At 34.3% G+C, this 72,089-nt stretch overlaps 3 protein-coding genes, 1 long non-coding RNA gene and 1 pseudogene across 4 annotated transcripts; 2 read left to right on the top strand and 3 right to left on the bottom strand.

Annotated features, from left to right (window-relative positions):
- The first annotated feature begins 22,886 nt into the window (after positions 1 to 22,886).
- Positions 22,887 to 24,918, top strand: LOC146921550 (transcription termination factor MTEF1, chloroplastic-like). The gene has a single exon (XM_085714932.1). The coding sequence runs from the start codon at positions 22,942 to 22,944 to the stop codon at positions 23,863 to 23,865; it is 924 nt and encodes a 307-aa protein (XP_085571058.1). The 5' UTR covers positions 22,887 to 22,941; the 3' UTR covers positions 23,866 to 24,918.
- A 9,345-nt stretch (positions 24,919 to 34,263) lies between these two features.
- LOC146921549 (uncharacterized) lies at positions 34,264 to 36,521 on the bottom strand. The gene is made up of 2 exons (XR_015012164.1): positions 36,364 to 36,521; positions 34,264 to 35,766 (listed from the first exon to the last, which is right to left on the bottom strand). It is a non-coding gene; the product is annotated as an uncharacterized LOC146921549 (long non-coding RNA).
- A 1,565-nt stretch (positions 36,522 to 38,086) lies between these two features.
- On the bottom strand, positions 38,087 to 40,652 carry LOC146921548 (uncharacterized; annotated as a pseudogene).
- Positions 40,653 to 40,747: 95 nt separating this feature from the next.
- On the bottom strand, positions 40,748 to 41,929 carry LOC146921547 (uncharacterized). Its single transcript, XM_085711328.1, has one exon. The coding sequence runs from the start codon at positions 41,927 to 41,929 to the stop codon at positions 40,748 to 40,750; it is 1,182 nt and encodes a 393-aa protein (XP_085567454.1).
- A 1,374-nt stretch (positions 41,930 to 43,303) lies between these two features.
- On the top strand, positions 43,304 to 46,741 carry LOC146921546 (multiple organellar RNA editing factor 8, chloroplastic/mitochondrial-like). Its single transcript, XM_085714931.1, has 4 exons — positions 43,304 to 43,720; positions 44,696 to 44,793; positions 44,888 to 44,953; positions 45,372 to 46,741. The coding sequence occupies exons 1-4, from the start codon at positions 43,347 to 43,349 to the stop codon at positions 45,902 to 45,904; spliced, it is 1,071 nt and encodes a 356-aa protein (XP_085571057.1). The 5' UTR covers positions 43,304 to 43,346; the 3' UTR covers positions 45,905 to 46,741.
- Positions 46,742 to 72,089: the final 25,348 nt, after the last annotated feature.

The raw sequence follows: 72,089 nt of genomic DNA, 5'->3' as shown, positions 1-72,089 counted from the left end.
TTTTCGGACATGATTATCACAAGATATATTGGTGATAGTAGTGATTCAAATCATTTATAGTACATTTTGTATATTTTGAATTCAACTATTTAGCATCTTTGTTCTATACAAAATTTCAATGAATGTGAAAGATTTTGATCTTAACCATGAAAAATCCTTAGATGCGTAAAATTGTCATATCTGGACAAGTGATTTATCACTCCAAAGTTCCAATTAAAAAAAAAATTAAAAAATTTATTCATTATTAAATGAAAATAAAAAAATAAGAAACTATTTATTTATTAAATGTTTGACAAATATATCAAATTAAATTCTTTTATTTTAAGCAAAGTGAGTAGCATCAAAGAGAATCGGTCATACCAATCAGGTTGAAACCACTAAACAAAACTAAATCAAAAAAACAGGGACATAAAAATAACAAAAATCATATATCTCTTCAAACTATAGGACGTGTCAAAAACTATAATAATTTTCCTTAAATTATATGCACAATTCTAAGATTAAATTAATACAAATTCTCATATTTCCAAACAACCATCTTATCTTTTTTTTTTTGTTACAAAGATAAAACCCTAAAAGAACAACAAAAGAAAAAGAAAAGAAACAAAGCAAACTATAATCTAGGAAAGATAGTTCCAACTGCATCCATCTTTAGAAGGCTCATGAGACCCTCCAGAGGTGATGCATGATGACAAAAGTCTATATCCAAGGATGCTCCAAGCTTGGCCATAAAATCCGCACATTGGTTCCCTTCTCTCAAAGTATGACAAATAGTATTATTCAAATGATCAAACAACTCCTTTATGTCTTGGATAAGCACTGCATAACAGTGAAACTTCATAGCTAGGCCTTTCATTAAATTAATACAATGCATTGAGTTTGAATAGCAAACAAGATCATCAGCATTCTTTTCCTTGGCTAACAAGAGGCCCTGATAAATAGCAAAAAGTTCCGCGTAAAGAATGTCGGTAGAATTATGGATGTACCCTGAAAATCCTGAGAGATAGTAGCCTGCATAATTTCGAAGAAGACCACCATAACTTGCTTCGGTGGGGGAGCCAAGACAACTACCATCAACATTAACCATCTTATCTTTAATACTCCCCCCGGTCCTATTTATAAGAAACATTTGACTTTTTTGATTAATTGTATAAATAATGTATTTGGTCTATATTCTATACCACGTACATTAATTACTCAATGAATCTAAAAAGTCAACTTTTTCTTATAAATAGGACCGGATGGAGTAATTAATAATGTTATGTTATGTTATACTCCCTCCAGTCACTATTATAAGCAAAAGTCCACTTTTTAGATACATTGAATAATTAATGTATCTGGTTTAAAAAGTATCTAGATACATTAATTATTCAATGTATCTAAAAAGTGAACTTTTGCTTATAATAGTGACCGGAGGGAGTACATGTATAACATTAAAGATAATCATATCATCGTATTTTAAAATATTAGGAAACATTAAATATTTTGTGATTATACTTATCACAATTATTACTTTCTCATTTATTTTATTGTAAAAGCAATTAAATATAGTAGACTGTTTAACAATCCTTTTTTTGAAGGAAATATGCTCATTGCATTTCATTAATAATTATTGTTTCAATACAAGTTGGGATATGATAATAAATAATGGGACTAGCTAGAAATGTCGCTTCTCCTGCAAGTGCATGAGTAGCTGCATTTGCTTGTCGCCGAATGAACTCTACCCGAGAGTTTGTGAAGAAAGCGGAAAACAGAGCTTTGCAAAATGTGATGATATGACTAAACTCGGACACGTCCTCTCGACGGGAATGAAAAGCATCACAAGTTATTCTAGAATCAAGCTCGAAATCGATATTATCAAAAGACATATCGCTAGACTGTTTAACAATCCTCTTATCTTTAATACATGTTAACTTTAACGATATCCATATCACCGTATTATAAAATATTACAAAAAATTAAACATTTGTGAATATATTTACCATAATTATTACTTTCTCATTTATATTGTAAAAGCGATTAAATATAGTAATACACTTTTTTTTTTTTACTAAAAATTACGTCGTCATAAAGTGTTTAGATGGAACATATGAAAAAGGAGCCATTAATTTTTTTAAATAATTTTGTTGACTCAAATTACAATGAAATTTTGATAAGATCCAAATAGAAGGAAAACAACAAAAGTATGAGGGGTAGAAGTAAAACCCAAGGAAAGGGAAAACTAAAAGAAGTTTTTACAGGATACCACTATTTTTCTTTTGACTAAAAACATGTATTGTAAAAAACCTATAGCCTAAACTACCGCAAACTATTCAACGCTTCTATTGATTTTTATATATAAGTGAATGACACTATTTGGATCAAAAGCAATTTTTATCTATCTCTTTATATTCTAAATTCACTTGAAAAGTAAAGAATTTTAAAATATTTATAATGTCAATTTTTAAATTTAAAAAAAAAGCACGAATAATAAAATTATTATTTTCAATTAAAAAAGGTTAGGAAATTTTTTAATGTGCAGCACGGGTTATATATATATACCTAGTTCTCTATGATGGAATCTCTTTAACTTTGGAGAGCAACCACGGCCTTGGAATGGAATAGACCAGCCACGGCAAACACCTGCAACAAGCTGTTAACGATGGATTCTCTAGATAAAAGAAGCAGCTGCTACCTTTGCGTAGCAAACAACAAAACGAGTCGTAGCACACCAGCACAACAACAATAACAATGGAATTGAATTGAAATATATTGAAGGCAGCGCATCAAAGAGTGAAACTGGAACAACACCAATTCTTAATATTAATTGAAATAAATAGGTGCAGCAAGAAGATAGCAATTTAAATTGGAACACGTAAAGCTAGCGTAGAACAAGGATTGGAATTGACATAGCAATTGGAATTAATAAGCAACAGCAATAGAGGTTAATAGGATTAGGATTGAATGGATAATTGTAAAACAAATGTTCTCAAGGTTCTGTCCTATGCGGTAGCTAGCGTGAATTAAAATAACGTAAAGCAACAAAGCTGAAACTTCAAACTGCGTAGAAAATAAGGGTTTTGGAATTAGGTTAAATTGCGGTGGCTATTGTTTTGGAATATTTGTGTGTAGGTTTTTTTCTTGGTGAAATTGTGTGTTGGGTAAAATTGTGTGTCCTTTTGTGTGTGTGCAGTTGGCTTTTATAGAATTAGGTTTGATGTAGAAATGGAAATAACTTAGTGAAGAAGAGAACGCGTTTCTTGATTTGTCAACAAAGTGTCTTGCTCCTAAAGTTGTTGCATAGAGAAGAAAAAGATTTTCCAGACCTTGACACATATTTTTTGGACTCATTGAATATTTTTGGACAATTTTGGACAGCAATGAAAAATAATAAATAAAATAAAAAAATACAAGATACAAATTAAAATTAAAATTTGAAGATTAAAAATTAATTTAAAATAAAAGATGGAAATTTAAATAAAAAACTAAAAGATAAAAATAAAATAAAAATGGAGAGAAGAGGGCCCGACTCGGAACCAAAAAAATGAGGTATTTTAAAATACCTCTCTGCCGAATTTTCACTGAAAAGTTAGAGACTAATCAGGGTTAAATGACGTATGAATGTGGGACCTTAGGTCAAAAATTGAGGTATGACAATGTCGTTCTGAAAGCCGAGACATTGTTGATCAGGTGGCTTCACTTCTTTGGGAAATTTGGGCTGCACGTAATGATGTCATTTGGAATGCCGCTCATCATACTTCAACAAACATTGGGAGGACGTGTTTTATCTTGGTTTTTGGGTGTCAAACATTGATTACGTTTGAACCTTTTTAACCGTTGATATCTCATTTTTTCTTGGGAAGGGAAAAAATAAGCAAAACCCTTGAGAATCGAGGTCCGGGAGTTGTTTTCGCTACGGGAAGGTGTTAGGCACCCATAACGACTATAGTATCCTATAGGAACCGTCTTTACTTTCTACGCGCGCTTTATTTTTAAATGCTATTTGAAAAGTGATATTTACACCTAAGAGTTTACTAAGTGAAGAATTGGAGGGAGAAGAAGATGTTTGGAATTTTGTTTTATTTGAATTGAAGGAATTTTGATTCCTTGCCTACGTACCCGTTTAAGGGATCAAATCCACCGTAGTTCTCTTCCAAAAAATGTTTTTGTTTTTGTTGGTTGATTTTAAGTTTGAAAATTGGAATTTGAAGAATGAGAGGGAGAGGCCTCAAGGGCATAAGATTGTGAAATTGTGAGGTTGAATTAGTTATTTTGCAAAAGAAAGTCTAAGTATGATTAAGATTCATTGAAATTTTGATTAAGAAAATAAAAGAGAAAATACGATGGGATTTTGATCCCAAGGTTTATTTAGAAAATGATTTGAGTGATATTGTTCATATTTTTTTTTGGGAAAAAGAATTTTTCTAAGTATCGTGACTCCTAAGCATACATCTAAGCATACATTCCCTAAGCATACATCTAAAGTATCCATGTGATGTGTGTGCATGTGTCGGTGCTTGTGTCGGTGTACATCATTAGAGTCCATTGTCCTTTACATATGCCCTAGTTTACATTCTATGGTCTTGCAAGATTTTAAAAGTATAAAAGAAAATTACAAAATCCCTAAATCTTTACATACTAAGTTTTCGTAAGAAATATAAATTGCAAGAAAATTAAGCTAGAATATGAGATGAGGTGAGCTTATGGAATGCATGAAACATGAAACAAGAAAGGTTAGTAGCACAAGTGAAATAGGAACAACATACTAAAGGCATAGTAAAGTAAATGGAACTTGAAAGTGAAGTAACAAGCAAAATTAACCAAAAGTGATAAAAGAAACTTGACATTTTAACACAATTCTAAAGCAAGGTTAAAGGCCTAAATCCTCATGATATTAGAGAAGTTTTGAGTGACTTAGTTCAAAAAACCAACATGAGAACCTAGGGATTTAACTATGCTAAAGTTTACAAAATTTTCAAGTTCTTTATGCACTTTTATTTCACATTATTTACCAAACACAAGGTCCACAAAAATCTAACTCAAAACAGCAAGCATACACCACATTAGGAGGCAAATTTATTCCACAAAATTATATGTCTAAAACCACAATTATGTACCAACATCCAAGCTTAAAATCACATAACAATTTCACAAGAATGTTAACAAAAAGTAAGCAAAAAACAAGAATATATCCTACATATTTTTGGAAATGAATTTTTACATGTAATTGCCTTCCAAAAGATAGGTCTCAAATGCTAAAATTACTCACACAAAAACTCACACAAACTTCTAGAAGTTTTTAACAAAAATTTTAACAAGAATTGAAACCTTGAATTAACAAGAGCACAAAATATTTCTCATACATTTTTAATCAAATTTCAACATGCAAACAGCATCAAGATTCATCAAAAGACACAAGGAAATTAATAGAAATTTATTTGGAATTTTTTGCAAAATTTTTGAACGCATAGGGGTGCAAACAGCAAGAAATTATCACAAACACACAGACAGGGGGGGTGCAGGGAGCAAATCTGTAGAGAAATGAAACAGAAATGAATGAGGAGTACTGGGCCCTGGTTTGCTGCGAAAATGGGCCTATATAAATGCATTTTTGCTGCAGAAACCTCATTCCTTCTTGTTCTCCCTCTCTCTAAAAATTTTGCTCTCACCTCTCTCTAAAATGTTCATCTTCAACCTCATGAATGTCACCGGAAAGTTCAACAAGCTCGCCGGAAACTTCATAGAGTTCGCCGGAATCTTCAAAAGTTCGCCGGAAAATTCATAACTCCGGCGACACTTCCGGATTCCGGCGAGCTCCGATTCGAATTTTTTTTACACTTTTAAAACCGGATCGTTATTCTCTTTTCGAATATGAACTCGGAAACATTCAAAACACAATCAATCCACCTAAATCATAAAGCTACAGCCGCGCAAATTGGAAGAAAAGAGAATGGAATAAAAAGTTTGGATCAAGAACAATACCGTGATGCTTGACGAAGCTTTGAATGGCTCCGGATTCTTCTTATGTATTCGGATTTGGTGCTGTTTTTCTTCTCCCTTTTCTTCGATTGTATTCTTTTCCTTCGTCCGATTCCGGTTCGTCGTTGTTGAATTCGGTCACAATGGAATTAATTGAAGATTGTTGTTCATGGATGTGATTTTTGTGGAATTGAAGGTTTGTGTTGATGAATATTTTGGATGAATCCTTGAATTTGGTAATGGATTTGTGGAGGTTTGAGGTTAATTGTGGTGGTTGTAGTTTGTTAGAGATGAAGGTTGTGGTGGTTATGGAGTTAGTGGTGAATTTTAATGGTGGATATTGTTGATGATGATGGTGGAGGAAGAAGATTGTGGTGGTTTGAGAGAGATTGAAGATGAAGTTGTGGTGGTAGAAGTTAGTTAGGGTGGTTAGAGGTGGTGGAAAAAGTTTGTTATGGTGGTGGAAAGTTAGTTAGAAGAGAAGGAAAATTGAGAGAAAATAATTATGAATTTTGTGATTTTTTTGTGGAGTTTTTGTGAAAATGATTAGTGTGTTGACTCTTTGACCATGGGACCCATTATATAGGTGATGTGTGAATTTTTGGACCAATAGGAGTAGGACATGTGGCGTAACTAACTTCTTGGACAAAAAATGAACTAAAATGCAATTTTAACAACTTGAGGACTAAAATGCAAAATTAACTAAAGTTGCATTAAAAAAAGTAATTTGAAAATTAACGTAAAGTGAAACGATTAAAAATAAAAAAAGGGACTAAAATGAACCAATTACTGAAATGAAGTACTTCAAAGTAACCTTTCTCCGTCAAAATTTCGTGTGAAATGACCAAAATGCCCTTAGGGACTAAAATGACTCAAAATGACTCAAATGCAATTTTTAAAACGGTTTTTTAACAGGGAAATAAAGCAAGAATTTATACAAGCAAATTAAAAGACTCAGAGACAATTTTTTAGGGATTAAAAAGAATTTTAACACAGGAAATGACTAAAATGCCCCTAGGGGCTAAACTGACTCAAAGACTTCAAATGTGATTTTTTGAAATGGATTTTAACAGGAATTAAACAAAAATTCATTCAAACCAATTGAAAGGACTCAGGGACAACTTTTCAAAGATTGAAAGAAATTTTAACATAGGAAATGACTAAAATGCCCCTAGGGGCTAAACTGACTCAAAATGACTTCAAATGTAATTTTTGAAATGGATTTTAACATGAGAGTGAAACAAGGACTTATTCAAACCAGTGGAAAAGACTCAAACAATTTTTCAAAGATTGAAATAAATTTTAACATAGGAAATGACTAAAATGCCCTTTTTCATGAATTTTGCAAATAATATTGAAATAAAATGCAGAGAAAAATGCAACTGATCAGAGACATATCAAATGACTTAAAATGCAAGAAAAGGAGAATTGAGCTAGTATTTTTAGGTCCAAAATTAGGGTATAACAGCTGCCCCTATTTAAGTTTCTTTGTCCGGAGAGTCAAGAGACGGAGTCTTTGACTTGACGGGACGAAGATACTTAAATATTAACATTTGCACTGTTTTTGGACATAAAAATACGCTCTTAGATTTTCAAAAACATGAATGCCATGTAACATTTTGATTATGAATGCAAGACAAGCAACTGGAGTCTAACAGAGCATGTCATATCACTGGGGATTTAGATAGACATTGACAGGGTAGACAAACCAGGGGACAGAAGATAGGTACAAGCTGTTCTTTGGATCGAACCTGCCACTTGACCGAGAGATACAAACAAGAGATGGGTACAAGCTGTTCTTTGGATCGAACTTGCCACTTGACCAAGAAATACAAACAAGAGATGGATACAAGCTGTTCTTTGGATCGAACTTGCCACTTGACCAAGAAATAGAAACAAGAGATGGATACAAGCTGTTCTTTGGATCGAACTTGCCACTTGACCAAGAAATACAAACAAGAGATGGATACAAGCTGTTCTTTGGATCGAACTTGCCACTTGATTGAAAACATAGCCATATAGGCAGATACAAGCTGTTCTTTGGATCGAACTTGCCACTTGATCGGAGATATAGACAAAGGGTAGATACAAGCTGTGCTTTGGATCGAACCTGCCGCTTGATCAATACCACGACATGTAAGTAGGTGCAAACTGTTCTTTGGATCGAACTTGCCGCTTGATCAATATCACAACATGTAAGTAGGTGCAAACTGTTCTTTGGATCGAACTTGCCGTTTGACCGATAACAAAACATAAGCAAGGGTACAAACTGTTCTTTGGATCGAACTTGCCGTTTGACCGGAAATATAGGCATATAAGCAGGTACAAGCTGTTCTTTGGATCGAACTAGCCACTTGACCAATAACAAGATACAAATTGGAAGTTGGATTTAGAAAGATTCAAATTGAGAGTAAGTTGATATTGACTTGATTTGAAGGTAGACATGACCATTTTTGTTGGCCCAAAAGCAAATTGAGAATGGATTAACGTTGACAAAGACATTGAATTGAAAGTTTGAGATTGAAAGAGAGATTGGAAATTGAAATTAATCAGAGACATAGACATAGACATTGAATTGGAGAGTTGAAATTGAATTGAATTGGAAATTGGAATTAAATTGAGTTAAATTGACATTGAAATTGGATTGAAAGTTGAGATTGAGTTTGAATTTGACATTTGAATTGAATTGAAATTGAGATTGGATCGAAATTGGAGACTGAGTTGAGTTTGAAAGTGAAGATTGAGTTGAGTTGGGAAATTGAAATCGGGAATGCAACATGTTTGTATGGTATAACAAGATTATTGAATGTATGAGCATATAAAATGCGTGATTATGCATGTATGAATGCTTGAAATGCATGATTGGTTTGTAGTTTGATAGAGAAATTTCACAGAGGCAGACGAAACATTGGAAGATTGGGCACGTAGTGGCTCGTGGTGCAACATATTCACATAGGAATCCTCTTTGGAGAGACCGTCATTGAGAGACGTATCGAAACCATGGCTGAGGGCAATAAAACTTGTAGAGGAGGGACCTTTGGAAGATTCTTGGATACAGGTCGCCGTTGTTAGGCGTGTCAGTGCTGGGTAAACATTAGATGTTCGTATCTGTGGTCAACGCTTTTCAACATTTCATTCTTTCATTCTTTCATTTTTCAATCCCATTTTTGCCTGAACCGCCCTTTCGGGTTTTCGATTCACCGGGGAATAAAATTCTTTTCGTTGCCCCATTTTTGCCTGAATTGCCTTCATAGGTTGTCAATCAGCGGGGTGCTCATTTTTGCCTAAGCTGCCCTTTCGGGTTTTCAACTTAGCGAGCTTTTCATTTTCATTTTCCAATTTTTTCATTTCCATTCTTTTTCATTCTTGCCATTGGCCACAGATCATCCTGGGGAGTAACCTGCTTGTAACCTGTATTGAAATAGACATTGACACTCATTTATTCATGCATGTTTCATTGAAATGTACCCTATTGCTCAGGTTTGCTTTCAAAATAGACAGAAAATGATTTTTCAATTTTCAAAAATGTTTGTTTCATACAATGACATTATCAAATAGAAAGAAAATATTTTGTATGTAGCATTGAAAATAGAAAGAAAAATAGAGTTTCAATCAATAGCACAGGCTCAAATTGATGTAGAAGAGTGAGGGTCAGCCAAAGGCATGACTCCACAGATTTACAAGGCTTGGAAAATGGTAATTTTATTGGTTGGTGATACATTGAACACGATGACCGCTACATTTCATAGAAATTTTGAATTCACAAGTACAGAAGCTTCTGATGAAGACGATCCTTGACAGTTGCAGATGCCCCAAGGGGTGATGGTGGCTTGCCAGATATAGTTACTTGTCTTTTATTGTCAACCTCATTTTTGCATGAACCGCCCTTTCGGGTTTTCGGCTCATCGAGGCGCTCATTCTTGCCTGAGTTGCGTACAATCTCAGCGAGCTCTTTCATATTCATTTTTTTTTGTCCCTAACTTTTGCCTGGATCGCCCTTTCGGGTTTTCGATCCACCGGGAAGCGCATTTTTTCCTAGGCCGCCCTTTCGGGTTTTCGACCTACCACGCCGTTCTTTTCTTTTTAGACAAAGTATTTCTTGACTATATCGGCATTAACAGGATTTGGGAGTTCAACACCATCCATGTGTGTAAGGATCAAAGCACCACCAGTGAAAGCCTTCTTGACAACATAAGGACCTTCATAGTTAGGTGTCCACTTGCCCCTTGGGTCGGGTTGCTGACTTATCCTTCTTTTTAATACAAGTTCACCTTCCTTGAATTCTCGAGGTCAGACTTTCTTGTCAAAAGCATTCTTCATTCGCACTTGGTACAACTGTCCATGAGCCATAGCATCCATACGTTTCTCTTCGATTAGGTTCAATTGATCGTACCGACTTTGACACCATTCAGCCTCAGTTAATTTTGCTTCCATGATCACTCGAAGAGATGGAATCTCCACTTCCAGAGGGAGAACTGCTTCCATACCATACACTAAAGAAAAAGGAGTTGCCCCGGTTGAACTGCGCACCGTAGTACGGTAACCATGCAAGGCAAAAGGTAGCATCTCATGCCAGTCTTTGTAAGTAGTGACCATCTTCTGAACAATCTTCTTGATATTCTTGTTAGCGGCCTCAACTGCACCATTCATCTGAGGTCTATAAGGAGAAGAGTTGTGATGTTCAATCTTGAATTCTTCACATAAAGCTTGCATCATACTATTGTTCAGATTGGAACCATTGTCAGTGATGATTTTGTTGGGAACACCATACCGGCAGATGATGTTATTCTTGATAAACTTCACTACTACTTGCTTGGTCACATTTGCATAGGAGGCAGCCTCAACCCACTTGGTGAAGTAGTCAATTGTCACTAGAATGAAACGATGTCCATTGGAAGCTTTTGGTTCAATTCTTCCGATCATGTCAATGCCCCACATAGAGAAAGGCCATGGGGAAGACATAACATTGAGAGCGTTTGGGGGCACATGAATCTTATCAGCATAGATTTGACACTTGTGGCATCTCTTAGCATGTTTGTGGCAGTCACGCTCCATAGTTATCCAGTAATAGCCGGCTCTTAACAGTTTTCTCGACATGGTGTGACCCGAAGCATGGGTCCCAAAAGTACCGTCATGTACATCATGCATCAATTTCTCAGCTTCCTGTTTGTCAACACACCTTAACAAGACCATGTCATAGTTCCTCTTGTATAGGATTTATCCGTCCAGAAGGAATTTGCTAGCCCATCTTCTCAAGGTCTTTTTATCCCTGTTGGAAGCACCAGGTGGATATTCATGATTCTGCAAGAACTGTTTGATGTTATAATACCAAGGTTTTCCATTATTCACATCTTTATCAGCTTGATCTGGCATATTTTCAATAGTAAACACATGAGCGGGTCTATCAAGACGCTGCACCTTGATCACAGGCACGTCATTCCAGTGATTGACACGAAACATAGAAGACAAAGTAGCGAGAGCGTCAGCCATCTGATTTTCATCCCGAGGTATGTGATGCAGCTCAACCTTGGTAAAGTATGTCAACAGACGTCTTGCATAGTCACGGTATGGGATCAGCTTCTCATGATGAGTCTCCCATTCACCCTTTATCTGATTAATAACAAGTGCAGAATCTCCATAGATGTCAAGGTGCTTAATTCTCAGATCAATGGCTTCTTCAATGCCCAGGATGCATGCTTCATATTCAGCTATGTTGTTCGTGCATTCAAAAGTTATTCGAGCGGTGAAAGGAATGTGGTGCCCCTGTAGAGTTACAATGATGGCCCCAATTCCTTTACCATAAGCATTAACAGCACCATCAAACACCAATCCCCATTTACTATTGGGGTCCGGCCCTTCATTGATCAGTGGTTCTTCACAGTCTTTCGCTTTCAGATACATAATCTCTTCATCAGGGAAATCAAACTTAATTGGCTGGTAATCATCAAGAGGTTGACAAGCAAGATGTTCAGCAAGGACACTTCCTTTGATTGCTTTCTGAGCTTTGTACACAATATCATATTCAGACAATAACATTTGCCAACGTGCAATCTTTCCAGTAACAGCAGGCTTCTCAAAGATGTACTTGATTGGATCCATTCGGGATATCAACCAAGTTGTATGATTCACCATATAATGACGCAGACGTTTGGCAGCCCAGGCTAAAGCACAACAAGTCTTTTCAAGCATCGTATACCGAGTCTCACAGTCGGTGAACTTCTTGCTCAGATAGTAGATAGCATGCTCTTTCTTACCAGTCTCATCTTGTTGACCGAGAACACACCCCACTGAATCATCTAACACTGACAGATACAGAATCAAAGGCCTTCCTTCCACTGGTGGGACAAGGATAGGTGGTTCCAACAAGTATTCTTTAATGCTATCGAAAGCTTCCTGGCATTCATCATTCCACACAATAGGCTGGTTCTTTCTGAGCAATTTGAAAATTGGTCCACAGGTAGTAGTCATGTGAGATATGAATCTTGAAATATAGTTCAGACGTCCGAGGAAACCTCTGACTTGCTTTTCAGTTTGAGGAGCCGGCATTTCTCTGATGGCTCGGACTTTGTCGGGATCAACTTCAATGCCTCTTTGACTGACAATGAAACCTAGCAACTTCCCAGACCTTACACCAAATGTGCACTTGTTAGGATTCAAACGCAGCTTGTACTTTCTCAATCTTTCAAACATCTTTTTCAAATACACAACATGCTGCTCTTCATCACTTGACTTCACAATCATGTCATCAACATATACTTCAATCTCTTTGTGAATCATATCATGGAATAGAGTAGTCATACCTCTTTGATAGGTAGCACCAGCATTTATTAAGCCGAATGGCATCACTTTATAACAGAACGTTCCCCATGGAGTGATGAATGACGTCTTTTCTCTATCTTCAGGTGACATCCGTATCTGGTTGTAACCAGAGAAACCATCCATAAAAGAGAACACTTTAGACTGAGCAGTACTGTCAACAAGCACATCAATATGAGGCAATGGGAAGTTATCTTTCGGACTGGCTTTATTCAGATCTCTGTAATCAACACACATTCGAACTTTCCCATCTTTCTTTGGTACTGGTACAATGTTGGCAATCCATTCAGGATATTCAGCTGTCATGAGGAAACCCGCATCAATTTACTTTTGTACTTCAGCCTTGATCTTAAGAGCCATGTCTGGACGAGACCTTCTCAATTTCTGTTTGACAGGAGGGTATTCAGGTCTTGTCGGTATCCGATGTTCCACAATCTTAGGATCTAGACCCAGCATATCTTCATAGGACCATGCAAAGACATCTGGATAATCATGGAGAAGCTGAGTAATCTTCTTTTTCACTTCTGGCTCAAGTGCAGCACCGATCTTAATCTCTCGCTTGTTCTCTTCAGTACCCAGGTTGATAAGCTCAATCTCTTCCTGGTGAGGCTGAATGGCTCTTCTTTCTTGCTCAAGCAGTCGAGTGATCTCATACGGTATCTCTTCATTATCTTCCTCATCTTCAGCTTCATATATAGGGAATTCAAAATTTGGAGGAACCATAGGGTCACTGTGTTCAACGGGTTTATTATGGTTCAATCTGCATAATATGATTGGGATGATTTTAGAAAAATGTTTTTTATGCAGATTTTTGAAATTAATAAGAAAATACAAATGTTTTGGTTTTTTCTGGCATTACCATTATTTCCAAGAAAAAGGCACTAAAAAGTATAAAAAACAAAGAGTCGCGAAAAAGACGACAACTTTTATTGATAACGGCAATGCCGAAACAAACATGCCCTTACAATGATATCACTTTCGCCTTGGGCAGAGCGAAAGGATTGTTATTTTGAAAACAAAAAACATGAGCAACAAGACACATTACATGGAAGCATGCATGACTAAAGGAACATCAATAGCCTCCCAATTTCTCACAGTGCCTCCTGGTACAACAAATGTAGGTACATAACTACTCTCTGTAGCATCTTCAGCAATAGCATTGATAAACCCAGCACTATAGAAAGTTCCTGTTGAAACGCTTGAGGTCGGGGAGAATCCAAGGCCCTCTTTACGCTTGTTTTCCAAGATCTGAATCACTTTGCCCCAGCCAGCAGCTTACCCTTCTTGAACAGCCTTCTGGGCATCTTTCAATGAAGCCATAGCAGTACCGGATCTTCGAAGCTCCGCGCCTTCAACAGTCAAGCCTTGAAATGACGTCCCTTCAGCTGACCCGGCTTCAACACAAGAGAAAGATGACACTTGGCTAACCAGATATGCTTCTTCACCATGTACAGTGACAATCTTACCATTCCTCACAAACTTGAGCTTTTGATGCAAAGTAGAAGTGACTGCCCCAGCATCGTGAATCCATGGTCTCCCGAGGAGACAACTGTAAGAAGCATTGATGTCCATGACCTGGAAAGTAATCTGAAACGTCTCAGGACCAATGGTAATTGGCAAGTCTACTTCCCCAAGAACATCTTTGCGAGATCCGTCGAAAGCCTTAACCAAATAGCTGTTTCCCCTTAGGGAAATTCCATGATGACTCAACTGCCTTAGTGTAGACTCAGGCATTACATTCAAGGATGATCCAGTGTCCACCAGCACATTGGATATCATGTCAGACTTACAGTGCACCAAGATGTGCAGAGCCAAGTTGTGGTGTTTTCCGGCTTCGGGGAGCTCATCGTCACCAAACCCCAAGTTATTGCCAGCAGTAATGTTACCCACTATTCCATTGAACTGATCCACGGAGACTTCATGATCAACATATGCTTGTTCCAGTACTTTCATTAACACTTTCCTGTGAGCTTCTGAGCTCAAGAGCAAAGACAAGATGGAGATTTTTGATGGAGTTTGCAGCAGCTGGTCAACAATCTTATAATCGCTCTTCTTGATAAGCCTCAGAATTTCGTCCAGATTAGACTCTTCAATGGGATGGCCCGAGGGGCTGGCATTCTCATCCTCAAGGTTAGCCATGTTTCTTCTCTTGTACAATCTTGTCTGATGAACTCTATCTGGTTGTTGAATCTTGCGAGCACGAGCCACCTTTCAGACTGCGGCGGACAAAACCAGGAGGCAATGAGCACGAGAGAAGTCTTTTGTGACCAATGAATGATGCATATGATGCATGATATGCAAATGCGAAAAGACTCCTTTTTTGTCAGAAGACTTGTCAAAGTGGTTGTGAACATCACGGAGAAACATGGTTTTATTTGAAGATCTTGAGCAAAACTAGAAGTTTAGTTGAGATTGTATCACTTGGTGTTCACATCCGTGATGTTCAAAAGATGACTTGTCTAAGTCCTCCGATAAATGCATGGAAAAAAGTTTATGCATGTATGCATGTATGCATGTATGCATGATTATGTTCAAGTACAGGGAAAACATGGTGGGTTGAAATTCAAAGTCAAGGAGTCATGGGTGGACACGGTGTCTGGTGAAACTAGGGCTTTAGGAAATAGTAACCGGGTTCTAAAAAAGTTCCCAAGTTGCAACCTCTCCGACGTATATCACGGTGTCACGAGACAACACTCGCTCCATGATTATCCGTAAGAAGGTCTAACTTGAGTGTCGTATTGCGTGACGACTAAAACTCGAGACAAACACTCGGTTCAGCCTCCGCACTACATCCTAGAAAATGGCCATGGATGGGTTCGGTTATCTACGGTTCATAGCATCATAGAACAATTAGAAGTAAAGTGCCTAAACGCGACGACACGCGCCGACAACATCACCCCCAAAATGCCTCAGCTATGTGGGATTGGTCGCATAATCCAAAACACGAGGCAACCCCCGGAATGAATTGTCGACTATATCCCCCCTAAATCCTAAGTTCACTCAGCCCGGGTGTAGGACTTTTGATATTCTCACCCCACACGTTAGCAAGAAATTAAACATTTATTCACATAAGAAAGCAAGTAAATGAAATAAGTAAAAAAGAGCGCAAGCGTGGAAATAAAGACTAGGCGTAACTCTCGAATCTCCCCAGTGAAGTCGCCAGCTGTTTTATCTTGGTTTTTGGGTGTCAAACATTGATTACGTTTGAACCTTTTTAACCGTTGATATCTTATTTTTTCTTGGGAAGGGAAAAAATAAGCAAAACCCTTGAGAATCGAGGTCCGGGAGTTGTTTTCGCTACGGGAAGGTGTTAGGCACCCATAACGACTATAGTATCCTATAGGAACCGTCTTTACTTTCTACGCGCGCTTTATTTTTAAATGCTATTTGAAAAGTGATATTTACACCTAAGAGTTTACTAAGTGAAGAATTGGAGGGAGAAGAAGATGTTTGGAATTTTGTTTTATTTGAATTGAAGAAATTTTGATTCCTTGCCTACGTACCCGTTTAAGGGATCAAATCCACCGTAGTTCTCTTCCAAAAAATGTTTTTGTTTTTGTTGGTTGATTTTAAGTTTGAAAATTGGAATTTGAAGAACGAGAGGGAGAGGCCTCAAGGGCATAAGTTTGTGAAATTGTGAGGTTGAATTAGTTATTTTGCAAAAGAAAGTCTAAGTATGATTAAGATTCATTGAAATTTTGATTAAGAAAATAAAAGAGAAAATACAATGGGATTTTGATCCCAAGGTTTATTTAGAAAATGATTTGAGTGATATTGTTCATATTTTTTTTTGGGAAAAAGAATTTTTCTAAGTATCGTGACTCATAAGCATACATCTAAACATACATTCCCTAAGCATACATCTAAAGTATCCATGTGATGTGTGTGCATGTGTCGGTGCTTGTGTCGGTGTACATCATTAGAGTCCATTGTCCTTTACATATGCCCTAGTTTACATTCTATGGTCTTGCAAGATTTTAAAAGTATAAAAGAAAATTACAAAATCCCTAAATCTTTACATACTAAGTTTTCGTAAGAAATATAAATTGCAAGAAAATTAAGCTAGAATATGAGATGAGGTGAGCTTATGGAATGCATGAAACATGAAACAAGAAAGGTTAGTAGCACAAGTGAAATAGGAACAACATACTAAAGGCATAGTAAAGTAAATGGAACTTGAAAGTGAAGTAACAAGCAAAATTAACCAAAAGTGATAAAAGAAACTTGACATTTTAACACAATTCTAAAGCAAGGTTAAAGGCCTAAATCCTCATGATATTAGAGAAGTTTTGAGTGACTTAGTTCAAAAAACCAACATGAGAACCTAGGGATTTAACTATGCTAAAGTTTACAAAATTTTCAAGTTCTTTATGCACTTTTATTTCACATTATTTACCAAACACAAGGTCCACAAAAATCTAACTCAAAACAGCAAGCATACACCACATTAGGAGGCAAATTTATTCCACAAAATTATATGTCTAAAACCACAATTATGTACCAACATCCAAGCTTAAAATCACATAACAATTTCACAAGAATGTTAACAAAAAGTAAGCAAAAAACAAGAATATATCCTACATATTTTTGGAAATGAATTTTTACATGTAATTGCCTTCCAAAAGATAGGTCTCAAATGCTAAAATTACTCACACAAAAACTCACACAAACTTCTAGAAGTTTTTAACAAAAATTTTAACAAGAATTGAAACCTTGAATTAACAAGAGCACAAAATATTTCTCATACATTTTTAATCAAAGTTCAACATGCAAACAGCATCAAGATTCATCAAAAGACACAAGGAAATTAATAGAAATTTATTTGGAATTTTTTGCAAAATTTTTGAACGCATAGGGGTGCAAACAGCAAGAAATTATCACAAACACACAGACAGGGGGGGTGCAGGGAGCAAATCTGTAGAGAAATGAAACAGAAATGAATGAGGAGTACTGGGCCCTGGTTTGCTGCGAAAATGGGCCTATATAAATGCATTTTTGCTGCAGAAACCTCATTCCTTCTTGTTCTCCCTCTCTCTAAAAATTTTGCTCTCACCTCTCTCTAAAATGTTCATCTTCAACCTCATGAATGTCACCGGAAAGTTCAACAAGCTCGCCGGAAACTTCATAGAGTTCGCCGGAATCTTCAAAAGTTCGCCGGAAAATTCATAACTCCGGCGACACTTTCGGATTCCGGCGAGCTCCGATACGAATTTTTTTTTACACTTTTAAAACCGGATCGTTATTCTCTTTTCGAATATGAACTCGGAAACATTCAAAACACAATCAATCCACCTAAATCATAAAGCTACAGCCGCGCAAATTGGAAGAAAAGAGAATGGAATAAAAAGTTTGGATCAAGAACAATACCGTGATGCTTGACGAAGCTTTGAATGGCTCCGGATTCTTCTTATGTATTCGGATTTGGTGCTGTTTTTCTTCTCCCTTTGCTTCGATTGTATTCTTTTCCTTCGTCCGATTCCGATTCGTCGTTGTTGAATTCGGTCACAATGGAATTAATTGAAGATTGTTGTTCATGGATGTGATTTTTGTGGAATTGAAGGTTTGTGTTGATGAATATTTTGGATGAATCCTTGAATTTGGTAATGGATTTGTGGAGGTTTGAGGTTAATTGTGGTGGTTGTAGTTTGTTAGAGATGAAGGTTGTGGTGGTTATGGAGTTAGTGGTGAATTTTAATGGTGGATATTGTTGATGATGATGGTGGAGGAAGAAGATTGTGGTGGTTTGAGAGAGATTGAAGATGAAGTTGTGGTGGTAGAAGTTAGTTAGGGTGGTTAGAGGTGGTGGAAAAAGTTTGTTATGGTGGTGGAAAGTTAGTTAGAAGAGAAGGAAAATTGAGAGAAAATAATTATGAATTTTGTGATTTTTTTGTGGAGTTTTTGTGAAAATGATTAGTGTGTTGACTCTTTGACCATGGGACCCATTATATAGGTGATGTGTGAATTTTTGGACCAATAGGAGTAGGACATGTGGCGTAACTAACTTCTTGGACAAAAAATGAACTAAAATGCAATTTTAACAACTTGAGGACTAAAATGCAAAATTAACTAAAGTTGCATTAAAAAAAGTAATTTGAAAATTAACGTAAAGTGAAACGATTAAAAATAAAAAAAGGGACTAAAATGAACCAATTACTGAAATGAAGTACTTCAAAGTAACCTTTCTCCGTCAAAATTTCGTGTGAAATGACCAAAATGCCCTTAGGGACTAAAATGACTCAAAATGACTCAAATGCAATTTTTAAAACGGTTTTTTAACAGGGAAATAAAGCAAGAATTTATACAAGCAAATTAAAAGACTCAGAGACAATTTTGTAGGGATTAAAAAGAATTTTAGCACAGGAAATGACTAAAATGCCCCTAGGGGCTAAACTGACTCAAAGACTTCAAATGTGATTTTTTGAAATGGATTTTAAGAATTAAACAAAAATTCATTCAAACCAATTGAAAGGACTCAGGGACAACTTTTCAAAGATTGAAAGAAATTTTAACATAGGAAATGACTAAAATGCCCCTAGGGGCTAAACTGACTCAAAATGACTTCAAATGTAATTTTTGAAATGGATTTTAACATGAGAGTGAAACAAGGACTTATTCAAACCAGTGGAAAAGACTCAAACAATTTTTCAAAGATTGAAAGAAATTTTAACATAGGAAATGACTAAAATGCCCTTTTTCATGAATTTTGCAAATAATATTGAAATAAAATGCAGAGAAAAATGCAACTGATCAGAGACATATCAAATGACTTAAAATGCAAGAAAATGAGAATTGAGCTAGTATTTTTAGGTCCAAAATTAGGGTATAACAGGACGGCATTAGATGCATGGCAAAAATGGCAGGAGGTTCATAAACATCCCCCATTACCGGTTGTGCAACACGGGCATAATAGGCTACAAGGTAACAACTCGGTTTGTGAGAAACCACGCGAGACATGGTTGAAGTGCAATGTGGATGTCGTGTTTCATGACCGCAATCATATTATATCTTTTGTGTGTTGTGTTAGAGACTCCCGCAGGCAATTTATTCGGGCTCAAACGAAATGGCAGCGGGCAAATATGACGGTTCTGGAGGGGCAAATATGCGGGTTGTCTTCGAGTCTGACTCATCTACTCTAGTGCAAGCTCTATTGTATCCGGGCCATGGTGATTCGGAATTCTATGCTATTGTTTCTAGTATTATTTATCAATTATCTTTACATTCCAACTTCAAGGTGAAGTTTGTTAGGAGACAAGCGAACATGGTTGATCATAGTTTACTAGGGCGGTCTGTTCTTGGTCTAGTCACCGTATTTTTTATTCTTATCCTGCTTGTATTGAACATTGGTTTATTAGTGATAATAGTTAACTTTGTTTTGGTCAAAAAAAATAATAATTTAACATTAAATGATATTTATGATCCTTTAACCTCATCAATTTTCACCACAAAAATGTCACATGACATTGTTATTCATTACAAACACAGCTGAGCCCAATTAAAAACAACCACCTTTTTTAATGATTTAAAATGTTGTCGTTGATTGTAAAAAATCTCTTTGAGGGAGACTAGTTTTGAATAAAGGGGACAAACCCTACACTGCAAGGGATTTGATTCCAAGGCTCAATAAGATTTGGAAAACAATAGAAATTGGCATCACTTGGGAGAGGCTCCTATGACTTTCACTTTTAAACTTATGAAGATACTAGTAAAAGATTCATGCTTTCGCACGGGTCACGTAACATTACAGTAATTATTTAAAAAAAACATTACGGTAATTATATTAAAAAATAATTAGATTTTTAATATTGTTAAAATTTTAAAGAAATTAAATGAAAATCATCAGTATTAATGTAATGTTTTATCAACTATTTTTCTCGTATATATACAAAAATCTATTAAATAGTTGAATTTCTCAAGTTGTGAATTTTATTTGCTTATATATGCGGAAAAAAATTTATGTACATATATGAGAAAGTCGATATGATAAAATTTTGAAAACTTATGACTATTTTCAAAGTATCAAAATTAATGTAGTGTTTATATTAAATAACATTTTATTTTATATGCAAAACACCGTTCAATGTTTTCACCGCTCCCGTTGCAAATTTTATGTGCTTATATATGTGAAAACTGATTTTAAAAACTGATGACATGTCATCTTACATAATTCTTAGCATGTTTTCAGTCATACTAAGTAGGTTTTACAAGCAGAACAAAGGAGTATTAGATCAATTGCTTATGATTTCGGGACATTTGTAAATTTTTTTTATATTTGAGTCTGTAATTCTATTCTTCCTAAAACATAGCAATTCTAGGGTGTTTATAATGTAATTCATGTAGAAATCATGCAAATTGAAAAATCAAGACATTTGAAGTTTAGTGAAGACTTTGAGAAGATCAAGAATGAAGATTAAAGAGGCCTCAGAAGACGTCTAAACAATCCTTGTGAATACAATACTCTACTTATCACTTTATTACTTGGTAAACGATTTGGTACACTTGCCAAATCCGACCATCAAGTTTTTGGCGTTGTTGCGGGGGATTGTTGATATTTTCGACTAAGCAATTTAAATTACTTATTCGTATCTGTTATTTATTTTTCTGCATTTTATTTTTATGTCATTTATTTTTCTGTAATTTACTTTTTTTGTTTTAAAAAAAATTCAAAAATACCAAAAAAATAAGGTTTAACTGAGTCATTTTATTTTTATAATCTAGTTATTATCATATAGTTAATTTTTCTTAGTTGTTACTATCATAGTGTTTTTCTTGTTGCATTCAAAAGAAAGGATGAAAAATTATTCGTCTAAAATCATTGTTGAAAGGATGAACAACTATAAAAATATCGGTGTCATTCTATTTTGCTTATCGTCTTTAATTTTTGTTAATTGTATATGTTAATTGATTAATTGATAGTGTATAAAATTGATAATTGATCTAAGTAATTTTGATAAAAATTGACTAATTCATTGAGTTAGGTTTTACTATTGTGCTTGGATCAATTAGTTTCAATTCCTATACAATTCATCAATTGCATATACATTGTGTATTTGATTGATAGCTGGTTATATTTCATTATAGGATTGGGTTTGAAATTGTCTAGTTTTGCAAATTGTCAAGATATATTAATATTTGATTGTAATAAGATTTACATTGTGACTTCTCAATTCTACTGTAAATCTCTTTGTCATATAACTTTAACTGTTCGTAATTGTTGTGATTGTTCAAGCTTGTTTCCAATTAGTTAAAACATTTCAAATCGTTTTTGATAAAACTCCATAAAACTTTTAAAGCCGCTATTCATACCCCCCGCTCTAGCGCACACCTAATCGGCCATATAGACCAACATATATGACCCAAAATCATTAACAGTGGGGGAGTGAACGCGCTCTAATTGAGAAAGGCCAACCCAGGGTAGGAATGTATGAGGTTAGCAACTTTGACCACCTGAGCGCTAAAGTAGATGCACTGTATAAAAAATTAGACAGTCTACCCATCGCTCCACCTGCCCCCTGTAGCTGTTGTAGCACCTAACTGTGATGTTTGCAGGACGCCTGGACACACTCCTACTGAGTGTCATCTATTAGTCGGAACAAACCAGGAAAACTACGCGCATGGTGATCCATATGGACATAAAATTAAAGTTGGCAAAATGACCATTATGCACATAAAATTATGGAGATCATGAGTTTTAATAAAGATGATTATGAAATTTTGCTAACTTCGATATTTATATATTGTTAGTAGATATCGTTGATATTCTACATGTGTTAGTGCAATAAAAAGAGCAGAAAGAAGAGCACGCGAGTGCACGTGTTTCTGTTGGTATCTATAACGACAAAAAACATGTTTAATCCTAAAAACAAAGTCATTTTGAATTACCCAATAACGCTTATATAAGATTGCACATGTTTCTTCTAACTTAACGAAGGTTCTAGGTTCAAATCCAGTCCTGAGAATGTAGCAACGTTAAAACTCTTAGAAAAAGTTTGACGTTCATTTGAGTGCCACAAAACTCAAATGATTAGTCTCATCAAATTGTGCGAGGATACTCGGTTTGAAACAAATAAAAAACCATTTTGAATTAAGACATCATTTTGAAACTGTGAAACGACACCGTTTGCAATTTCATCGAATATAGTGGCTATCCCCACTGTCTTCTTTAACCACATGGCGATAATTGAACTATACCCCAAACCCTTCTTCTCTCAAAACCCAATCGCAAAACCCTTCTTAAACCCTAATTTCAATCCCAAATCTTATCAAATCTTCAATTTCAAACCAATCTCTCAATTTTCCCATCAATCAACAACCACTACCCCAAATCGTGGCTTAATTTTCCGAGAAAAAGTTATATACCTTGAAAAACTCAAAGTAAACCCAGAAAAAGCCTTCAAACAAAACCCTAATCTTCGTTCTTGTCCTCTAAGAACCCTAAAATCTGTAGAACAATGTCTTTCATCAATTGGCATACACAGAAGCCAAATGGGTCGAATTCTTGATATGCTTCCTGAACTTCTCACGTGTGAACCACACAGTGATATTTACCCCCTTCTTGATTTTCTTCTCAATGAGGTTGAAATTCCTTACCATGATGTTGAAAAATCAATCTTGCGGTGTCCTAGATTGTTGGTTAGTAGTGTAGAGAATCGATTGAGACCTGCTCTGTGTTTTTTGAGGGAATTAGGGTTTGTTGGGCCCCACTCTCTCACGTGCCAGACGACATTGCTTTTGGTTTCGAGTGTTGAGGATACCCTTTTGCCTAAAGTTGAGTTTTTGATGGGTTTGGGGTTCACACGTGTGGAGGTTTCGAACATGGTTGTGAGGTCACCTGGGTTATTGACTTTTAGTGTGGATAAGAATTTGGCTCCGAAATTTGAGTTTTTCGTGAAGGAGATGAATGGTGATGTTGCTGAGTTGAAGAGGTTTCCTCAGTATTTTTCTTTTAGCTTGGAAGGGAGGATTAAGCCACGGCACGCGATGTTGGTTCGGCTTGGATTGTCGCTTCCTTTGCAAGAGATGTTGCAGGTTAGTGATGGTGGTTTTGATTCTAGGTTGCTTGATTTGCGGTTAAAGGAACTTGAGGGAAGATAAGGTTAGTTGGTGTTGTTATCAAATAGTGGCATTATATGGTAGAAAAATTTGAATAAGCTGGCATTGTTCCGCGATACGCATTTAATACAAAGTGGTTTAAAATAGCAGCCTTAGCAGCGCTATAGCAATATAGCATAGCGGAATTTGATTGAACCGCTGTTTTCCATTATATGCGATTGACACAATTAGTTGAAGTAGTTGTTTTGGTTAGTTAAGAGAGAAAATATAATTGTCGCATCCTTTGCAAGAGATGTTGCGGGTTAGTGATGGAGGGTTTGATTATAGGTTGCTCGAATTGCGGTGAAAGGAGCTTGAGGGAAGATAAGGGTAGTTGTAGCTGTTGTTTTTAATAGATAAGAGAGAAATATAACTGTCATTGTGTTGCTAGAATATAACAAATGTTTGTGCATAGCTGATAACTTGTGTTAAAGATAGGGCTAAATCATAGATACCTGGTTAGCATTTCACTTTGGTACGTGGTACGGGACTGTGGTACACTCTGTTTGGTTTTTCTCTTCCTTTGCAGATTAGTGATGGGGAGTTTGATTAGGTTGCTCAAATTGCGGTTAAAGGGACTTGAGGTAGGACAAAGGTAGTAGTAGTTGTTGTTTTTGTTAGTTAAGGGATAAAAGATTATTGTCATTGTTGTTTTGTAGTGCTAGATTTTAGTGAAGGTTAATAAATTTTTGTGCATAGCTGATAAGTTGTATTAGAGAAAGGGCAGAATAACCATGAATCTGTGATGTTTACTGAATAATCTTGTTTTTCAAGAGATTGTGGTTGATGTGTTTACTGCTACAATTCTTTCTCGCCCATAAGAAGAAAAAGGAGTGGGGAGAAAGGAATTGTTTTACAAGACATTATTGACAATCTGCGATAATGCTTGACTACTCTTCAAGTAATTAAGTAAATGTATGCAATTATCCTTGGAGGTGTCAAACTAATGATGTACTTTGTTGTTAATAATGTATGCCCAATTTTGGTTATAGAAATGGTATTTTGACGACACAAGTATTGTTCTGCACTGTCTAATGAAACGGTTCTGTTTTTTGATATTTTCTCCTCTATTCCAGCCACATTGATAGTTGTGTTTGATGTGTTTTTATATGTTCTTTAATGCCTGTTTGTATACACGTTATCCTCATATTTCTCAAGTGCCTGTGCATTTTAGACGTGATTTTTCTAAAGCTAAAATTTCTAGAGTTTAGTAGTCGTGGGCTTTGACCATCTCTCACCGTGAATGCAAACAAGTGCCTAGTCGATGTTAAATTTATGATGTTCTAATAACACCTCTCTTTTTGTTTAGTCTTGTTATGTTTTACAATCAGTTTTTTCAGCTATGTAGAGTCCTGATATTCTGCCAGGTTGCATGTTTGTGACCATTTTCAATCGTGAACCCATTTGGAGCTTGATGCTCTTTTATCTCCAGGCAACCCTTGTATAAGGAACAGACATTGTATGTCGTAGCCACTTGTACCTATTCCAATCGTGAAAGAGAAATAATATTTTGAAACAACTTTGACATCGAATTAGATGGCTAACGTAATTCAAATACGTGGTTAATGAATATAACCAACTATTGATTTAGAACTACATTAACCATGATTTTCAATCATATATTGAACACAAATTGTGGTTAATGTATATCATGTATATTTTAACATTTGAAAATTGAGTATATTTGAACTTAATTTGTATGATTAATAGATATATGTGTTTAGTTGATGGTTAATGAGTTGCAAACCTTCTTATATTGATTAACCACCAATTAAAGTGCCTTAACCACATATTTAAATTCAAAATTTGATGTCAAAATTTTGTATCAAAATGACAAATTTCTAATAGAAATAGGTAAGGACCCATTCCTATGTTTTTCTATTTATTTATTTTTATTTGTAGGATTATTTATGCATGTTATTATTCCCATTTATCACATCTAGAAGCAAAATCTCAAAAAACACATAAACTGGCAAAATAATGAACATCCGGAACAATTTAGGACTTTTGAATATGAATGCAGTATCTATTTTCTTCAACTAATATATATTTATTTATTGAATTTTACCTAACTTAACCACCAAAACAACTACAATTAATAAAGACATTTTTGTAAACGATGCTGATTTTACTATTAAAATCAATTCAACTAATCATTTTTTTGAGAACTTTACACAATCCAAAACCGACAATTAAAATGAGACTGGTGTGAAAATTTACCATCGAACTACTAGTGCAAACCATAACAAGTCCCGACAAGAGAATTTTTTTTCTTTTTTAGTAAGATATCTAAGAGGACATATCTAGTGAGAATAGTGTTTTTATGTGAGAATGTGAGAATGCATTTTCAACCTTTAGATTAAGATTTAATGGCTAAGATTAAAAAGCACAATTAAAATAAGTGTGTCTCTCCATTTCTTATCACGCGTGCACCTCTTCTTCTTCTTCTTCTTCTTCTTCTACCAAATACCTGCAACCCATGTGCCTGAAACCTATCCAATTCACGTTGCATCTTCTACAAACCAATTTTCTACGATTTCCCCTTCAATCCTCTCAACCCTTACATCAATTTCTGCCTTTCTCATTCTTGTGGCCGCCGTATCAGTAAAATTCATGACAACCATAAATTGTTAAAATTGAATTTCCATTGTTCATCTTAACATAATTATTTTCCGTTTACTGGGATATTCCCAGTGGAGCATCAATTCTATTATGAAAGAAATCAAATTTACTCAGATATAAGAATATGGGTCTCGTCTTTTAATTCATGTAAGTAAATTAATCAAAAACGTGTGTTTCAATTTCAACAATACCAGAGATAAAAGAAACCCAAGTACCTTAATTTTTACAAATCTCTCAGTTTTCATTGAAAAGAAAAAAACTAGAGACAACAATCCTTGAGCTTTCATGTTTCTACAAATTTTGTATCAAATAAAAGGAATATTTTTGAATAATTTTCTGTTGAAAGAAAAGAGCATTCAAACACGTTTTTCTCTCTCAGAAGATGAACAATTCAATTAAAAGGAGAAATGTTGGAGAATGATAGAATACGGGAGTGTCACGTGATTGTTTTAATTGATAATTAAATCTCAACCTTTCCTTTTTAATCTAATGACTCATATTCATTCTCACCATTCTCATATATAAATGTCATTCTCATACTATACATCCTCGATATCTAAATGAGGTGTTTGACACATTTCTTAGAGTGTAGCATAGGTATCAACAAGAAGGGGATTAGATAGATACCCTTTCAAAATATTGCCAAAACGTGGATTTAAAAACATTTTCAAAATTAATTTCTACTATTGGATTCACGATGATTCAATAGATGAAGATAAATAATATTTGTATAATTATTTTGTGTCAATTTTTGGACAAATCACTCTTTTATACTGACATTGTGTTTTTACCCTCTTATTTCATTTTCTTTTTCTATTGTTTCTTTACCAATAAGAGAAAGAAAAAGAAGCGTTGTCCCAAAGTTGTCACAAAATGATTGTACAAATGTCATTACTATATACGGTTGTACAAATATCATTACTCTAGATGTATTCAAAGTAAAACAATACGTAGAATCGAGTAATTCAACATTGAATATGACATTCACTACTGAATCAATTCGTACAATCAGTATTATCACATGGAATTGCAAATCCAATAAAATCACAAATCAAACTTACTCTTAAACAATAAATCGTTAATAACAAGAACATACAAGAACTTGATCAATGACTAAATTACAAACAAGTTGATTGCAAATCTATTGAGTTGATCGGTACTTGTAAAACAAAACTTCATTGATCAAATTTAGGTTTTCGCAAATTCAGTCACCTCAAGGTTATTGCATTCAAACATATTCATAATCGTCATAGATCAAATAAAATTTGCAAAAAGAAAAAGAGATACTTCCTCCGTTTCAAAATATAAACAAAATTCACTTTTTAGGTTCATTCATTTAATGATATATGTGGTTCATAATATGGACCACGTACATCATTAAATAAATGAACCTAAAAAGTGAATTTTGCTTATATTTTGAAACGGAGGGAGTAGAAAAGAAGAGAAACACTGTGATTTATCGAGGTCCTCTCAATCGTTCTTGCTATGAGGTCAATCCTCTCTCGGTGAATGAAGCGGCCAAAGTTTGTAGTTGTTCACTTAGTTGAAGATGCATAAAAGTGCTACAAGATTTTTGTTACAAATAATACTCCACAATATTCTAATATTTGCTACCAAAGATGTTATGTCCTAGATCTACTCTAATAAGACCACCTCAAACTTGAACCAATCAAAGTCCCATGAATTTAGAATTCCAACCCTTCAAATCTTTAACTCCATGCAATCCTTGAGCAATATTCAACAAAGTCCCTTCATTGACATGAATTATGTGAAATTTTATATTTATTTTTTTAGTAAAAACTAAAATAAAATAAAATAAAAAAAGACACAAAGGTTGGGGGGACATTAGACCTGACCCAGGTACAGCCAAAACGGGGATACAACAATATAAAACAGACTTAGTGACCAACCTTAATTTATCCTAACAAAATTCACTAATCACAGTCGCAACTCAGCGAACCCGCGGATATGCTTGAAACAAGGTTACAAAAAATATGAAAAGTGAACATTTGCGAAGAACAGTTAGGGTTTAATTTCAGCGAATGGACCGACCACCAACACGACACCAAAATCCAAGTGCCAACAACTCCTTAAACAAAGCAGTAAGCATAAATCTCTTTCAAGCATTAAGTACCAGCGTGCAGGGAGACAAGATGACTTGAAACATGCAGATCTCAACTTATCTAGAAATATCAGAGTGTTGAAGAATCAAGCCACCAAAGACAACCGGTTTCAAACATACGCGTAAAAACTCTGATCAAGTGATGAGTCCAATGTGTTAGTAACCAGACCCTTTCGGGTTTAACAGAACTGGACCCTTTTGGGTTTAACTGAACGTACCATTTCGAGTTTAATCGAGCAATAAAACAGAAATAAAAACAAGAAAAATAAAGGACAGGAAAATAAAGAACACAGTGAGTTTGTTGACCCAGTTCAGCACAACACGCTTACATCTGGGGGCTACCAAGCCAGGAAGGAAATCCACTAGTGTAGTCCTTATTCAATATCTCTCAGCAAACTCCTCGTTTACACTATATGACCTAGGACCTACCCGTCTAGACTTCAACCTAGGAACTCCTAGATCTGAGATCCCATCTCACTATCCTAATGGTCAGTCACTGCCCCAGTGACCTATTAGACCTCAAACACAAAAGATTAGAAGTTACCTTCCAACACAAACAACCAAACCTTGTTTCACAACTTCGGTTTGATGCACAAGAGTATCAATACTCACAAAACCAGTCCTAAACAAGTATCTAACCTGACACTAGAAAGAACACAGTAAACATTCTAGACTTGCATCACAAACGATACAAGAACAGAATACATGAAGACTCAAACCCTAAAAATCTAACTTTTAGAATGACGGCTTGAATGAGCAATTAGGTCTTGAAGTCTTCCTTTTATACTGAAGCAGCTTGGGCTAAATAATTCGCTGGGCTTCAGTAAACTTGCAGATCGGTTCAGCAAACCTGCAAAATAGAATCAGAAACAAATCTGGAAAGTCCTAATATGTCGGAACCTATATTAAAACATTCCAAATCGTAACAAATATTTCATAAAATAAAATATCTATTTTAGTAATATTCCACAGCTGATTCTAATAAGATATGCGCGTTGCTTGATCAGTAAGTAAAGGAAATACGGTTTCCTTAAAGGATAAACTACGCGCATACAGATAAGGCAGAAACCCAGACATACTGAACCATGCCAGGATGTTGGAACATTGTGTCCAACATCTCACAGAGCTGCCTAACCACATGCTGGAACATTGGTTCCACTTACAGAACAAGGATATTTGTTTTAGCAACAATGCAGCCAATACAAATACCCAACAAGCTATAATCAAGTTAACAAGATCAAATGCCTCAACTATGTATTCCTTTAGGCCACATATAAGTGCAATAGAGTATACTTTGGTGTTTCACCGGCTAAACACGACGAATTCATGAAAATCACAAAGTTCGTCTCTATTATTCATTTTTCCAAAAGAATGCCATTTTCAAAGGAAAGCAAGTTAAAACTTGATGAAAACAATCACAACCATTTTTAGAAATCATATAGACGTTATACAACCTAAATCCTACATCACTTCTTTGAGAAAACGAATTTTCGGAAAAGTCGACGTTTGGACCATTTTTCAAATGTTCAGTGGAATTCACAAAATCAAGTCCAATTCGAATCAAATGATGTTCCAGTAGGATTATATGTATAAACAGAGGTTAAACAAGTCAAAAGAAACATTTTAGAAAGCCCGGATTGGTCCCCAAGTGCACGAAGCAAAGAAATAGAATTGGCTAAACTGGGCTTAGCACGTTTAAGCGTCCTCTGTACACTTAAGTGACCTAGTTCCAGTAGCTCCTGGAACAGCTCGCTTGGAGCACACTTCTGGCACACTGGTAGGTCGCTTAAGTGTCCTGAGCACGCTTAAGCGTCCTACACCAGAATTTCAAAACACAGTTACGGGTTCCAACCCATTTTCACCCAAAAATCCCCATTTTGATTCTTCCAAACCCCAAAACTTAATCCCAAAGATGTTTATAAGTCATATACCATTCAAAGCACTTAAACATACACAAGGTTTGAGATTACAACATCAAATCATCAAAATTCACCAATTCACCAAAACCTTTACAACTTCCAACAACAACAACAATTTCATCACCAAATCATCAATTCATGATACCCAATGCATCAATTCATCAACAACACATGCTAAAACAACAACAGCAACATTTGAACATGATTTCATCAACAATTCAACAACCACAACTTCATTCATCATCAAATTCACCCAAAACCCATCATGTTTATATATACCCATTTTGACATACAAATTTAACATCAACAACACAATTATCGTTCAATTCATGTACATAATCATGTCAACAAAATTAAGCACGAAATTCTACAACCAAAATCAAATTAAGCACTTAACCACAATTATGTAAAGAATTAGGGTAGAAATTAAACTAAAAGATTATGAGTAAAGCCTAACCCCCTTTACCTTAATTCTTCACAATCAACACTAAGGCTTCACTTTAGCTCCCAAAGCTTGAATTTCTACTTCTTTCTAGCTCTCTAGCTTTCCTTCTTCAAACCCTTTCTTCTTTTGTCTTTCTCACTCTACCTCTTATCCCAAAATTGAAAAACGATGGTGTAAACCCTATTTTCTCTACCAACTAGAGTTTATATATGTTCCACCTAAATGGGCTCAACTCACAATGTCTTAATGGGCCTAACCCATTTCTATTCTAACCCAAATGTTACTACTCACTAAACGGTAAAATGTAATACTAACGGTCATCCACCGGTAATAAAACAATTCATTATAACTCTGTAGTGACTTAGTAAAATAACCACTCTCACTAAGCACTAAAATAATCCTCAGCAAATTTACAAAATTACCCTACTCTCAAAATGACCAAAATACCCCTGAGTCCAAAATGACTAAAATACCCTTCTAACACAGAATTCTACAATTCCCAACCAACAATACACGCAGAGGTAATTAATCACATATGAGCACATATAACACACAATAAAACAATTAAATAAATAATAAAATAAATCTAACGAAAATCGGTTTGTTACACACCACTCTCCTACGACACTTGAAATCAAATGTACTTATCTATCTTCTTCTTCCTCAATCGCGCGTGTTTGGATCCACAACATAGTGATGTACTGCGGCGTCAAACACCATTCCCTTTCGGTAAGTTCTCTTTCGAATTTACATTTATATATTGAGATTCACGCTTTCATAATATTCCTGCATTTTCTCATTCAGTTACTCTTTTATGCTTAGACCATGTTTCGATAAACAACTTATTTTCCAAACTTATGAATAAGCTATTTCTATAACAGATAAAATAATCTCAAATTATATTTTGTATAATTTATAAGCTTTTTCATAAGTTTTAGCTCATGGACATGTCCCAAACATTGTCATAAGTACTTATGCTAGTTGATTAGCTCAAATAAGTCAATTCAAAATGCCTCTAGTTTGAGCAAAACAAGCAACTAACTTTTTTGTGGTTTGTATACTTGTATTACTATCCTTAATATTGTGGAGAATTCCAGACAAATGTGTCCACAATTGCATTAAAGACCACTAAAACGTTTACGTTTTCGGTCCTGTGCAATTCCAGACCACAGTTTAAAAACTTGCTTGTTAACACAAAAAATCCAAGTTTCAATGGATTACAAGAATAAATCTCCTGCCTAATTCTACCCAAAGCCCCAATCTCTTTTCGTGACCAAGAGACTCAATCTTAATAGTGTTTCCCAAGGTGAATCAACCCAACCCTAGTGTTTGTTGCCAAGAGCAAACTTTATACAAACCTTAGTTTGATTTCTAAACTCTTGTTTCAGCCCCCTCTATCTCAAGGTTAACTCTTGTACGAAGTCTATAAATATCCCTCATAAAATTGGAACAAATCTGGCCCAAAGAAATATGTTTTATTTTTATGCTGTTACGACAATTCGGGCGTCGATTTTGACCATTCGGGCCCCGAAAAATGTCGAATCAAATGTCTTCAAAAACAAGCGAAATTCGGGCCCCGGACAGAACCATTCGAGGCCTGATTTTGACAGATTCAATAAACTTCAATTTCTCCAATTTTGAGTCACTTTCACAACAATACCCATACTATCATTCTTTCAATTTTGGCGTTTGGTGATGCGAATTCCGATGACCAATGTGAGACAACTAAGCAATGATAAAAAAATTAACCAAAGACCGCCATAGATGACTTTCTCCTTATCAACCACTTGATCAAATTTCACCATATAGAAACCATTATCATTATCCAGGATTTCAAAACCCCATGGAGTTTCCAAACTTTGTGCAGGCGGTCTTTCATGATGTTGTACCCGAGATTCTTACCCAGTAGCTTGACAACGAGGGCATCTTTCCAAGGAGTGCAAAGTTCTTGGAAGGTTTGTAGTTCTAGGTAGAATTTTGGAAGGAGGCGGTTGTCGTCTTCGAGTTCAATTCAGACAAGTTTTTTCTCTATTATGTTTTCTCAACATTATTAAATCATTTTATCTTTAAAAATAACATCACTTATGTAAATCCTTATTTATTAATTTTGTTAGGTCTGCAGCAATTTAACCTAATATTTTCCCGATCATTTGCTGTATTAGGTTAGCAATAACTAGACATCTACCTGTGTTGCCGCACGGGTCAGGTATAGTTAGAAACGTAACTTGAATCAATATAAAATTGTCAATGAGGTAATTGTTTGTTTTTGCTAAATATAGTTGACTTAATGTGGTAAATTTGAAGAATAGATGTAAATACATGGTGGTAATATTTGGTTGACTACGCCACGGTATTTATAACGTAACTTATTGTGGAAGAACCATTACGAAATATAATAACCTCGAACGGTAAATAATAATCCTAAACATGTGTCTATGACAATATAGCATAAGAACTCAGATTAACAATTTTATTCCATAGAGTTGGAATACCAGTATATATGATTTGGCAGAAATTAGTATCGAATTGAAAGCAAGGTTAATTAACATTCAAGAATATTGCCATCAGTTGATTCATTAATAGTTTACCAACGAAATTACCAAGACTGAATCATAAAATAATGCAGTAATAGTTCATAAGTATATATTAAAACAACTAAAGGCTTGCCACCGCAACCACGAAGTCCTGGACAGTTTTGAACACGCAACAGTCGATGACATTGTCATGTAAAAAACATGAAACAGATATAGTTCCAACTTAAACAATGCGGGCAGTCTTGCAATAAGTTTGGTATGAAAAAACCAGCATTAAGTTATCACCGAAAAGTACCTTCTAAAGTTATTAAAAAGATTAAATCAATTTTCACCTGCAATACAACAAATGATTTAAATGTGATTAGTGGTTATGGTGTCTACAGCAACACAACATCAAATTGTATGACAGTAAAATGCATTCCATTGCATTGAACATAATATGTAGGACATCATTTTGCTGAGCAACGAAACAACAGACTCTATCTTCTCATTCATAGTAAGAATGCCCTGGACAAACGCACAAACAACTTAATATATCAGCTGCAACCATTGTGAAAAAAAAAGACAACGTTAATTTCTATTAATTATTAGTTAATCAGCCACCTGTTTATGTGTAGATTAATAGTAGTACACCAACAACATTGATGCATCATTACAAATTGCAGAAGACTTCTTTATAGACAACATTTGATGTAGTGCTCATACAATTGCCATCTTCATCTGTCAATAATCGACATTTGAGTTTTGTACCAATAGACAATGGGGAAACTGAATCCTATAAACATTATTGTTGAATATATACAATTAGCAACCCCGGTTCATAAGCATAAGCTGTCTATTTTGAAAAATGCAGAAGAAAAGAAATATATTTCAAAAGAATTCATCATCCAATATCAATTACAATTCAAGCCTTAAATACAACATCACAATGCTTATAAACTAATCCAAAATAACAGAAACACTGACACAATAGGCCTCATTCAACGAACACATCATAAGGCAAAAGGTCATCAATCTTTATAACTTTCTTCACAATGCAGATCCTTCAAGAATACATCTTAGTTAGCAAGAGAACAACTTTACAATACATCAAACTCCAAAAGAAACCTGGAAAAAAAGTGAGTTTTTCTCCTAGTAAACACGGTTAAGAGTCAAATGATTTATACTATAAAAAAAATCCTTTCAATTAAAAAAAATGATTATGAGATCTACATGTAAATTCAGGGTTGACTTTCAATGTATATAAGATCTACTAATAGCATTGATACGGGGCAATTCAATTTAAAGCTGCTCAATAAGATCTTTGCGGTTTGAATCACCCCCTTCAATAACATCCTAAATGAAAATTAGATCAATAAAATTATGTCTGCAAAATAGGACCAGCAGATGTATATATACATAAAAAGAATGTTTAGCAGAAAAATAAAACACACACAGAACACACACACACACACACACACACACACACACACACACACACACACACACACCTTAGGATTGTTATCTGTCATCTCTTTCAATGCACCATGTTTAACAGACAATACTTAGGCTTGCTACATTTCAAGGCTTATATGATGATATGGTATCAAAGATTGCTTGCATACTATTGATCGAATATCCCATGGAATTCACTTCTTTCAGTTACAATAAAACACCTAGTCAAGTTAAAAATGATCGTGAAAGATGTGTTCAATGGTGATTTTATCACTAATGATAGAAAAGGAAAACAACGATATTGCATTGATAAAATACTTACCTCATATAAGCTCCTGTCATTTGATTTTTCATGTGCTCATAACATGGTTTTTCCCAAAACAAAATGGACTTTGTTACTCCAAATAAAACAACAAAAAGTAGTTTTTACACATCAATAAAGGAATAGGAAGAAGCAATGACACAAAACTACAACCACATCAAGATAAAATCACACGTACAAATGCTGAAAAATAGAAGAAGAATAAGCATAATTGTACCCTAAAAAATGGCATATGCAAATGAAGATATATTTTCTCCAAATTACAACCAATATAACATTGACCCTATGCAAGCAAAATTCCAACCTTGATGAACAAAGTTAGATAGAATATAAACATGTTCAGTCAAAAATATCTTCTGCTAAATGCGTTTGAAAACTATTGTAAATCTTTTTTTTGTTCTTTCTAAAAATACTCACCGATGCGATTTGTTTCTGAATTCATAATCATCAGATATCTATGACCTTGCATGGCCAAAAATTTGAACTTCATTGGGCGGCAACAAATCCTGCAAATCAAGAGGCCTAATGATACTTCTTTAAGAGGAACAAATAACTATTAGAAGGTGAACTCCAAGAAAAGGATGAATTAAGAAAAGACACCTAAATTATAAAAAAAAATACTCTTCAACAATCATTATATATGAATTGAATTAAAAATTAATCAACTAATCTTAATCACAACATTCTGAGATACATACAGTTAAAAGATTGTATAGTTACAATAAAAAAACAATAGACTATGATATGAACATCAAATAAGATGGGACATCATTGCTTTTCAACTACATACCCAAATCAATCAACATTGCACTGAAACTGTGTTGGAAACTAAACAATACATATAATTGACTACAACAAGGTTTGAAAAATCAGAACCTTCAATTTGAAAATCCTTAAAATCAAATTAAACAAAACTCTTGTTTCAACCCCCAATTCTGATACGATTCAGAATTGAATCTATAAACCCACAACAGATGAATCATAAATGAATCAAGCAATACAATGGTGAAAGAAGATCGTGGATGGCAGAAATGATTCTAAAAACATAACCCAATAAGAGAATTAGAGAGAAATGAAACCCCAGATGCTTGAAACATGCTTACCTGTTACCTCCAAGAGAGAGAGAGCGAGATCCTAAACGGCGGTGACCATCGTCGGAGTGTTGACGGCCAATGAAAACCCAAAAGGGTTTCAATCCCTGGATTTCACATGATTTCTCTTTTGCATATGTTCACCATCAACTTATGATCCTTGTGGAGGATTGCGGTAAGGTTGCCAGAAGTGGAGGCTGTGAGGATGAAAAAGAGATGAGCGGTGGCTGAGAGAGGTTGAGAGAGGAGCAACCATGAAGAGAAAATGAGAAAACATGAAGTATAAGAAGTTTTAGAGAAGAGAAATGAAGAAGTTTTAGACCATGTACAATGATTAAAACCATTCAACACCCACTTTTTCAACACAACACTCCACATCATTTTCTCTCTCTTAATTCAACACTCATTCAACTTTTACCCTCTCCAATGGTTTTCATTCAACACTCTACCCCACCACTTTTTATTTATTTCTTATTCTTATTTAATTTTTATTTTTATAATTTCATAAAATTATAATTATCGATTATAATTAAATTTAAATAATATAATTAACAATTTTTTTTTTAAAACAAAATTTTGTAAAATAATTTATTTTTATTTTCTTAACTTAAAATACAACACAACAAACTAAACACGCAACACTGACAATTATTAAAGCAAACAATGGGGACTAGACAACACTGACAATTTTGACCGAATACAAACAAATATTTGATTCAAAACAGCTCACGCTCCAACTTTTCCAACAGCTCTTTTTTCCGGTCATCGAGTTGTTGTTCGGAACTTAACTTTACATACAATTTCATTTTCTTCAATTTGTTTTTCTCCTGTTGCACTGCAGTGTACTCTTTCAATTGTTCAATCTCTTGCACCTTGATTTCTTTGAATTCAACCCACTCATTTTCCACCTCCTCCAAGGCAGCAGCGTCCTTGCTTTTCTTTTTACCTTTTTTTTACCTTTTCTTATGACGATTATTAAGCTGATAAATGATTATTGATGATGATGTTTGATTATGTATTGATGATGATGTTTGATTATGATAAATGGTTATAATTTGATATAATTGTAAATGATAAGTGTTTGATATGTTAATAAAGTTTTATGTTGTTAAATGCATTTTGATGAATTATATGCTTAATTTATTGACTGTGAAATCTCACCCCTTCTGTTGTAATGTTGCCCTTACGTTGGTAACGCGCAGGTAACCAGGACTAGTTGTGGTTCGTGAGTAGACTCCTCACATTGTGTCTAGGTGCTCTGATATGTAACGGGATGGGGGATTGCTTTTACTTCTATTCCTTACGTGTCATTTTATGAACTTTTTATGAATAAAGTATTGAACCAAATTTATGAGATTTTTGATGAGGCCTGCGTGCCAAGACTTTTATCATGTTGAACCATTTCTGCTGCATAGTTTCAGATTTTATGATGTTAAATTTTGAAGGATAATTATTATTATCTATCTTATGACTTTTAAGTAGTATGTGACATCCCTTTTATGAATTAAATACTCTGATTTAAATGAAATTTTTATGTTGGGAAAATGGGGTGTTACACTTGTCTCCTAGTAAACTCTACCTTAGAGTTTTCAAAGTGAAGATTACAACTTCTTCTACATTCTTCCACTATTGCTCCAAACTTAGTTATATCATTACTCCCTTTATTGAAATAGTCCACAACTTTCTTAGCATCCAATTCAAAATCCACATTCGTTAGTTGTATCACATGTACCCATCAGATATCATGTGAGAGTCCCAAAGCTTCTCCAACATCCGTTGACCAAACCGGATTCGACCACATTGTTTGTGCTTGTAAAAAATTTCCAGCCTCATCCCGAATGCAAAAACCAAAACCAACACAGTTTAAAGCTTCCGAAAATGATGCATCAACGTTACATTTCAATCTTCCATGTTCCGGCTTCTGCCATCTAACTTGAACATGTTGTACAACATTTTCCCCATCCGTTAACTGCTGAACAACTGAAATCAGCCCAGCTGGTGCAGCAGCCGTGCTGTCATGTTGCTGTACAGCCAGCATGTTGTTATGCTGCTTCCGGTTCGCATCCCTCCAGCTGAAAAGCAGTTGCCTTGCGCGTTCCAATATGGCTTGACTTGTTTCCGTGACATTCTGCCACAATCTCATATTACGGCTCTTCCACAAACTCCAAAAAACCGTTGCAAACAAATCAGCTTGAGCACATGACAATTCTCGTAGCAACGCAAAAATGAGTTCAGCCGCTGTGTTATTATTTAGCATCACTGAATTAACCTTACTTAGTAGCAAACAATCCTGGCATATTTTCCTTGCTCGCGGACAATCGAACAACACATGAATCGCATCTTCATAGCTTTCTTCACACATAACGCACAATGATGTGCAATTCACCCCTTTATCCAATAACCATGCTCGAGTTGGCAAACACTCCCTGCAAATTCTCCACAACATATTTTTTACTTTCGGAGGGACTTTAAGCTTCCAAATATTAGCCCAGTCACCCGAGCGATGCAAGTGAGAATTATCTGCTATATTTTCCATACACAACCTATACACACTTTTAACAGAATAATGCCCATTTTTCTCAGCTCTCCAAATTAATTTATCTTTTTTAACTTGACGAATAAGAGGAGTCTTAAGAATCTCATGAACTTTGTCTTGATCAAAATAATAATTAATCAAGTTATAATTCCAACAATCATTATTATGATCAATGAGAGAATGACCTTTAGCCTGTGTGATAACCTCATTGGATTAGCCAACACCTGAGATACAACCTCCATTTATTAGCCAAGGCGCTTCAAAAATAGGGATTTTTATACCATTCCCGATTCTCCATCTGGTACCTTCACGAACCACCCTTCTTGCATTAAAAATACTTCTCCATACAAAACTCGGATTATGACCTATCTTCGCCTCTAGATAATCATTGCGAGGGAAATAACGAGCTTTAAATAATCTTGTAACCAAACACTCGGGTTGAGTTTGAAACTTCCACCCCTGCTTGCCTAACATAGCCAAGTTGAAGGCTGCCAAGTCTCGAAAACCCATCCCTCCTTTTGTCTTATGAACCGTGAGCTTATCCCATGAAAGCCAATGAATTCCTCTGCTGCCTTTACCCCCATTTCCCCACCAGAAGCTATTTATCATTTTTTTTTTCAATAGAATCAATAAGCGTAGAAGGTAATAGAAATATACTCATGACATAAGACGAAATGGATTGCAACACCGACTTAATCAACACTTCCCTTCCAGCTTTCGACAAGCATTTACTGCTCCATGAAGTGATTTTCTGCCACACTCTATCTTTAATGAAACTGAAGGTTGCTTGCTTGTTCCTACCTATCATAGAAGGTAACCCCAGATATTTTCCAGTTCCTAGAATCGCTTGCACTCCAAGAGTCGAAGTAATCTGACTTTGAATATCACTATGCACATTCCTACTGTATTAGATTTCAGACTTTGGCAAGCTAATAGCCTGGCCAGATGCCGCTTCATACATGTTGAGGATACCCTTCATTTTTTGCGCCTCTTCTTATGTAGCCCTGAAAAATAAAAAACAGTCATCTGCAAATAGAAGGTGAGTAACAATAGGTGCATTCCGACAAATTTTTGCACCATGTAATTCCCCTCTGATTTCTGCCTGGTGAATGAGGGCCGGGAGACCTTCAACATATAAGATAAACAGATAAGGAGACAACGGGTCTCCTTGACGAATGCCCCTACCAGGTATAACAGGCCCGACTGACTCTTGATTTACTATCACTGAATAGTCCACAGTCTCTACACACATCATAATCCAATCCACCCATTGCTGGCAAAAACCCATCTTTAACATCACCTCTTTTAAATACATCCAGTCAATTCTATCATACGCCTTGCTAATGTCAAGCTTCAAGGCTACATTTCCTATCTTTCCATTAGTTTTTAGTTTCATATAATGAACAACTTCAATGGAAACCATTGCATTATCCAAGATATACCTCCCTGGAACAAATGCAGACTGGTTATCCGATATACACTTATGTAACACTGCCTTTAACCGATTTGCTAGCACCTTTGATAACACTTTATACATAACATTACAAAGAGCTATATGCCGCCAATCTTTCATAGTACGTTGTTCCGTGCCTTTTGGGATGAGAGCAATGTTGGTAGCGTATAGGGAAGGTGGTAATTGACCATTTGCTAACCAAGAAACACAATCCTTACAAATATCAGGACTACAAACCTTCCAAAAATGCTGATAGAAACCCGAATTAAATCCATCTGGCCCTGGGCATTTATCTGACTGCATAGAAAACATTGCTTCTTTAAACTCCTCTATTTGAAATGGTGTCGTAAGTTGGATGTTATCTTCATTAGTAACCACTTGTCGGAGAGCACTCAAGACCGGTGATCTTACACTATCCTTGGCCTAGCTACCCTTGCCATACCAACTCCATCTGACACCCTCGTGCCATTTTCCTTCTCTAAAAAATGAATTTTATTGACTTTTTTCCTTGTCGTGGCTGAAGCATGGAAAAACTTGGTATTCAGATCACCATCCTTATACCAGTGAGTTTTCGCTCTTTGTCTCCAATACAAATCATCTTGTACTAACAAATGAGTCATCCTTCTCTGCAATCCTTCATAATAGGTCGTATCATGAGAACCCCGGAATCTTAGAAGATCTCTTCTGCACTCCTCAATGTCATTTTTCAGCTTATTACAATGCGTCTTACTCCAATACTTTAAATCTTCAGCATAACTTTCTAATTTGAAAATTACATTACCTTCCGTGTGTTGCTGCCAACTAGACTTCACCACATCACCTAAGCTTGGTTCGATCCTCCAAGCATTTTCAAACCTGAAATTTTTTTGAGTTATATAGGGACGAACCGTAGGAATTCGTGTAAGAAGAATGGGGTAGTGATCAGATACCGGTGCAACTAAATTATCCAGCGACACATTGGGGAAAAGATTAAACCATGCTTCGTTTGCCAACGCACGGTCAAGTCTCTCTTCCACCGCTCTATCTGTACCCAAACTCTTAAACCATGTATACGGATACCCATCAAGATTAATATCAATCAAACCTGCATCATGAATAGCTCTTCTGAATCCATTTATCAACCAGGACGGACGAACCGTTCTCCCCTTCTTTTCATGTGCCTGAAGGATATCGTTAAAATCTCCAAAAATGCACCATGGTAAGGTAGTATTATTCGCCAACTGACGCATAAAGTTCCATGACTCTCTTCTACGGCGACCTTCAGGGAAACCATAGTAATGTGTTAACTGCCATTTGCCATGTGAACCTTCATCCACGTCAACATTAATATCATTTTGAGAATAGTTTAATATTTTGCAGTTAAAGGAATTACGGCAAAATAAAGCTAAACCACCACTGCGACCTTGCCTATCTACAACAAAGCAATTATCAAAGCCAAAAATATAACGGAATTCCTCGACTTTGTTGCTGAAAACCAGTGTCTCACTTAGAAAGAGGGCGTCCAATTTATAATATCGAACAAGGAACTTTAAATTAGGAACTGCGCCCAGGCTCCCTAAGCCTCGACACTTCCAGCTAATTACACTCATTTTTAGAAATACACAACCTGACAAGAAGCATGATCATATTGAAACAGAAACATATGGAGGGTGTTTGAACCTTCAAGGCAACACAAGATCCTAGTATATGTATGATTAAGAATGAAACATGTGGTGGAGATAGCAAATGCAAGGTTCGGTTTAGACTACAGGAGGAAAAATAATATCAGGCTTATATAATCAATGTCCATAACTATGATCATGATAACCATGATCAATTAATTTAAAATTGAGACACCTTGTGAATTTATGTGGGAATTGACGGACTATGGAATCACATCTAAGAATGTTGAAACTTGATCCAATTACATAGAATACACACATACCTTACCACCATAATCACACAAGAATAGTAGATTAGGTGAGACACCAAACATACAGATTAGGGGGAAACCTAACCGTAACGATGAACCAATACACTCACAAGGCGATGAACCAATACACTCACAAGGGAAGCGGCGAGCGACGACGAAACCCTAGGAGAGAAATCAATCCGAGAGTAACCTAACAATAATATAAAAAAGATAAATATTACAAAAAAAAAAAGAAAAAAAAAAGGAGAAATATAAGTTATAGTATATAGTATATTTTCTTTCAAAAAAAAAGTATATAGTATATTTTGTCAAAAAAAAAAAAAGTTATAGTATATTGGTAGATTACTACTAGATTTACACTTTGTTGTGTTGATTCTAGAAACCTCACCTTATAAGAAACCCGAAAACCCTAATTTACATTTCATTCCCAATCTCACTCTCTTCACACCTATGAAGCCCCGATACGGATACGGATACGGGTACGATATGATACGGATACGCGAATGCGTCAAAAATTTCAAATTTAGGATACGATACGGCTTGGATACGTTTACAATTTTTTTAATATATATATATATATATATATATATATATATATATATATATATATTAGACATAAACGCACAAAAAATAAATAGCTTGAAATCTTAAAACTAATTACACCAAGTCAAAATACAATGGATCATTCACCAACTAAGATATCCTTTAAACCAAAACATACCATATAAACAACCTGCACTATGATGATACCAAGGTAGTATAGTCACCCTTTTCAAGTAATGGCCAATATAATGATCCCAATTTACAAAAATTAATACTTGTGATCAAAATACAAATAAAAATTTCAAATAAAAATTAAATTAAATCATTCGGATACTTCTGGGATACGTATCCGGGAGTATCCTTAACGTATCCTTAAGGTATCCAATATATTTTTAAATAAGAATTAAATTAAATCATTCGGATACTTCTGGGATACGTATCCAGGAGTATCCGCGGAGTATCGGTATCCGATACGTATCCGACACGGGTACCGCAACCATTTCGGAGTATCCGGACTTCATAGCTTCACACACACACACACACACAGCGCGATGGCGAGCCAGATCTTCTCTCGCGTTCTCCCCAAAACCCTAACCCTTACCACCTTCCTCTCTCGCTCCATCTCCACCACAACCACCACTCCCTCTTCCTCCGCTCTCTCCTTCCTCCGCTGTCTCCGTCCCCTCTCTGCCGCCGCCATCACCTCCCGTCACATCCTTCTCCCCTTCCGCGCTTTCTCCACACGCCCTACTACCTTTTCCATCAACGATCCGAACTTGTCCAATCGTCGACTAAATGAAATGATTTTTTACGATGGATGCGATTTTGAACACTGGCTTGTTGTTATGGAGAAGCCTGAAGGTGATCCTTCCAGAGATGAGATTATTAATAGTTATATCAAAGCTTTGGCTATGGTTATGGGAAGGTAATAATCACCGTACTTTATCTCAATTTTATATATCATTCCAAGATTAAATTTACATTATTTATTCCATTTGATGTATTTTTAGGTTTATATTGTTATTTGCAATAGTAATTAATTTTTTTTAAAAAGGTAATATTTTTTAAGGTTTTCTGTTGGGTTTGTAGTAAATTATATAAAAAAATGATTTTGGAAAATTGGCGAAGTAAATTTTTTTATAACTTGTGTTTGGTTTTTAGAAAAATGTTTTTTTTTTTAATCAAATGCTATTATGGGAGAATGAATGTGGTCTTAGGTTTATAGTGTTTTTAAAAAATAGTTAGTTTTTGGGGCTTCCTGTTCTGTTTGTTGTGCATTATAAGATTATGGAAAATGGGTCCGTAATATCTTTGAGAACTGTGTTTTGTTAAATTTTATTTTTGAAAACAAGACTATTCTGTGAGAATGAATAAATGGTTTTGAAAAAGAATACTATTATGTGAGAATGGATAGCTGTCTAAAGTTTGCGACAGATTATAAACGAAATGATTTTGGCTCTGTTTGGATAAGCATCTTTTTTGGCTGTTTGGATAATCATCTTATTTACAGCTTATAGCTCAAGCATTATCATCATTGTTATTTACCACTTATAGCACAAGTGGTATCATCATGATAAGCGCCTATGTATAAGCTATTTTTTTTTTTTTTACATTTGTTTAGTATTAGCTATAAGCTGTTGTTATAAGCTGTCTTGGAGAATTATGAAAATAAGTTGAAAACAGCTTATGGCCAATGTCATAAGCTGTTTTCTTAACAAGTTCTCCTAAACAGTCTAACAACTTTTGTCGGTAGTTAGTCCCTATATTTTTTGTTGTATTGAAAAATAAAAGATAGTTATCTATTGAGAATATTGATTCTGAAGGCTGTGTTTGAATGAATGGTTGTCTTTTGGTCTGATACTCTGATTATTTATCGTGGTTGGTTTTTTTATGTTGTCAGTGAAGAAGTAGCTAGGAAGAGCATATATTCTGTTTCAACTAGACACTACTTTGCTTTTGGAGTTCTTTGTTCTGAAGAGCTCTCCCACAAACTGCAAGGTATATAATACATGGTTCTCTAACATCCGAAACTCTTGTTACTCTTGTTTTCTTCTATATCATCAGTTTAAATTTTCTATTTGTCCAATTGCAGAACTGCCCAAGGTTGAAGGGGTTCTTCCTGATTCTTATTTGAATGTGAAGGAGAAAGATTATGGAGGTAAGCTCTGCTGTCCTGTCACCTGGCCTCTAATTATATTCATTCTGTCTATTGTTTATGAATATATATAAGAAATGTCATGCACAAGACTCCTATAATTAAGTATAATAAAACTAGAAAGATACAATCCATTAAAAAAACTGCTATTTAGATATCCAAGACCTTGCTGTTGGTATTCTAGCATACATGTTCAGTTGAAGTGTTGAATAGAGGGGGGTGAATGTAACCTTTGTGGTATACTATACTATGGTTTTCTTATTAATCTATTGAATTTTTTTGTGTGATTAACTTGTGCTATAAATTATGGTATTAACAGGTGGTGCAATAAGGGTAACAATGAGTATTGGAATTTTATATTTCTTGATGCCATTATTTGTTTATTTGTTTGATGCATATTTTTTTGTTTCCCTCTCATTAGGCGAGCCCTTCATTAATGGGCAAGCAGTTCCATATGATCCCAAGTATCATGAGGAGTGGGTTAGGAACAATGCTCGTGCTAATGAAAGGAACAGGCGCAATGATAGGCCTCGTAATAAAAGGAAAAATGTGGTGAACAGAGACATGCAGAGTAGGCCTCCAGTGCAGAATTCTGGTCCACCTCCCAACAATGCTGCTGGATACCCTCCCAACAATGCTACTGGATACCCTCCCAACAATGCTGGCGGATACCCTCCCAACAACCAAGCTGGATATGCCCCTCCAAATCAAGCTGGATATGCACCTCCAAATCAAGCTGGATACGCCCCTCCAAATCAAGGCGGATACACTCCTCCAAATGCAGGTGGTGGATACCCTCCCCCCAACATGAGCGGACCTCCTCCTCCTCCTCCTAACATGAGCCGACCTCCTCCCAACAGTGGATATGGTGCTCCTCAAAATAACTATCCGGGGCAACAAAACCAGAACATGGCAGGGATGCCTCCAAATACTGGATGGTCAAATAATCAGTAGACTCTCCAAATGCTGGATGGTCAAATAACCAGTAGACTCCTGACCTGTTTGGAAGAGGCACTGCTTGCGTAATTATGATTCAGACAAATTATTTTGGCCAATGTAGATAAAGTAATGAATTAAGTCCGAGACATGCAGGATTTATATTATGTTTACCATGCAATGAGATTTTATATGTCTGGTTTCCCTTCTTCCTAATGAATTTGCGTTTGGGGTATTGAAGTTTACAATGTTTGAAGTTCATTATTTTGTCTGATACACTTCATTTAAGTGTCATAGTTTATTAATAAAAATATATATTTATCTGATACACTTCAGTCGAATATTCGTGAAAAATTTATCATCATATCTGTCTTACTGAATGTGATTCAGCAAAATATGTTAATTACTGAAGCACCAATAGCACTTTTGATTCCTCACTTGAACCACATATATATCTGGAACAAGGATAGTTTTTGTTACAGTCAGTTCTACTGTTCTAATTTGGACATGGAGCAAATAATGATTGAATTGTCATTCTCATTTGATAATTATTTTTTTGATTATTTAGAGGACCAAGTCAGAAGAGTCCTAGATAGTAACGTTGGATCGTGGAGGTCTTATATGCAAATCAAAGTGCAGATTGATGTTAATAAACCACCAAAGAAGGATGTTATGTAACAAAAATTAGAATTTTCTGTTTTCATGTGTGGTATGTTTGAGGAAACAGATAAATTTTATAAACAAACTTTCTGCCTTAGAGAAGTTGTGGCAGTGGAGGGATAACTGGTGGTTGAAGGAGGATGAGAAAGCTTGGTTTGAGTTATGAAAACATAATGTAGTTTTCGGATTTGTGCATTCTTAAGTTTGTCTTTTGTTATGTGCTAGATATATGTAACTAAATTGATGAAATTTACATCTTATATCACAGGGGGTAAGTTTGTCAACTAAGATTAATTCCATTTTCTTAACCGAAAGTGTAAACAAAATTTTCAAAAAACATGTGTACATAAAGAGAAGTACTATTTTACGAGTCTTTGAAGGTGTACTTTAGAGGCAGAAACAGATCTAGCTCATTTGAATTGAGTTAACTGAATTTAAAAAATTGCTAATATTTCTCTACATATTTTAGCAATTCAAATGAATCAATTTTATACATCGTTAGTCCAAGAAACCAAAAGTTTGAACCCCTAAATCACGGTCGTGAATATGCTAATGTTTAGAGGCATAAGTTGAAAGTTAGGACAATGAAAGAGTATTAAGAGGGAAAACGTTTAACACATGTTCTTATACAGTAAAAAAATAACTACTAATATTTCCTTATAAAAGTACTCTCTCCGTTTCAAAATAAGTATCGCTTTAGCCAATTGCATACATATTAAAGAATAAAATGAAATAATCATTAGACATAACACGTTTACTAAACTGCCCTTACTTTATAAGAAAAAGACAAACTTAAAGTTGCATTGAAAATTGTGTGAGAGAAAAGTTGGAGAGGGTAAAGTTGGAAGAAAAAAAATAAAGTTGTATTAGAAATGTAAAGTGACATTCATTTTGAAACAATTTTATTTAGCTAAAGTGACACTCATTTTGAAACGAGGGAGTACATTATTTACGAGTTTAAGAATGTGTTTGATACGCTAAAATGTAAGTACTAGATAGAACATCACATCATAAGAGACAAAACAACATACATCATACTTTTATCATATATCATCATAAGAGACAAAACAACATACATCATACTTTTATCATATTGAAGAATTTATTGTCTTAAAATACTATTTTGGTTTTAGGCTAAAGTGTACTTCCCTCCAAAGTTTCAAAAAGTTGCAATTTTAGTCCCCTATATACAAAAACTACAATTTTGGCCCCCTAAGATTTAGCCTCTTTGCATCTTTAGTCCTTTTGGCCAATTTTGACCAGTCAATGCCTACGTGGCATGCCACGTGTGTAATTATTGAATTAAAAATTTAAAAAATAACATAATCATTTTTTAAATTAAATAAATGAAAAATTAAATTAAAAAATCAGGACAAAAAAATAAAAATAAAATTCAAGGAAAGAACAAGGAATGGCACTTGAAGGTGTTGTTCTTCTTAAAAAAAAACCGGAATTTTTTCTTTCTTAAATCAAATTCAATCCAATTCTCTCAATTCCCCCACTTGTGTTGTTCTTCTTTTTGTCAATTGTCTATTAATTTTCTCTCAATTCTTTCTTTTCTTCTTTTCCCTACGTGAATATCTTCCTTTCTTTGTGGAATTCGTAAACCCTAGTTTGAGTGGCAGGACAATCACAATTCACAAAATGAGTTTCGGCGAATCGGGCTGCATTTGCGCCACCTTGATCCTCCACGACGATGGAATCCCTATCCCCGTAAGTCTGCTATCCCTATTCAATTCGATTTCTGTAATCTCCAAATCGCTCATAGATTTCATTTTTCTTTGTTACTGTTTGGGTTTTTGTTTAGGCGAAGAAGATCGGTACTTTGTTGAAGGCCGCTAACGTCATCGTTGAATCTTACTGGCCAGGCCTATTCGCTAAGCTTGCTCATAGCAAGAACGTTGATGATCTCGTTTTGAACTCCGGCGCTGTTGGTGGTGCCGCAGTTGCCGTATCTGCACCTGCCTCTGGAGGTGGAGCCGCAACAGCAGCCGAACTGCCGCTGTTGAAAAGAAAGAGGAAGCCAAGGAAGAAAGTGACGATGAGATGGGCTTTAGTTTGTTTGATTAAGTTTCTCTGTATAGTTTGTTGTAGCCAGACTAGGACTCCTTTCCAGGGGGTGGCTGAATCCAAAACTTGCAATCTACTATCTCTTTATAAATTGTTTATCTAAGTGAGTTTTAGCAATCTACTATCTCTTTATAAATTGTTTTATATGAGTATGTGTTGTTGATGATGTGTTGTTGATGAAGTAATACTTCTGATAACACGTAAAATGCACTATTATTTTGACTCGTCTTACACATTTTTTGATTTTGATTTTATAAATTTTTGCAATGTTCTGCTGGTATTGTGTGTCTATTTCAGGTATTTATCGGTTAAAGGTATCCGCGCGTCAAAATGATGAAATTCAGCGAAAAAAAGGAATTCACCTCAAGACACCAAACAAAGGCGAACAAAGACGTCAAAATGATTATATGTTTTTTTTAATTTTTTAATTCAATAATTTACACACGTGGCATGCCACATATGCATTGACTGGTCAAAATTGGCCAAAAGGACCAAAGATGCAAATGAGCTAAATCTTAGGGGGCCAAAATTGTAGTTTTTGTACATAGGGGGCTAAAATTGCAACTTTTTAAAACTTAGGGGGGAAAAAGTGCACTTTAGCCTTGGTTTTATTGTGAGGGGATGAGTGTTAGTATAAAAAATGGTTACCATGGTTTATAGAATCTGGTCCAGTAAAAAAATATAAATTATTAATTTTTATTTTTAAGGAAAATATAAATTATTAATGGAATCTAGTAAAAAAAAAACATGTTGATTGATGGAATATAAATAGGTCCACCACTCTCCTACGAAACTTTAAATCAAATGTACTTATCTATCTTCTTCTTCCTCAATCGTGCGTGTTTGGATCCACAACATAGTGCTGTACTGCGGCGTCAAACACCATTCCCTTTCGGTAAGTTCTCTTTCGAATTTACATTTATATAATGAGATTTACGCTTTCATAATATTCCTGCATTTTCTCATTCAGTTACTCTTTTATGCTTAGACCATGTTTCGATAAACAACTTATTTTCCAAACTTATGAATAAGCTATTTCTATAACAGATAAAATAAACTCAAATTGTATTTTGTATAATTTATAAACTTTTTCATAAGTTTTAGCTTATGGACATGTCCCAAACAGTGTCATAAGTACTTATGCTAGTTGATAAGCTCAAATAAGTCAATTCAAAATACCTCTAGTTTGAGCAAAGCAAGCAACAAACTTTTTTGTGGTTTGTATATTTGTATTACTATCCTTAATATTACGGAGAATTCCAGACAGAACCATTCGAGGCCCGATTTTGACAGATTCAACAAACTTCAATTTCTCCAATTTTGAGTCACTTTCACAACAGTACCCATACTACCGTTCTTTCAATTTTGGCGTTTGGTGATGCGAATTCCGATGACCAATGTGAGACAACTAAGCAATGATAAAAATTAACCAAAGACCGCCAGAGATGACTTTCTCCTTATCAACCACTTGATCAAATTTGACCATATAGAAACCATTATCATTATCCATGAGGGCCAACATCTACACATACGCCTGACATAGTTGCAAAATGAATGCAACAACATAGAATAGCAGTCATAATCAATCAGGCATACACAAACAACAGGCAAATAGATACATGCAGAAGAGCACATATACAAGGAGACATAGGGAGTAACAGAGATACACCAATTTTTCTCCCCCTTTTTAGCCACAAAATATGCCAAACAGAGATTGTTAAGAGCATCAGGTGTACATCATTGATTATATACCCCACATTACAAAGACGTGCAAAAGTAGAGATTTGACAGCACACCTTACATCACAGATGATTAGGCTTCCTCATGCAGGAAAATTCCCAACTTGCCTCTTAGTTTTTCAAATTGATTAGCATCCAAAGCCTTGGTAAAAATATCTGCCAGTTGCTCTTCTGTGTCTATATGCTCAAGTGTCACAACCTTTTCTTCAACAAGATCTCTGATGAAGTGACGTCGAATGTCAATGTGCTTTGTTCTGCTATGTTGAATAGGATTTTTTGAAATGTTGATAACACTTAGGTTGTCACAGTATAAGGTTAGAACATCTTGTTCCACATTATACTCCTTCAGCATCTGCTTCATCCAGACAAGTTGAGAGCAGCTACTCCCAGCTGCTATGTATTCAGCTTCAGCAGTAGATAAACACACACAATTCTATTTCTTACTAAACCATGAAATCAGATTGTTTCCTAGAAAGAAACATCCTCCAGAAGTACTTTTCCTGTCATCAGCACTTCCTACCCAGTCAACATCACAGTAGCCTATCAGCTTAGAGTCTTCACAGGATGAATATAAAATCCCATAGTCACTGGTGCTATTGATATACTTCAGTATTCTCTTCACTTGAGTAAGATGACTCATCTTTGGTTCATCTTGATACGTTGCACATACACCTACAACAAATGTAATATCTGGCCTGCTTGCAGTAAGATATAGTAAACTTCCAATCATGCTTCTGTACATGCTTTGATCAACATATATACCACTTTCATCCTTTGTTAGCTTCAAGTGAGTGGCAGCTGGAGTTCTTTTGTGACCACCATTATCCAACCCAAATTTCTTCACAATGTTCTTGGCATAATTACTCTGAGAGATGAAGATTGTATCCTCCATTTGTTTGACCTGAAGTCCAAGAAAGTAGGTCAATTCCCCAACTAAGCTCATTTCAAACTCAGATTGCATCTGCTGAATGAAATGTTGAACCATCTTGCTCGACACTCCACCAAAAACAATATCATCAACATAAATCTGGGCAATCATCAGTCTACCATTGTCAATTTTTACAAACAAAGTCTTCTATGTATCACCTTTCTTGTACCCTTGACCAATAAGAAATTGAGTGAGTATCTCATACCAAGCCCTAGGTCCCTGCTTCAAGCCATACAGAGCTTTCTTCAATCTGTAAACATGATTGGGAAAGCTGGGATCAATAAACCCTTTAGGTTGCTCAACAAAGACTTCCTCATTTAAGTACCCATTCAGAAAGGCACTTTTTACATCCATTTGAAATAGCTTAAACTTGAGGATACATGACACACCTAGCAGTAATCTTATGGACTCCAGTCTAGCAACAGGTGCAAAAGTCTGATTAAAATCCAGACCCTCTATCTGAGTGTAACCCTGAGCTACTAGTCTTGCTTTGTTTCTGGTCACAATTCCATGTTCATCTGACTTGTTCTTGAAGATCCACTTGGGACCTATCACATTTACACCTCCAGGTCTTGGAACTAAGTCTCAAACTTCACTCCTTTTGAACTGATTAAGTTCTTCTTGCATTGCTTCAATCCATAACTCATCTGTCAGGGCTTCTTTAACATTTTTAGGCACAATTTTGGACACAAAGCAAGAGTTGGCAATGACTCCAACTGATCTTCTGGTTGTGACTCCTTCATCATGATTCCCAATAACAAGGTCTAGTGGATGATTCTTCTGTACTCTTGTAGAAGGACCCTTCTTAGTGGACATTTGATCTAGCTCTATATCTTCATTTTCATCTTTCTCTGGTTCAGACTCAGTCACCTGAGTAGGTGCATTTGTTTCCAGAGCAGGTGTTACAACATCAGCATCAACAACTGGAACCCTTTCTTTAGGCACATCATCTATCACAACATTAATAGATTCCATCACAGTTTCAGTTTTGGAATTGAAAACCCTTTAGGCTCTGCTGTTAGTAGAGTATCCCAGAAAAATTTCTTCATCACTCTTAGGATCCATCTTCCTTCTGTAGTCTCTATCAGACAAGATATAACACTTGCTACCAAACACATGGAAATATTTAACAGTAGGTTTTCTTCCTATCCATAGTTCATAGAGAGTTGTTGTGGTACCAGTTCTCAATGTTACCCTGTTGTGTATGTGACAAGCTGTGTACATAGCTTCAGCCTAGAAACGGTAAGGTAAGTGTTTAACATGAAGCATGACTCTTGCAGATTCTTGAAGAGTCTTATTCTTCCTTTCAACCACACCATTTTGCTGAGGAGTTATAGGTGATAAAAATTCATGTTTGATTCCCTCTTCAGTACAATATTCATCAAATCTTGAGTTTTCAAATTCAGTTCCATGATCACTTTTGATTCTAACAATGCCACACCCCTTTTCTCTTTGCAATTGTGTACACAACTCTTTAAACACATCAAAAGTGTCTGATTTTTCTCTAATAAAGTTTACCCAAGTGAATCTAGAGAAATCATCAACAACCACAAGAACGTAACTTTTTCCACCAATGCTTTCAACTTGCATAGGTCCCATCAGATCCATGTGCAGAAGTTCAAGAACTTTAGAGGTTGCTTGATGTTCCAACCTTGGATGAGACATCCTTGTTTGTTTGCCAATCTGACATTCACCACATATGCTTCCTTCAACAATCTTCAGATCTGGTAGTCCTCTAATAGCTTCTGATGACAAGGCCTTCTTCATTCCATTCTGATGCAAATGTCCCAACCTTTGATGCCACAACTTGATCTCCTCATCTTTGCTTAAAAGACATGTTGAGATGAATGATTCCTCCTGAGATACCCACAGATAGCAGTTGTCTTTGGACCTTGTGCCTCTCATAAGAACTTCTCCTTTTTCATCTGAGATATGAAATTCTAGTTTGGTGAAGTTTACTCTCAGTTCTAAATCACAAAGTTGACTAATGCTAATTAGATTTGCAGTTAATCCTCTAACTAGCAGCACATCATCAAGTCTAGGCAACCCATGTTTAATTAGGTTTCCAATTCCTACAATCTTCCCTTTAGCTCGATCACCAAAAGTAACATAGCTGGTAACATAAGGTCTTACATCTTCCAGATATGTTTCTACTCCAGTCATATGTCTTGAACAACCACTATCAAAATACCAGTCCTCTTTAGATGATGCTCTGAGGGATGTATGAGCAATTAACCCAGTCTTGGTGTTTCTGAGCTTCTTGGACATTTTCTGATGAAAGTGCAAGAAATCACCTTGCAGCTTGAAGCAGTAGGGTCTAATGTGTCCCTTTTCCTTACAATGATCACATACCCACACCTTTGATTTCTTCTTGATCTGATGTTCCACTGGATGTTTGAACACTGACTCTGCTGACTTCATTCCATCTTGTTCTTTCATCTGTTTTAGTTAAAGATTCAACCTTGACAATTCATCATTAAGTTCTGAGATATAAGCCAGGTTATCAAACTTCTCATCCTTCAGATGTGCAATCTTCCTTGCTTGTTCCTCAACCTTTTGGGTTAATTCACTATTTTTAGCCATAAGATCATAGTAGGATATGGCAAGCTCATCATAAGACATTTCTTCCTCACAGGACTCAGTGTCAGACATAACTTTACCAGCTAGGGCAGAGACATGATTTGCAGATTCAGCTTTCACCTCATCATCTGAGTCATCCCCATCTAACCAAGACACAGCCAGACTTTTCTTCTATTTCTTAAGAAAAGTGGCACATTCTGTTCTGATATGACCATACCCTTCACATTCATGACATTGTACTCCTTTGTGGTGAGAGTCCACTTCATCAGGTCTTGTCATCTTCTCTTTACTAGGTTGATTGTCAATGTTGGATCGGATGTTCTGACCATTTGGCCTGGACCTTCTGTCAAACCTTTTAAAAATCTTCTTCAAACTGTCTCCCAAGAAGTACCAGAGACTCTGCCATGTCTTCATCATCTTCATAATTTCCTTGTGCATCATCAGAATTCACACTAGAAGTAAAGGCAATACCCTTTCCCTTTTTATCAGTCTTGCTGTTGACAGTTATTTCAAAGTTTTGCAATGATCCTATTAATTCATCAACCTTCAAGCTAGATATATCCTGAGCTTGCTCAATAGTAGTGACCTTCATGTCAAATCTCTTAGGTAGAGATCTGAGAATCTTCCTCACAAGTTTTTCATCAGAGATTTTCTCTCCAAGAGACTCAAAAGAATTTGTAATGTCTAGAATATTTAAGTGGTAGTCCTGAATGCTCTCATCTTCTAACATTTTTAGATTCTCAAATTTTGTAGTAAGGAGTTGGATTTTAGCACTTTTTACCTTAGTTGTGCCTTCATATGCAGTTTTGAGAATCTCTCATGCATCCCACAGTGCATTGCTTGATCAGTCTGAACATGTTCTTGTCTACACCATTGAACAGAGCATTCAGTGCCTTTGAGTTTCCAAGAGCCAATTCATCTTTAGCAGCACTTCATTCCTCTTCTGGTTTTAACACATCAGTCCTGTTACCATCAGCATCAAGTTGTACAAGATGTTCCCAACCTTTCAGAACTGCCTTCCATGTTTTGCTGTCAAAGCACTCATGCGTGATTTCCAATAGTCATAGTTAGATCCATCCAAAAGAGGGGCATGTTTACAAATCCACCTTCCTTGTCCATGATGCTAGAATAGAACTCCCTGAAGCTCACCCTAAAATAGGCAGGGGGCCTGCTCTGATGCCAATTGAAATTCTAGCTTACTTGTTTTATATGTTCTGTCAGATGATTTAACGTTTGGAATGTTTCGATTAATGTTTCAACATCACGCGATAAACATAATTAAAAACAAGAAAATAAAGGACAGAAAAATAAAGAACACAGGAAGTTTGTTGACCCAGTTCAGCACAACACACTTACATCTGGGGGCAACCAAGCCAGGAAGGAAATCCACTAGTGTAGTCTTTATTCAATAGCTCTCAGCAAACTCCTCGTTTACACTATATGACATAGGACCTACCCGTCTAGACTTCAACCTAGGAACTCCTAGATCTGAGATCCCATCTCACTATCCTAATGGTCAGTCACTGCCCCAGTGACCTATCAGACCTCAACCAAAACAAGAATAGAAGTTACCTTCCAACACAATCAACTAGAACCTTGTTTCACAACTTCGGTCTAGTGCACAAGAGTATCAAACTCACACACTCAGTCCTAAACAAGTATCACAGACGACACAAGAAAGGTGTTGGAGTAAGCCCTAATAGCCAATCTATATTGATTGGGTTTGGCTTTGTATCATGATATTGATATATATATATATATATATATATATATATATATATATATATATATATTGTGAAAATATAAATTATAAGGCGTTTCTTTATTGATTTTGTTTTGTTTCAAAATAATAAAGTCCGTAGAATAGTTAGTCCGTTTAATGGAAGATTAAGTATAACTTAATTGTGAGACCCCGTTAAACATAAGGATACTATTCTAAAAGTATCCGTAGTCAAGCTTTATTGAGAAGTGGGATATCATTAAAGCATAGAGACTATTATGTGGGTAGACTGATGATCACATCTCACAGATCATGGATAAATAGTTATCAAATCTTCACATAGATATAAATATTAGGAGTAATATTTATATTGGATTGACCCGCCGTGAGAATACTACATAGTAAGTTATGCAATTGTCATAAGATATTCTCACAATGATAATAGTGTATATCGCTCTTAGACCTGAAACCAAGATGATCCCTAGATGTGGACTCAAGTGCTTTGTTGCCATTCTAACGTTGTCTGTAACAGGATAACCATAACGTTGGTTGATGGGTACTTGATTAAGCATGCTGAGGGACATGAGTGTCCTAGATGGGATTTGTCCCTCCTCATAAACAGGAGATATATCTTTAGGCCTCTTGATGAAATATGACTGTAAAACTGCATGGCCATGCCGAACTAAGTCAATATAAGATATTGGACTTATTCGTTATTCAGTATATTTCAGAATCAAGAAATATAAACATTGATCTATACAAGGGTGACAATATCTATGCCTTGGGATCAATAAAGATAGCGAGACAAAGGAGTAATTGTACACATAAGTATTATCATGGAAAGGTTTAGTCAGATCACTTGACATTCTTGTCACTTGGATAGCAATAATGTGTTGCTAGATACCGCTCATTGTTTATAATATTAAATATTAGATTTAATATTATTGCCAACGTGACTAGAACCTATAGGGTCACACACAAAGAACAGTCAAAAGAGAAATATATAAGTATGACTTATATAAGGGGCGCGTTTAGTAAATAGCGCTAATTAGTTAGCAAAATTACTAAACTCGTTGTTGGGCTTACTGAAGCCCAATAGTGACTTCTGACTTGCAGAGCACACTAGAAGTTCTATAAATAGAACTCTAGTGCTGAAGTTTTTGGTTACAGGTTTTTGGAGCAACACTTTTTCTCTGCACTTCTGATTCCTTGGCTAGCACCGAGTTTTGGAGGAGCGCTGTTCGTGTGGACTAACTAGAGGCATCGCTGCTTTGCTTTGCTCGTGATCAGAAACAATTCTACCACAAAGGTTCTGCTCTTCAAGAGGTAAACACATGAATCCTTAAATTGTTTAATTATGTGTTTGATTTGTGATTAATGATTTAATCAAGATCCATTTCAATGGGATTTCTTCCGCAAAGAGGATTAAATTTTGTTTTTTTTTTTTGAAAAACCCCTCTTAAAATCCCTTCAGTGGTATCAGAGCTTTTGGTTCTGATTAAATGATTAAATTCGAATCTAATATTTTTGCATACGGATGATATGATCATGGTTATTTGCATATGATTGTTCTTCGTGAGACATTACGTTTTGTATATATACGATATATTCAAGGCTATTATGCTTTACTGTTCAAGGGTTGAATAGTCGTCAGAGCAATATGTTTTCTTTCCTATATGCGATATATTCATTAAAACATTGGCAATCAATTGTTTTGGTCAAAATATTAGTGTTTTCAAGATCCAAAACATTATCAATTACGGTTTCATTTTAAAATCAAATAAAGGGCAATCTGAAATTGTTTCTGTACAAACTTCTTTAATCAAGATTCTATTCATTATGATGAACGTTAATCGTAATTGATATTGAAAATTTATATGATAAATTTTGGAATGAAATCCGGTAATAATGATAATAATATTAAGTGTTAATATTTACATTATTTTAAATTGATAATAATTAATTAAAATTGATTGATCAATATTATATATGTGATATATGATATATGATTCTAATACAACATCATTATATGTGATATATTGATTTCAAGAGGTTTTATGAAATTGATTGTGAATTTGTAGACAATTCGTGAGATTGAGCTTCGATATCCGATTTTGGTGAAGCCTCAAAGATCCGGCTGTCCATAGTGAACAAACAATTGTTAAAACTATTGATGTTTGATTGTCGTATTAGGGTACCTAACTATACAAGAGTTGTATTATTATGGTTGATCAATTGTTTTCAAGAAGATTGTTGTGACTTTGAACAATTCGTGAGATTGAGCTTCGATATCCGAATCTGGTGAAGCATCAAAGATCCGGTTGTTCATGCTAAACAAACAATTCTTGAAATTATTTATTTTAATTAATTTATTCAATTGGTGAAAGGTAGTAAATTTAAAAGATCATGATTTTGAAAAGGTTTCAATATCAGATATGATTTTTGAATTTGGTAATAAAATATTTGCTTAATTTTAGCACTATAATTTGTTTTGGAAACAAATTGGTCGCCTAAATAATGCATATTTAATTATAATAATTATTGAGTGTCAATATTACTATAATTAAGTAAATAAAAATTCTACCTTTATGATTGTTTTTCAATAGTTGTTTGAAAAGGTAATAAACGATCCCAATGTGATAATGAATTTAGAAGATCATGATTTGAAATAGTTTCAATATCAGACATGATCTTTTGAAGATTTGCATGATATTAATATAATTTGTTTCTAATTTAAAAGTATCATGATTTTGAAAAAGTTTCAAAAATCAGATATGCTTTTAGATTTGGTCCTAAAATTTGCATATTTTAAATATTTATGACCCGATTGATTTTGAAAATAGTTTCAAAAGGAATATATACATATATATGAATCAATTTTATATGACATATATCTCGGTCAAAATATTATTTCCAAATCTTGATTGATTCTTAAATTGTTTAAAATAATAATAAATAGTTATTATTATTTAATATATGGTATATGGTTATGACCTTAGTTTATATTAGCGTTTGTTCATTTATTTAAATATGACCTGCGTGTCATGATTTATTTTATTAAAATACGGCCTGCGTGTCGTGATTTATTTTATTTAAATACGACATGCGTGTCGTGGTTTATTTTATTTATTTTATTTAAGGGTTAAATATTGTAATTGTTCAAGTTGAAGAAAAGACAACGCAAAAGGTGATTCCGATGGAGAAACTTTTGAAGCTTGCTCGTGGGTCAAAGAATTGTAATAAAATAGTTTATTTAATTCTTACGTGTTAGGAGGTCATAACCATACTACCTAATTTATTATTTTATGTATGTGATGCATGAAATGTATGTTTATTTAGCGCATGTATGTGATGTATGCTTAACATGTTTTAGATGTATGTTAGCATGTATGTTTTAAAATGTTTTATATACTTGCATTCTATGAGCATGAATGTCATGCATCTTTAAAGACGCGTGTATGAGATACACATGTCAATGAGATTAAACTAAATAAAAATCCTTCAAATAGAATATGAAGTAAATTGTTTTCAAAAATATAACACACTTCAAGACTAATATCGAAATGTGTAGGTTTCGCCTCTGCGAAGTGCATTTTCTATACTAGTAAGTTGTGGTGCGGTAATTCTATTTACCGATTGTTATTTTTTGGATCTAAATTAGCTAGATTATTTTAATAAGATTAAAATATATATTTACTTCAAATGAAATATTAAGTTTAATGCTTTCCAAAAGTTTAACACCCTTCAAGACTAATATCGAATATGTGGGTTTTGCCTCCGTGAAGCGCATATTTTATACTAGTAAGTTGCGGTGCGGTAATCCAATTTACCCAAGTGTTATTCTTTTGGGTTTAACTTAACTAAATTAATTTTAATAAGATTAAAATAAATTTAGAAGCAATGTTTGGAAACATCTATATGATAGATTAGAGTAAGAAGTTATTCACTCAAATGATTTGAAAGTTGTATGAGATACAATTGGAAAGAGTTCCTACCTAAATAACTGAGTTTTGAGTACAGCTCCCGTTGACTTAAAGCAAGGTGAAATATGGATTTCAACCCACTAGAAAATCTTCCAATGAGATTTTCCGATTCAAATGTTGAAGGTCATTTGTTTTGAGTAAAATAATGGGAGCATATTTAATTAAAGACCTAATTAATTATGTTTTTATATCATGGTACATTTTTATTTTATTTTCTGTATTTAGAATTTCTTCGGCATATATAATTTTATTATACTGTTAAATGTTCTTATGAAGAACAAAATCTTCAGAAAGGAGTTTCTGAATTGGTACAAAATTAAGAATTGTTCTTAAGAATGAGAAAAACTGTTAATGTTTTGAGAGAGTCAAAATAGAAGTAAGACTTCTTATCTACCCATATAGTTATAGAAAGTTAAATTTCTACTTCTGCATCATAGGTATATGATACTTGATGATTAATCTCATATTTGTTGAAATATAGAGAGTTTTAAAGAAGCGGGAGATTAACTATAAGTGAAGTCCACTTACGTCTAGAATGAAACAAATTGTTTCATTGACATAGGAGCTAATGCTTGGACTTAAATTTAACTTGATATGGAACCAAATAATTTTATTAAATTCCATATAAAATAGAAGCATTAAATCATAAATCTTGTATTAACAAGAGAATGATTGTGTAGTTGAATAATAGACAAACGTTGTCCTATTATGCAAATTATGTTTTCTATATAAGTGTGCTAATCAAGTAATGGATTTGAATTCCATGATCTTGATAAGCCGGTCTATAACTTATGTGAAAAGAGGATCAAATGAGATTTGAACCTTTTGTATATTATTGGCATCAACGTTTAGTACAAACAAGTGTGATTCACATTTCCAAAATCCATGGATATGGACTATTGGACTCATTTGATTTTATATCATTTGAAGGATGTGAGCCCCACTTTTCAAAATAGATTAATACACCGGTCACCAACAAAGGTGAAAGGACACATAATCAATTTGAATTGATATACATATGAGATGTATATGGAGAACTAAACATATTTGCTAGATATTGTTTCTATACTTCATCTAACATTACTAAATCATTTAGTAGATAAGCAAAGTGTATTTGACACGATTCAAGAAAACTTTGAAATTGTTCAAAGATTTTAACAATAAAGTAAAAGGAATAAGTTTGAAAAGTATAAAGACTATACGAGTAAGTCGTGATGGTAAATGCTTGATTAATGAGTATAATGATTATTTATATCGCTTCATGTTTGACATGACTCGGTCTAAAAATAGTTTAATTATAACTCAATGACTCTTGAAATTAATTAAGTTACAGTTATTCTTCACCCGCAACAAAGTTCCAATTAAGTAATCATAAAGACACCATATTAGATATGGAGGTAAGAGTACCTAGTTTTGACTTTATGATAATTTCAGGTTATATGGTTTATTAGATAAACTAAACTTTGAATTTAATGAATGTATAATTGTGTAACTATCCTTAGGAAACTAAAGGATATTATTTTTACATCTTCTTCTTTGACAAAATTTGTTTGTCGCTAGAACTGGAGTATTCATTTTCAAGGAGTATGTCTCTACAGGAGCCAGTGGGAGTGATGTAGAACTTGAATTAAGTCAAGTAACACAAAATACACATCTCTCTAAGAATGGAACACGAGTTGATTCAACAAAGGGTTGTTGTTAAATCATCAGTTTGAGTAGCACAAGATCTAAATGGCTTGAACTTTGAAATGTGGCTATATGCCATGGGATCTTATAAAGAATCTATGTACACAGACCATATATGGATATTGGAATGTTAGTTTTCTTGTAGAAATCTGACATGGATGGTATTATGAATACCTTTAAGATGTGATTGATTGTAGAAGGTTTCATGCAACTCTTGATGCAAATCATGACGAAACTATTACATCATCGTAATGCTTAAATCTAACGATCCCAATTGTCATTGTTGTATAATACGAATTCTAGGAGATGGGTAACGACGTTGCATTCCTTAATTGGAATAACCTTATATATGTATTTGATATATGTAGGATTTCGTTAATCCAAAGGATACTAGAAAGGTAGAAGTATTATCAAATTCATTTATGAATTACAGAAAATTTCTCGAAGTTGAATTTTATTTTATTAATGAAGTTTTATGAAAACTTTTATTAATAAAGAAATCTTGTGCACATAAGGAGATTAGTGGGAGCATTGATATTAGTTTGATGGAGTATGTGGATAACATACTAGCCACCAAAATAATTTATCTACACATGTAAGACATGGTTAGAAAATTATTTTCAATATGTACCAAAATTGATTATAGTGTTCGACACTAGAATACCTTCAAGAATATCCTTGGATGTCTTAAAGGACTATGAATTGTTTCTTGAAAACAGATGAAAGAAACTTTGTAAATGAGTTACAATGATGTTGACTTTCATATCAGTGTACAGTATATGCTAGGATATAACCTATGAAATTTGTAAAAGTACAAGCTTTAGATAGTTGTTGTTTCTATTACAGATGTCAAATATATATGATTTGGATTGTTTAGCTCATAATTGAGTGAAAGCATGTGTTTCTTGCGTTGCGGATTCCATTGATCTCGTCTGAGGTAAAATTGGTTTAAATTTTGCGAGCAATAAAAACATGATCTCACCAATGATCCAAATGTATACTTTGACACTTCAATTTCTTTTCGATAGAAGATCGAAAGTGGAAATTGAAAGAAGTATGACCTACCAACATAGGAAAGAGTTCCTTATCTGCTAGTAGAGTATCTTGTCCATAGTGTGCTTGATGCTAACACTTGACCAATAGATATTGAGTTAATATTTGATTGGCTTTTAGTGCTAGTGGGAGATTGTTGGAGTAAGCCCTAATAGCCAATCTATATTGATTGGGTTTGGCTTTGTATCATGATATTGATATAAATATATATATATATATATATATATCTATATATTGTGAAAATATAAATTATAAGGCGTTTCTTTATTGATTTTGTTTTGTTTCAAAATAATAAAGTCCCTAGAATAGTTAGTCCGTTTAATGGAAGATTAAGTATAACTTAATTGTGAGACCCCGTTAAACATAAGGAAACTATTCTAAAAGTATCCGTAGTCAAGCTTTATTGAGAAGTGGGATATCATGAAAGCATAGGGACTATTATGTGGGTAGACTGATGATCACATCTCACAGATCATGGATAAATAGTTATCAAGTCTTCACATAGATATAAATATTAGGAGTAATATTTATATTGGATTGACCCGCCGTGAGAATACTACATAGTAAGTTATGCAATTGTCATAAGATATTCTCACAATGATAATAGTGTATATCGCTCTTAGACCTGAAACCACTATGATCCCTAGATGTGGACTCAAGTGCTTTGTTGCCATTCTAACGTTGTCTGTAACAGGATAACCATAACGTTGGTTGATGGGTACTTGATGAAGCATGCTGAGGGACATGAGTGTCCTAGATGGGATTTGTCCCTCCTCATAAACAGGAGATATATCTTTAGGCCTCTTGATGAAATATGACTGTAAAACTGCATGGCCATGCCGAACTAAGTCAATATAAGATATTGGACTTATTCGTTATTCAGTATATTTCAGAATCAAGAAATATAAACATTGATCTATACAAGGGTGACAATATCTATGCCTTGGGATCAATAAAGATATCGAGACAAAGGAGTAATTGTACACATAAGTATTATCATGGAAAGGTTTTGTCAGCTCACTTGATATTCTTGTCACTTGGGTAGCAATGTTGTGTTGCTAGATACCGCTCATTGTTTATAATATTAAATATTAGATTTAATATTATTGCCAACGTGACTAGAACCTATAAGGTCACACACAAAGAACAGTCAAAAGAGAAATATATAAGTATGACTTATATAAGGGGTGCGTTTAGTAAATAGCGCTAATTAGTTAGCAAAATTACTAAACTCGTTGTTGGGCTTACTGAAGCCCAATAGTGACTTCTGACTTGCAGAGCACACTAGAAGTTCTATAAATAGAACTCTAGTGCTGAAGTTTTTGGTTACAGGTTTTTGGAGCAACCCTTTTTCTCTGCACTTCTGATTCCTTGGCTAGCACCGAGTTTTGGAGGAGCGCTGTTCGTGTGGACTAACTAGAGGCATCGCTGCTTTGCTTTGCTCGTGATCAGAAACAATTCTACCACAAAGGTTCTGCTCTTCAAGAGGTAAACACATGAATCCTTAAATTGTTTAATTATGTGTTTGATTTGTGATTAATGATTTAATCAAGATCCGTTTCAATGGGATTTCTTCCGCAAAGAGGATTAAATTTTGTTTTTTTTTTGAAAAACCCCTCTTAAAATCCCTTCAGTGGTATCAAAGCTTTTGGTTCTGATTAAATCATTAAATTCGAATCTAATATTTTTGCATACGGATGATATGATCATGGTTATTTGCATATGATTGTTCTTCGTGAGACATTTACGTTTTGTATATATACGATATATTCAAGGCTATTATGCTTTACTGTTCAAGGGTTGAATAGTCGTCAGAGCAATATGTTTTCTTTCCTATATGCGATATATTCATTAAAACATTGGCAATCAATTGTTTTGGCCTTTCAAAATATTAGTGTTTTCAAGATCCAAAACATTATCAATTACGGTTTCATTTTAAAATCAAATAAAGGGCAATCTGAAATTGTTTCTGTACAAACTTCTTTAATCAAGATTCTATTCATTATGATGAACGTTAATCGTAATTGATATTGAAAATTTATATGATAAATTTTGGAATGAAATCCGGTAATAATGATAATAATATTAAGTGTTAATATTTACATTATTTTAAATTGATAAAAATTAATTAAAATTGATTGATCAATATTATATATGTGATATATGATATATGATTCTAATACAACATCATTATATGTGATATATTGATGATGTCATTTGTTCAAGAGGTTTTATGAAATTGATTGTGAATTTGTAGACAATTCGTGAGATTGAGCTTCGATATCCGATTCTGGTGAAGCATCAAAGATCCGGTTGTCCATAGTGAACAAACAATTGTTAAAACTATTGATGTTTGATTGTCGTATTAGGGTACCTAACTATACAAGAGTTGTATTATTATGGTTGATCAATTGTTTTCAAGAAGATTGTTGTGACTTTGAACAATTCGTGAGATTGAGCTTCGATATCCGAATCTGGTGAAGCATCAAAGATCCGGTTGTTCATGCTAAACAAACAATTCTTGAAATTATTTATTTTAATTAATTTATTCAATTGGTGAAAGGTAGTAAATTTAAAAGATCATGATTTTGAAAAGGTTTCAATATCAGATATGATTTTTGAATTTGGTAATAAAATATTTGCTTAATTTTAGCACTATAATTTGTTTTGGAAACAAATTGGTCGCCTAAATAATGCATATTTAATTATAATAATTATTGAGTGTCAATATTACTATAATTAAGTAAATAAAAATTCTACATTTTTGATTGTTTTTCAATAGTTGTTTGAAAAGGTAATAAACGATCCCAATGTGATAATGAATTTAGAAGATCATGATTTGAAATAGTTTCAATATCAGACATGATCTTTTGAAGATTTGCATGATATTAATATAATTTGTTTCTAATTTAAAAGTATCATGATTTTGAAAAAGTTTCAAAAATCAGATATGCTTTTAGATTTGGTCCTAAAATTTGCATATTTTAAATATTTATGACCCGATTGATTTTGAAAATAGTTTCAAAAGGAATATATACATATATATGAATCAATTTTATATGACATATATCTCGGTCAAAATATTATTTCCAAATCTTGATTGATTCTTAAATTGTTTAAAATAATAATAAATAGTTATTATTATTTAATATATGGTATATGGTTATGACCTTAGTTTATATTAGCGTTTGTTCATTTATTTAAATATGACCTGCGTGTCATGATTTATTTTATTAAAATACGGTCTGCGTGTCGTGATTTATTTTATTTAAACACGACATGCGTGTCGTGGTTTATTTTATTTATTTTATTTAAGGTTTAAATATTGTAATTGTTCAAGTTGAAGAAAAGACAACGCAAAAGGTGATTCCGATGGAGAATCTTTTGAAGCTTGCTCGTGGGTCAAAGAATTGTAATAAAATAGTTTTTTTAATTCTTACGCGTTAGGAGGTCATAACCATACTACCTAATTTATTATTTTATGCATGTGATGCATGAAATGTATGTTTATTTAGCGCATGTATGTGATGTATGCTTAACATGTTTTAGATGTATGTTAGCATGTATGTTTTAAAATGTTTTATATACTTGCATTCTATGAGCATGAATGTCATGCATCTTTAAAGACGCGTGTATGAGATACACATGTCAATGAGATTAAACTAAATAAAAATCCTTCAAATAGAATATGAAGTAAATTGTTTTCAAAAATATAACACACTTCAAGACTAATATCGAAATGTGTAGGTTTCGCCTCCGCGAAGTGCATTTTCTATACTAGTAAGTTGTGGTGCGGTAATTCTATTTACCGATTGTTATTTTTTGGATCTAAATTAGCTAGATTATTTTAATAAGATTAAAATATATATTTACTTCAAATGAAATATTAAGTTTAATGCTTTCCAAAAGTTTAACACCCTTCAAGACTAATATCAAATATGTGGGTTTTGCCTCCGTGAAGCGCATATTTTATACTAGTAAGTTGCGGTGCGGTAATCCAATTTACCCAAGTGTTATTCTTTTGGGTTTAACTTAACTAAATTAATTTTAATAAGATTAAAATAAATTTAGAAGCAATGTTTGGGAACATCTATATGATAGATTAGAGTAAGAAGTTATTCACTCAAATGATTTGAAAGTTGTATGAGATACAATTGGAAGGAGTTCCTACCTAAATAACTGAGTTTTGAGTACAGCCCGCGTTGACTTAAAGCAAGGTGAAATATGGATTTCAACCCACTAGAAAATCTTCCAATGAGATTTTCCGATTCAAATGTTGAAGGTCATTTGTTTTGAGTAAAATAGTGGGAGCATATTTAATTAAAGACCTAATTAATTATGTTTTTATATCATGGTACAATTTTATTTTATTTTCTGTATTTAGAATTTCTTCGGCATATATAATTTTATTATACTGTTAAATGTTCTTATGAAGAACAAAATCTTCAGAAAGGAGTTTCTGAATTGGTACAAAATTAAGAATTGTTCTTAAGAATGAGAAAAATTGTTAATGTTTTGAAAGAATCAAAATAGAAGTAAGACTTCTTATCTACCCATATAGTTATAGAAAGTTAAATTTCTACTTCTGCATCATAGGTATATGATACTTGATGATTAATCTCATATTTGTTGAAATATAGAGAGTTTTAAAGAAGCGGGAGATTAACTATAAGTGAAGTCCACTTACGTCTAGAATGAAACAAATTGTTTCATTGACATAGGAGCTAATGCTTGGACTTAAATTTAACTTGATATGGAACCAAATAATTGTTATTAAATTCCATATAAAATAGAAGCATTAAATCATAAATCTTGTATTGACAAGAGAATGATTGTGTAGTTGAATAATAGACAAACGTTGTCCTATTATGCAAATTATGTTTTCTATATAAGTGTGCTAATCAAGTAATGGATTTGAATTCCATGATCTTGATAAGCCGGTCTATAACTTATGTGAAAAGAGGATCAAATGAGATTTGAACCTTTTGTATATTATTGGCATCAACGTTTAGTACAAACAAGTGTGATTCACATTTCCAAAATCCATGGATATGGACTATTGGACTCATTTGATTTTATATCATTTGAAGGATGTGAGCCCCACTTTTCAAAATAGATTAATACACCGGTCACCAACAAAGGTGAAAGGACACATAATCAATTTGAATTGATATACATATGAGATGTATATGGAGAACTAAACATATTTGCTAGATATTGTTTATATACTTCATCTAACATTACTAAATCATTTAGTAGATAAGCAAAGTGTATTTGACACGATTCAAGAAAACTTTGAAATTGTTCAAAGATTTTAACAATAAAGTAAAAGGAATAAGTTTGAAAAGTATAAAGACTATACGAGTAAGTCGTGATGGTAAATGCTTGATTAATGAGTATAATGATTATTTATATCGCTTCATGTTTGACATGACTCGGTCTAAAAATAGTTTAATTATAACTCAATGACTCTTGAAATTAATTAAATTACAGTTATTCTTCACCCGCAACAAAGTTCCAATTAAGTAATCATAAAGATACCATATTAGATATGGAGGTAAGAGTACCTAGTTTTGACTTTATGATAATTTCAGGTTATATGGTTTATTAGATAAACTAAACTTTGAATTTAATGAATGTATAATTGTGTAACTATCCTTAGGAAACTAAAGGATATTATTTTTACATCTTCTTTGACAAAATTTGTTTGTCGCTAGAACTGGAGTATTCATTTTCAAGGAGTATGTCTCTACAGGAGCCCGTGGGAGTGATGTAGAACTTGAATTAAGTCAAGTAACACAAAATACACATCTCTCTAAGAATGGAACACGAGTTGATTCAACAAAGGGTTGTTGTTAAATCATCAGTTTGAGTAGCACAAGATCTAAATGGCTTGAACTTTGAGATGTGGCTATATGCCATGGGATCTTATAAAGAATCTATGTACACAGACCATATATGGATATTGGAATGTTAGTTTTCTTGTAGAAATCTGACATGGATGGTATTATGAATACCTTTAAGATGTGATTGATTGTAGAAGGTTTCATGAAACTCTTGATGCAAATCATGACGAAACTATTACATCATCGTAATGCTTAAATCTAACGATCCCAATTGTCATTGTTGTATAATACGAATTCTAAGAGATGGGTAACGACGTTGCATTCCTTAATTGGAATAACCTTATATATGTATTTGATATATGTAGGATTTCGTTAATCCAAAGGATACTAGAAAGGTAGAAGTATTATCAAATTCATTTATGAATTACAGAAAATTTCTCGAAGTTGAATTTTATTTTATTAATGAAGTTTTATGAAAACTTTTATTAATAAAGAAATCTTGTGCACATAAGGAGATTAGTGGGAGCATTGATATTAGTTTGATGGAGTATGTGGATGACATACTAGCCACCAAAATAATTTATCTACACATGTAAGACATGGTTAGAAAATTATTTTCAATATGTACCAAAATTGATTATAGTGTTCGACACTAGAATACCTTCAAGAATATCCTTGGATGTCTTAAAGGACTATGAATTGTTTCTTGAAAACAGATGAAAGAAACTTTGTAAATGAGTTACAATGATGTTGACTTTCATATCAGTGTACAGTATATGCTAGGATATAACCTATGAAATTTGTAAAAGTACAAGCTTTAGATAGTTGTTGTTTCTATTACAGATGTCAAATATATATGATTTGGATTGTTTAGCTCATAATTGAGTGAAAGCATGTGTTTCTTGCGTTGCGGATTCCATTGATCTCGTCTGAGGTAAAATTGGTTTAAATTTTGCGAGCAATAAAAACATGATCTCACCAATGATCCAAATGTATACTTTGACACTTCAATTTCTTTTCGATAGAAGATCGAAAGTGGAAATTGAAAGAAGTATGACCTACCAACATAGGAAAGAGTTCCTTATCTGCTAGTAGAGTATCTTGTCCATAGTGTGCTTGATGCTAACACTTGACCAATAGATATTGAGTTAATATTTGATTGGCTTTTAGTGCTAGTGGGAGATTGTTGGAGTAAGCCCTAATAGCCAATCTATATTGATTGGGTTTGGCTTTGTATCATGATATTGATATAAATATATATATATATATATATCTATATATTGTGAAAATATAAATTATAAGGCGTTTCTTTATTGATTTTGTTTTGTTTCAAAATAATAAAGTCCCTAGAATAGTTAGTCCGTTTAATGGAAGATTAAGTATAACTTAATTGTGAGACCCCGTTAAACATAAGGAAACTATTCTAAAAGTATCCGTAGTCAAGCTTTATTGAGAAGTGGGATATCATGAAAGCATAGAGACTATTATGTGGGTAGACTGATGATCACATCTCACAGATCATGGATAAATAGTTATCAAGTCTTCACATAGATATAAATATTAGGAGTAATATTTATATTGGATTGACCCGCCGTGAGAATACTACATAGTAAGTTATGCAATTGTCATAAGATATTCTCACAATGATAATAGTGTATATCGCTCTTAGACCTGAAACCACTATGATCCCTAGATGTGGACTCAAGTGCTTTGTTGCCATTCTAACGTTGTCTGTAACAGGATAACCATAACGTTGGTTGATGGGTACTTGATGAAGCATGCTGAGGGACATGAGTGTCCTAGATGGGATTTGTCCCTCCTCATAAACAGGAGATATATCTTTAGGCCTCTTGATGAAATATGACTGTAAAACTGCATGGCCATGCCGAACTAAGTCAATATAAGATATTGGACTTATTCGTTATTCAGTATATTTCAGAATCAAGAAATATAAACATTGATCTATACAAGGGTGACAATATCTATGCCTTGGGATCAATAAAGATATCGAGACAAAGGAGTAATTGTACACATAAGTATTATCATGGAAAGGTTTTGTCAGCTCACTTGATATTCTTGTCACTTGGGTAGCAATGTTGTGTTGCTAGATACCGCTCATTGTTTATAATATTAAATATTAGATTTAATATTATTGCCAACGTGACTAGAACCTATAAGGTCACACACAAAGAACAGTCAAAAGAGAAATATATAAGTATGACTTATATAAGGGGTGCGTTTAGTAAATAGCGCTAATTAGTTAGCAAAATTACTAAACTCGTTGTTGGGCTTACTGAAGCCCAATAGTGACTTCTGACTTGCAGAGCACACTAGAAGTTCTATAAATAGAACTCTAGTGCTGAAGTTTTTGGTTACAGGTTTTTGGAGCAACCCTTTTTCTCTGCACTTCTGATTCCTTGGCTAGCACCGAGTTTTGGAGGAGCGCTGTTCGTGTGGACTAACTAGAGGCATCGCTGCTTTGCTTTGCTCGTGATCAGAAACAATTCTACCACAAAGGTTCTGCTCTTCAAGAGGTAAACACATGAATCCTTAAATTGTTTAATTATGTGTTTGATTTGTGATTAATGATTTAATCAAGATCCGTTTCAATGGGATTTCTTCCGCAAAGAGGATTAAATTTTGTTTTTTTTTTGAAAAACCCCTCTTAAAATCCCTTCAGTGGTATCAAAGCTTTTGGTTCTGATTAAATCATTAAATTCGAATCTAATATTTTTGCATACGGATGATATGATCATGGTTATTTGCATATGATTGTTCTTCGTGAGACATTTACGTTTTGTATATATACGATATATTCAAGGCTATTATGCTTTACTGTTCAAGGGTTGAATAGTCGTCAGAGCAATATGTTTTCTTTCCTATATGCGATATATTCATTAAAACATTGGCAATCAATTGTTTTGGCCTTTCAAAATATTAGTGTTTTCAAGATCCAAAACATTATCAATTACGGTTTCATTTTAAAATCAAATAAAGGGCAATCTGAAATTGTTTCTGTACAAACTTCTTTAATCAAGATTCTATTCATTATGATGAACGTTAATCGTAATTGATATTGAAAATTTATATGATAAATTTTGGAATGAAATCCGGTAATAATGATAATAATATTAAGTGTTAATATTTACATTATTTTAAATTGATAAAAATTAATTAAAATTGATTGATCAATATTATATATGTGATATATGATATATGAGCATGAATGTCATGCATCTTTAAAGACGCGTGTATGAGATACACATGTCAATGAGATTAAACTAAATAAAAATCCTTCAAATAGAATATGAAGTAAATTGTTTTCAAAAATATAACACACTTCAAGACTAATATCGAAATGTGTAGGTTTCGCCTCCGCGAAGTGCATTTTCTATACTAGTAAGTTGTGGTGCGGTAATTCTATTTACCGATTGTTATTTTTTGGATCTAAATTAGCTAGATTATTTTAATAAGATTAAAATATATATTTACTTCAAATGAAATATTAAGTTTAATGCTTTCCAAAAGTTTAACACCCTTCAAGACTAATATCGAATATGTGGGTTTTGCCTCCGTGAAGCGCATATTTTATACTAGTAAGTTGCGGTGCGGTAATCCAATTTACCCAAGTGTTATTCTTTTGGGTTTAACTTAACTAAATTAATTTTAATAAGATTAAAATAAATTTAGAAGCAATGTTTGGGAACATCTATATGATAGATTAGAGTAAGAAGTTATTCACTCAAATGATTTGAAAGTTGTATGAGATACAATTGGAAGGAGTTCCTACCTAAATAACTGAGTTTTGAGTACAGCCCCCGTTGACTTAAAGCAAGGTGAAATATGGATTTCAACCCACTAGAAAATCTTCCAATGAGATTTTCCGATTCAAATGTTGAAGGTCATTTGTTTTGAGTAAAATAGTGGGAGCATATTTA

This window comes from Medicago sativa, chromosome 5 (genome assembly GCF_051527215.1).
Source record: "Medicago sativa cultivar Bolivia chromosome 5, Bolivia_mono, whole genome shotgun sequence".
NCBI classification, from domain to species: domain Eukaryota; kingdom Viridiplantae; phylum Streptophyta; class Magnoliopsida; order Fabales; family Fabaceae; genus Medicago; species Medicago sativa.
Note: the sequence above shows the minus strand (reverse complement) of the source record. Positions and strands in the feature narration are given on the sequence as shown.

What these genes read in the sequence shown, in the direction of transcription:
- LOC146921550 (XM_085714932.1), top strand. Translation starts at nt 22,942, where the DNA reads ATGGCGATAATTGAACTATACCCCAAACCCTTCTTCTCTCAAAACCCA.
- LOC146921547 (XM_085711328.1), bottom strand. Translation starts at nt 41,929, where the DNA reads ATGAGTGTAATTAGCTGGAAGTGTCGAGGCTTAGGGAGCCTGGGCGCA.
- LOC146921546 (XM_085714931.1), top strand. Translation starts at nt 43,347, where the DNA reads ATGGCGAGCCAGATCTTCTCTCGCGTTCTCCCCAAAACCCTAACCCTT. An exon ending in TTGGCTATGGTTATGGGAAG is followed by an intron (nt 43,721 to 44,695) that starts GTAATAATCACC and finishes TTATGTTGTCAG; the next exon opens with TGAAGAAGTAGCTAGGAAGA. An exon ending in GCTCTCCCACAAACTGCAAG is followed by an intron (nt 44,794 to 44,887) that starts GTATATAATACA and finishes GTCCAATTGCAG; the next exon opens with AACTGCCCAAGGTTGAAGGG.